At 50.5% G+C, this 62,292-nt stretch overlaps 2 protein-coding genes across 2 annotated transcripts; both read right to left on the bottom strand.

Annotated features, from left to right (window-relative positions):
• Nucleotides 1–8,630: 8,630 nt before the first annotated feature.
• Nucleotides 8,631–39,246, bottom strand: LOC119376664 (murinoglobulin-2; the record flags this gene model as incomplete). The annotated part of the gene is made up of 10 exons (XM_049411459.1): nt 39,091–39,246; nt 36,971–37,174; nt 35,582–35,742; nt 31,699–31,804; nt 30,668–30,898; nt 21,993–22,196; nt 20,957–21,172; nt 18,807–19,076; nt 18,053–18,202; nt 8,631–8,712 (listed from the first exon to the last, which is right to left on the bottom strand). Coding segments are annotated over exons 1-10 (1,780 nt in total), but the record flags the coding sequence as incomplete, so codon positions are not given.
• Nucleotides 39,247–46,812: 7,566 nt separating this feature from the next.
• LOC119376666 (uncharacterized) lies at nt 46,813–47,904 on the bottom strand. Its single transcript, XM_037646420.2, has one exon. It carries the CDS (start codon nt 47,887–47,889, stop codon nt 46,813–46,815), a length of 1,077 nt encoding a protein of 358 aa, XP_037502348.1. The 5' UTR covers nt 47,890–47,904.
• Nucleotides 47,905–62,292: the final 14,388 nt, after the last annotated feature.

The raw sequence follows: 62,292 nt of genomic DNA, 5'->3' as shown, positions 1-62,292 counted from the left end.
GGCGGGACGCCGACGCCGCGGACGCTGGCGGTCAATTTTCGCGTTTGCCTGAGGCATCTTATAGGTTTTCGTCAGAGCAGGTTAGTGCAGGCCCCAGTAGGCGCGTGTTAAATGAAAACAATATCTCGTTGGGCTAGTGAAGCGGGCATCCTGTTCGTTTACTTTACAAAAATTATTTTTCTGCTCAACTTCTTCGCGCGCTCTATACTCCTAATCACGAAATTTCATCGAGCACATAAGGGCCCTTGCTACAGTGGAAGCGCTTCCTGCACGAGCACAGACATCGTGCACTATATGTGCATGAAATAAAGCGCAAGGCACATTCGCTTAGCAGAGAGGCGCAGATTAATTGCCATGCGCGAAATTAAACGTGAAACTGGTAGCATGTACAGAAGCGGCAACACAGCGGTAAATGACACCATAGGCTGACAGCCACAGAAACCTAGACCACATAACGTACAACACATGCAGGTAAATGCCACAGCTGACGCGCGGCGGCACTAACCTGCGATATCGAATAAATCTTCCCCTCACAACATCACGGTAACATCCCAAGCTCGTGCTCAGAACGCGCGATAAATTACGTAAGCGCAACACATCACGCTTGACACTTATAGTGTGATCGCTGCAAAATTTCAATCAGCCCAAGCGATCGAAACGTGAACCATAAGACTCCTGTTTGTGCGCCTGAAAGGGCCCCATTGCACAACAATAATAAGTTTGTGTTAATGGTACGCTGTTTATAATACCAGCAATACTCAAGCTCAATAATCACTACGTGTCTCGCCTAGCACGGAGCAGTCGGTCGGGGTCCATTTGCTGCGTCTGATGCTTCTGATCCAAAGGCGTCGTCGCTTCTTTTCCTTCGGAGGCCTAAAAAGGCGGACACGCTGCGCGCTGCTGTTTGAAACAGCCAACCGCGCAACAGCAAGTCTCATCCCACGCAACAAATTCACGCTTGAATGCGAGGAGCAGTCGCCATGAATACGCACGGCTTACGCACACAGAGCTTCGTAACCTACGCGCGCTCCTCAGCGATCGTGTAAGTGCGGCGCACCGGCGTCTCTCTGTCGCGGCAGTGCCGGACTCCGCGCCGCGCTGTTGGCCACTGCCGCCCGCCGCCGCCAGCGAGGAGTAAGGGTTTACGTCACGAGAAGAGGGCGGCGCTGGGGCGGAGCTCGGAGAGCGGCGAGATGAAACAATCGCCAAACTCTGCCGAAGGGTATTGGCCTCGAGATCTTGGATTGGCGCCCTCTCGCGTGTGACGTCAGAGCGGGGGCTCCGCTCTCAACCACGCTGCAGCAGCCGCTGCTACTGTATGCGGATCGTCTGCTTCAGGCGGGAACTTTGTCGAACGAACAGCCTCGCGACGGTCAAGCTAACGCCTGCCAACGACTGTTTTCGTGTGTAATCTCGAACTTGTTTTAGTTGCGGCCCAATCGACAGGGCAAGAAATCCTCCGGCTGATCGACGAGTGCGCCGATGCCACCGGCCGCATTGCTGGTTAGAAAGTGAAACTATGTGTGAGCGTTCTCAGCTCGTTATCTGTTTCGCCGTACGATACTGATTAGTTTGGGTGGGTGCTTTCGATATTTCAGTAAGCGTGCCCTTCTCTAGCATCTACAAGTATGTAGATAAAGCTTGTGAAAGGTAGCGGTGCCTCATCGAGGGGTGAGGCAGTGTACGACGCAGGCCTCGTTGTTGAATGCGCGGTCGAGGCCGTCAACGGATATCGCATCACCGCCGCTGCTTCGTCCTGCAAACAAGTGCGCAAGTGTCGCCTTGTTGCACACCACCCTGCCGATGCCCATGATCGCAGTTTGTCCCGTAATGTTGGTTCAGTGAGAACAACATTACGTCGTAGTTCCTATTAATACCACACAGGGCCGGACGTCGCATGGGTATATAGAATATAACAAATAGTTAATCGCTGATTATACCACGCACAGGGCCACAGAGATTAACGTGGCAAAGGCAAGCTGGATCCAGTTTCACGGCACGCAGCCTAATGAAAAGCTTAAGGAGCGCCGCTTTCAAAAAAGCGTCTGCACTGCCTCAGGTGAAAACTTTTAGAGAATGTGCACTAAAGAGTGGCAATATGTTTCGCTTATGACGTTATGATAAGCAGTCCGCTAGGCGCGCGCTTGCCTTCATAAGTAAAATACATATGTACGCCAACCAAGTGCAGCCGTGGTCTCAGATATCCTGCGCCGCTCAGCTGAGCTCACGAGGCGCGCTTTCCTGCGAGGCGATTCGGAGGCCGCGTCGTCGGCTCTTTGTCTAGGGGCCTTCGCGGCATGTTGTGGGACGGCACCACACCTGGTGTAAGTCGCCTATGCTTATAGCCTGCGTGCAATAAACGCCTTAAGTATTGGCGGGGCCCTGCACGGTCACAAGCTTACCTAAGAGTCACGCGTACGGTGGGTAGCAGAAGTCACTGTATGCGAAGTGCTTGCTGCACACGGTCGATGAAGGCGTGGGGCGCTTTCCCATTCTGAGCTTGCGATGTACTTCTTCAGCTTTGGGCCCTTAGGGTAGTTGTGAAAGCTAACGTCTTTTTCACGAGCGGACGAAGTGCACTGAGGCACAGAGCAGTACTTCAACATTGCGCAGCACTCGCTGCGGCGACAAGCGGCCGCAGTTCTAAAAAACAAAGAGTTGTAGTTCTAAATGAACGTTAAAAGCAGTCCCACGGTTGTTCGAACAGCGTCAGTAGCCACCGTACGCAAGATAACCAATTGAACTGCTTTTTTGTTGAGACTTACCACAACGGTGGTTTCAACACGGCGCCGGGCCTACGTAGCAGACAAAAGCGCGCGAATCCCCGCTCTGACGTCATACAGGCGCCGTTCGCAGCGCCGCCATCGGTCGCACACAAGGCCAATATATGGCTCTGACAGGAGCCACACAACGTACATGACGGACTGTCTACACGACCTTGACGGTATAATCGCTCACGCACTGATACAGAGCCAACTTTTAGCTTATATAAGAGGGCTCTGTCACGACGAGGCAATCCACGGCCACGAATATGCGGAGGGAACAATAAGCTTGCTACACGCTGGTCAGGGTGCTGCTTCAGAACACGTCGGCGGATCAACAGACGAGCGTTGTCAAACAGGCATGACATTTCTTGGCAGTCACACTCTTTGTGGGTACAACATGAAGCTAGGTGATCGGCTTCTTCATTCCCAGCAATACCCACATGCGAAGGTATCCACTGACAAATGAGGGACACCCCACGAAAAATAATTTTTATGGCAGATTTCACAATACTGCATGTAATTGGACCGTCAGAGTCTTTTTTCAACAGTCTTCTAAAAGCAGCACGAGCGTCTGTGAGTATGACAACCTTTAATGCTCCTAATTCTTCTTGAACGAATTTCAGAGCAACATCAATCGCTGATAGTTCCGAGTTGTTGATGAAGATGGATGCCGTATACGAAACACCGGTTGATCTTAGTCAAAGAGCAATAGAAAGCTGCAGAGTCACCTTGGCTGTAGCTGCATACAGATGCGTCTGTAAATACATGAAGATAATCGTCAATTTTTTTCAAATAGGTGTGACTGGGCCAACTGAAATAATGCAGAAACAGGCTGGTCAGACTTTTTATGTATTCCGGGAATGGCAAGGTAAATGGGGAACGTGCACTGGTTGTGCTCTTTCGGGTTTGTGAAGGAAGGGGAATCTTCTGAACTGGCCGGCAATCGACAATGCCGCCATTTCCCCCATGCGAGAGCCTGGGCGCCTGAGTGAGGCGATTAATAAGCGCTTTGCCGTCTGTTGCTCGGTGCAAAGCTCGATATGGTGCAGCGCTCTCTGGTCTGCCTGCAGCCTCAGGGGCAACTGGTGCGCTTGGGTGAGTGGAGGAACAGATTGCGCTTCGCTAGGTAAACCAAGTATGATTCGGAGTGCAACACTGTGGTCCCGTTCCAACTGAGACAATGAACTAGGCGGCACGTTCAAGATTGGCAAAGCGTACACCCACAGGCGTGCGCACGGGGCGGCAGGGTGGGGGGGGGGGGGCGGCCCGCCCCCCTAATCACCTAATAGGGGGCGCAAAATCTATCCCATACATTGACCCCCCTAGCCAACTAAGAGGGGGGGGGGAGCGCTGCAATGAACGTTTGCCCTCCCCTGACGGGGAACCCTGCGGACGCCTACACTCTAAAAAAAAAGTCAAAAGAGGGTCATGGAACCGTGACTCTCTTCGGGCGTCCATGTGACCCCTTTTGGAAGGTACAGGCAGAGAAAAAGAGTTAGCATTTCGGAAGGAGTCACTGGACGCTCCTGAAGCGCGTTTCCATTGGCTTCCGTGATGAAAGAGCCGCCGTATACGCCATACATATCGCGCGCTTGCCCTTTGGCGCCGTTGTGGCGCCTTGCTCGCCGACGGAGACGGAGTTGGCGCCGGGGTGGCGCGCCGCTCTGCTCTCTCAGTCCTTTCAGTCTCCTCGTCTATTGGAATGCGTGGCGTGGTTGCGTTGGTTGCGCGGGTTGCGTGTCTTGAAGTTTCATCAGTTTCATGTTGATGCGCGTGTTCGGTGGTGTTGACGCCGGCTCCGTGCACGAAGTGACGCTTGTAGGGCGGAATATTCATGGAGCTGCGGATACGGACAACGGGCGCCAGTTAACGGTGAGTGTACTGCTTTCGTAGGTACCAATTATACAGCTTTAGCTGGGCGTCTGCAGCAGCTCTGCGGAAGTTATCAGCCAGCCATTTCCAAAAGCAGCTTGTGTCCGCGGGTCTGTTGCGGATGCCCAACTAAAGCTGTCTGTTAACGAGTTGCCACCGTTATGCGCGTTGCTGTACAAGCTCCCATAAAGTGAGCGATGCAAACAATTGTCAAGGGTCATTTCTTGCTGATCGCACGTTGTGTCTGCACTACTGAAGGTGCAAGATGTCGTTTTGAGATGCACTTTAGTCTACTTCATAATAACATTTCCATCGATCTTGAGTGTGCTGCGTGCTTCCGCGCGTGGGAACGTGAAAAAAAAGCCTGTGTAGAGAACGCTCAGACGCACTATATATAATGGTTTTTGTTGGCTTAGAGACGGTAGTTTGAGGTGCAGATATAGTACGGTGGCTTCCAGAACGTATGCGGTAGGCATTCAAGTTGGACACGCCTCGCCGGTAAGGCGAAAATGCTAGACTTTCGACGGCGCCCGTTGTTGCGGCCGCCGCCATGCACTTTTTTCCTTTGTTTCTGTTTGCTGTTTTCATGGTCTCCCAACATCTGCGATGACGCTATAACAGAATCAAGTGAGTGTACGTGATTGTGGGAGTTATGTGTGCTAATTCTAGCATATGGCATTTCTGATCTCGACGTAGACGGCGTCCGCACGCGCTGGGTGTCGTTCGGGCCCTCGTACTCGCATGTGTTTATCTGAGTATGGGTTACGTTTGTCAAACATGCGGTCAGTAAGCGCTCACGGCGTGCCCCCGACTGCCGGAGGATGTGCTTGGGTGCCGGGGTAAGCCGGCGAAAACCGTGTTTATTCTGAAACCAAATCTTGAAGCGATTTACCAGAAAAGAAGTGCTTTCATTCGTGTATAGCCAGTGCCTATTGCGAGACGAGGTTCCCGCTGCCTTTTACGTGAAAATTTGTTTTCGTTGCGAAATTTGAACTAAACACTCGTGGCAGATGTGTGTACAATAACGTTGTGTTGAACAAAGGGTGGTTTTAAATACAAATAATGTGTGTGTTTTGGTTATTCCCAGAATCCCGGATCACTTCTCCCGCCTCTTCACTCCAGCTGACAGCCACACTCGGGGAAACGAAGGTGCCGCTCTGGTCTGGCGCCTCACCGCTCGTGATGGGAAAATCAACAGCGGCGTTCGCCCTGTCAACAAGGCAGTCGGTCCTACATTTTCCTTTGGTTGGACAAGACGACGTAGGAATAGAGGTGAGTGGCACCCACGCAAAGGAGCCTAAGCCAATTTTGTTTGTTGTTTAAAAGACGCTCACATCATCTTGTGCTGCAAGTTTGTCGCCAAGTGACGTGTTACAAAAGGTACTATTTGCAAGTTGTGTTTTACACGATAGCGGCAAAAAACTTGGTTCCTTACCATACATGTTTGCATTTGTTGTTTTGTTGTGAGCCTTCATTGTGTCTATGTGAACCACTTATTTTGTAGGTTTTGCAAACCTTTACTGCAATTTCATTTTCTCATTATAATATCACGTTTTGCTTTTCAGATACCGTTTTCATGGCGCTCGCGCTGAACAGGAGCGACAACCTAGCAAGCCACAAGTCTGATGCCTCCAGCCGTCACCACTTTTTGATTTATCCTTAATCATAAGGAATAAAGATTGAAACATGATGCCCACTTCTGCAGTTTATTTTGCACTATATGACACTATGCATATCAGTCACACAATTTAGTTGGCTATACTCATAGAAGCATGTAAATGAGGAATACCCAAACTTCTTAATTGGAAATCAAAGTCCATATTTTCGCGCTTCCTATATAACTTTGCTGGAAAATATGTGTTGTTTTGACGAGTTTTATTAAAATAATGCTAAAACTGAAGTATTCTTTTTTTGCAGTCGCTGGGCAGAAGGGCAAGTATTATTGGACTTGCCTAAAATGAATACTCCACTATTTTCAACAGTAGTCGCGCAAAAGTAGAGCAAGGGCCAAATGAGTAGCTTAAAATACTTGTGGAGTCGCTTGGCGCTTCGGTGTGGGTCACTGGACCTCCGTAGGAGTGTCACTGGCAAGAGTCGTCAGACTCCCTATAAGTGGTAACGTGATCCTTCGGATGAGAGTCTTTACACTCTTCCTAGATGGTCAGGGGACTCTCCTAGAGCGCGCCGACCGTGACCCACCAAGAGAGTCACCGTGACTATTTAAAGAGAGTCCTACACGTGGCAAGTCAGAACTCTCCGAAAAGAGTCACGCATACTCCTTTTTTTCTTAGAGTGTATGCGTACACCAAGCCATGCAGAGAGCACAGCTTACTGATATACCTGTAGGGCTGTCGTCTGGTCGCAGCCAGCGCCCCTAGCAGTCAGGGCGGCCACACACTCGAAGAGCGTCTGTGATTCGCACTTCGCGGTGGTAACGACAGGGCGCCAAGACAGGCGATCATCGATAATTACGCCCAGGTAAAGACGCTTTCGTACCCTGTCTAATGGTGTATCTGCGATGTACAGCCAGCTCATGCTTCGTCGAGCCCGTTGCCTGGGATGGTAGGCAATGGCGGCTGACTTAGCAGGCGAAATTTCTAGACCAACTTCTAGCTACTCTGCAGTCGTATTGAGCACTCTCTGCGAAAATTCCGCGAAGATACAGACCCTGCTGTTAAGGACGGCTTATTCGAGTGCGATATTGTAAGGAGATTGCTATGCCTATTGGGAACTCATATTTTTGAAGTAATCGGCTTGGCAGCAAAGCAAGTACACTGTTAAAGAGAAGCGGCGACACAACGGTGCCTTGGGGGACACCGCATTTTACAGTGCGCGATTCACTTGTCACTCCTCCGAAGAGTACTTTCATTTTGCGCTCCGATGGAAAGTTACGCACAAAATTAAGCAATCGGCCCGAAATTCCTGCAGCCATAAGTGCGAGAACAATCTCCTTATGTGGCACCGAATCAAAACCTTGTTCAGGAATAGCATATATGCAGAGGGCCTGTTTTCTCGAGCAGATTGAAGTGTTGATGCGAGATCTGCGATGCTATCGATGGTTGAACGATGTCGACGAAGCCGCCCATAACACCAGTAAAGAAATCTAGCTCATGTAGTCTGCCGTCTAGACGAGACAGAACCTTTCGCTCTATCAGCTTCATAACATTAGAAGTCACTGATGTCGGCCGGTATGAATTGAGGTGTTTTGTAGGGCGCCCGGGCTTTAAAATTGGTTTCACGATACATGATTTCCATTCAACAGGGATCACAGACGTTCGCCACACTTTGTTATATTCGTCCAAGATGTACTGGTGGAAGGCCTCATCGATGTTTCGTAAGGCTTGATACATAATACCGTCTTCAACTGGGGCAGTGCGGCGACATGATATGCAGAGCGCATGGCGCAGCTCCTGAGAGTAAAATATGCCTCGTTCATATGACAGGCAGGACCATAGCAAAACGTTATGGTACCCGGACTGCTCAGGTAGTCAAGGTCACGGTTAGCATTGCCTCTTGACATAGGAGAAATTGCTATCGCAATAAAAATGCGTCACTGCGGGTTGTGTCATTTTTCATGAATTCATAATTAGATTAAATATTTCGCGCTAAAACAACGTGCCGACCTCGATGCGCATAGACAAGTTGTAATTGGTGCGCCAGCTCAGTACACGCACGACGAAATGCTCCAGGTGTTTTTACGGCAATCGGTTGCACCGCCCATATGTCCATAAAACAATAAAATTTGTTTTTTCTCGTACTTTCGTTCTAAAGCACTGTAACTCTTTTTAGAGCAACGTATCTCAGCGAAAATCTCGCGATCTTAGAGACTTAGGCCTAAGAGGCAAAACGCACACATGACTGCATACGCTTTGATGAAGTAGCGAGGCTTAAGTTGCGACAACCAAAAATAAATAGAGAAGGGGGAACGCGATTTAGCATTATTATGCTTTAGTATTGTTGAATGCACAAAAAAACTCAGTCATAAACACTTACGTTGCCTTCGGCAATAGAAGTAGGACACCCGCCTCGACCGCGTGTATCGGGTGATGTCCAGACTCTGCAGGATGTTGTATACCTACGCAATGTACAAAAAGGTCACTGTAGTAGTACGCATCACCACGTCCAGTCCGACATTTTGAGACAATAGCAGAACACGTTAGGCCAAGTACGTATTACACTACTATCTTATACGGACCACAAAGAGAATGATGCTATACAACAATACATCAGATCGCATGGAATTTGATGTGAATGATGTCGAGATATGTAGTAATAAATAGTAGAAGTACTCCGTATAAGGAGCCTCAGTTGGGTGTGTGATGTGGGGTTGCACACGTAACCCATTGTCTTCAACGCGGCGGCACCTCGGCTTCGCGCTACGTTTGTACGCGCAGTGGCGAGGGGGGTTGCGTGGGAGAGGGCACGTGCCGCTCCCGCAGCCCTTCGCGCCCTGCTCCCTGGCCGAAGTCGAGATGCCCCGTCTTCCCTCCTTTCCCTTTTCTGGAGAGACTCCTCTCCAGACCCCAAGGGACGCACGCCGCTTCCTTGGGGACCGCCTTGTCTTTCGACTCGATCAAGCTGTGGTCGTCACCGCTATCACCCCCTGCGCAACGCCCGGTCTATTTTGAGGTAACTTACTGCCTCAGGGCCGGACTGCGAAGCCACGAGAGGTGAGTCGAACCTTATCGCTCTCAATCTCGTGTGCTTCCCATTTTGTTGTTGTTTTGACGTTGTCGTGCGGAACATCTCCGCCGCTTCGTTCTTACCTTGTATTTTGTTGCGTTGGTGGCGCTTTTGGCACAATAAACTTTGTCAGGCAAAGAACTCGTCTCTGTTACCACTGGCCTGAAACCCGCCGCGGTCGCAACTTACGCGAACCGCAGGATAGGGGGTCACAGCTCTGACTGTTAGGGCTGCTGCGTAGCACTAGTAGCGAGTAACTACACTCCTCTAGTGCGCTGTGTGATCGAAAGACGGGGCAGTTTCGCACGCGCGGATCTGTTCGTTACAAAGTAACCCCTATATTTGGCGCCCAACGTGGGGCCAGTGCTTAAACAGTACGAGTAGTTTGTGTGAGTGACTGCCACTACACAAACAACCATGGCAGCAGACGAGGCTGACTTACAGCCGCTGTTCACGCTGTCAAGGGTGGCTGCCAACAGGCAACAATTCGAAGCGGCGGTAACTGCTACCGCACAGTCGGACCCTGCAGCGAACATTAGCCAAGGGGATCTGATTTGCTTCGATGAGGGTGGCGCTACACATGAGGCCCTCCCTCCGTTATATTGTCCGCTCGAAGGCGCGAGGCACATTACGCCGAGCCCTTTGTCCGAGCGTGCGGAGAGCAGGGAGCCACAGCGGCATAGCGGCTCAACGCATCCAGCTCCTGTGCCAGACCTTACTGGCCAGAGCGAGTCTCCGCACGTGTTAAGGGATGCCTTGCGCCTGATTGAGGCTTTGACGGGTGTCGTGCAGAACACTCTGGTGAGGCCCAGCACAGCTGCGCGACCAAGCGTCAAGGTGGACTTACCCACCTACAGCGGGTATCATGACACTGTCAGCGCCAATGATTACCTCGACCGTATGCTGACTTACCAGCAGGCAACGGGGTTGTCCGATGGCGAGATGCTAGAACGCGTCGTTCCAGTATCACTGACTGAGCAGGCTGCCCGGTGGTTCCGACTTACCGGCCACCGGTCAAGCACGCTGTCCGAATTCCGAGCGAGGTTTCGCGACGAATTCCTACCCGCTGATTACCAGCGTCGCATGCTGCGCGAGTTAGAGCGGCGTGCTCAGCATCCGGACGAATCGTTGCTAAAGTAGGTGAGGGCGATGGACGAGCTCTATCGTATTGCTGACCCCTCGGCTCTAAATTGCGAGAAGGTGGAGCGAGTCACGCGACAAGCGCACCCCACTTTTGCAGCATATTTGAGAGGCGGCAAGTTCAGGGATTTGGACGAGCTCGCCTCGGAGGCAAAACGCATACAGGCGGACATACTCGCCTCACGTGCGTACCGACCACCACCCCCAGCGTCGCAGGCACTTGAGCCGCGATGCGCGTGGAACGGAGACAATGTTCGCATCTGTCCACAGGGAACTGGTGCAGTTGCCTTCAGTGACGGGCACTCGAGTAGCGGTTGGGACATATCTGACTGGGCTCTTGACCCGTACACGTACGCCATGCGAGCAGCACACGCTGCCGGTGGCCGAGGTACGCAGAATCGGAGTCGACATACCGACCCGAGGACGCTACAGCGGAGCGCGCCCGGAAGGGAGCATCCGATAGAGAGGAACGGTGGCCAAACGGCGCGAGGCACAGCACGCCAAGCCCGAGCGCGGCCGACCACCCTCTGCTATCGCTGCAACCAGCCGGGCCATTTCGCCCGAGATTGTTGGCAACCCGCAAGCCGAGAGCACGCGCTTTCGGGAAACGAGCGGGGCCGCCGGTGAGCAACACTGCATGGCCGGCGGCAAACAAAGCGGTGCTGAGTGAGACACATCAACTCCTAGCCCCGCTGGCTTGTCGTACTGGACCACCCAACGACACGCCAGTGCCACTTATTGAGCTAACAGTCGCCCGGTGCAGGTTTTTCGCGCTGTTAGACACGGGAGCAAGCGCTTCACTCTTTGGCGACGAAGTGTACGATCATCTCTGTCGGAACGCTATCCGGCTTAGATCGAGTAATGTGACTTTCCGGCTCGCCAGCGGCTCGGCGCAAGCAAGCGCTGCCGCTCGGCTAGTGGTGCGGTGGGAGAAACGGGTCAGGCGGCAACGCCTAGCTTACCTCCCCGGCCTGTCGGTTCCTATCATTCTTGGTAGAGACTTCCTCGCCAAGACGGGCATTGTTATTGACGTCTGCAACGGAGGATATAGGGAGCGAGCATGTGGCACCCTGAAACCTTTCGTTTCCTTTCAAAAAGCGTCAGAGACAATTACGTTCGATGATGCTTCGCGCGCAGACCGTCCCAACAATTGCCCGAAAAAGTCACTCGTACATGTTTCTGCCGGGTCGACAAACCGACCCGCGGAGAAAGAACGCGTCGGAGGGAACGGCTCCCCTCGCGCGCGTCCCCCAACCCCCACTGCGGAGGCACTGTGCACTGCAGAGCGGGCGAAAGGGACCACCCGCTGCTCAATAGCTCAAGCAGTTTGACGGTGGAAGAGAAAGCTCGCCTCTCATCGCTTCTGAATGAATATGACGCCATATTCACAGAACAGCCTGGCTGCACTGCGCTAGTTAGGCACAAAATTGAGACAGGCGATGCTTCTCCTTGGAAATGCAATCCTCGGCCGGTGAGTTTGGCTAAGAGGAAAGCATTAGACAGCGCTCTGGACGAACTGCTCGATACAGGCGTTGTCGAAAGGTCAGAGAGCCCGTGGGGTTTTCTCGTGGTGCTGGTACCGAAAAAGGATGGGACGACCCGCCTTTGTGTTGACTACCGTCGCCTGAACGAGGTAACACGCAAGGATGCATATCCTCTTCCTAGCATTCCCTCGATCGTGTCCAATGTTGGCGGAGCGAAGTACTTCACTACGCTCGATGATAGCAGAGGATACTTTCAGGTGGAGGTAGATCCCCGTGACCGAGAGAAGACTGCCTTCACTTGTCACAGGGGCCTTTTACAGTTTACCCGTATGCCATTCGGTCTTGTCGGTGCGCCTGCGACTTACCAGCGCCTGATGGACCGCGTCTTAGGTGATGCAAGGTGGCACTAGGCTCTTGCTTACCTGGACGATGTCGTGGTATACTCACGAACCTTTGATGAGCACTTACGCCATCTCAGGGACGTGCTGGAGCGTCTGAGGTCGGCGGGAATAACGCTAAACCCGGCCAAGACTCAGATTGCCGAAACCCGAGTAACGCTACTGGGTTTCACGTTGGATAACGGTCGCCTTCTGCCGTGTGATGACAAGGTTCAGGCATTATCGAACTATCCATCACCGACAGACATAGGTGGACTGAGACGCTTTCTGGGGCTGGTGAACTTTTATCGTCAGTTTATTCCAGATTGCGCTGCACTGCAAGCCCCCTTGACACTTCTGTTGAGGAAAGGTGAGCGGTGGAGATGGGGTCCCGAGCAAGAGGGGGCACTGCGCAACCTCGTTAAAGCGCTCGCGGAAACCACTGAATTAAGGCTAGCGGACCTCAGCAAACATTTTGTGATCCAAACGGACGCCAGCGACCTCGGCCTAGGAGCGGTTTTGCTCCAACAGCACGAAGGTGGCTTGCGGCCGGTAGCTTTTGCTAGCCGCTCCTTGACTCCCGCAGAGAAAAAGTATTCAGTGACGGAAAAGGAATGTTTGGCAATCATTTTTGCCCTCAAAAAGTTCGATTACTATATTGACGGAGTTCAATTTGTTATCGAGACTGATCACATGGCACTAACTTGGCTTAGACGCCTAGGGGAGCCGAGCGACAGGCTTGCACGATGGGCACTTTTCCTGCAGCGATACGACTTTACCGTTCGCTACAGGAAAGGAAAGAGCAACGTTGTGGCGGACGCACTTTCGCGCGCGCCCGTTGATTGTGAGAAGAGTAACATTACTACTCAACTCACCTCGCCCGAAGTCGTGCCAGAGAGCGACGTAACTGTTGCGACGCTCGATGTTGTCACGAGGGGTAACATTAATACCCATCCTGACACATTTGAAACTCAGCCTAAGAGCAGAGTAACTGCTACACTGCTCGACGGCGAGTCCTCACGGAAGGGCGGACAACCCACCTTCAAATGAGGAGAGCGTTAACCACTTGGACTGCGTCAGTTCAGTGGGGAACGTGTTCAGCAGGAAGGAGCTATTAGAGGCTCAGCGGGAGGATCCATTTTGCAAAAAGGTGTTAGAGGGGCTCCGGGAGCCCGGCGGCGCATGTTGACGCAGCTGGTATTGCTGTTAATGCGCGGCGCTCTGAAACAGCTGATAATGCTGTGAGCGTGTTGGATTCCTACCTGCTAGACTCTGACGACACTTTGCCGAGATACATTCCTGCGGAGAAGGATACACATGAGTCCTTCAAAGCGGCGATCCCACGCACGTTGAGAGGAGCACTGTTAGGCTACTTTCACGATACGTGCATCGCTGGGCATGCAAGTGGCCCTAAGACTTACCTTAAGTTGTGCCGCTTCGCTACCTGGCCAGGCATGAAACGGGATGTAACACGCTACGCCCGCTCATGCAATGTGTGCCAACGCGTGAAGCCGCGTGGTGGACGCCCACCCGGGCTCATGCAGCCGACCCAAAGCCAAACACCCTGGCAAATAGTGGCTTGTGACGTCATGGGACCTTACCCAAGAACACCGAGAGGAAACCAATTCCTTCTCGTCGTCACAGATCACTTCACTAATGGGTGGAACTGTTCCCCCTACGAAGGCTGACGGCACGCATTATCATGGAAAAGCTCACCGAAGTGTTCACGAGATTCGGCTATCCAAAGCAGTTAATTACGGACAATGCGTCCTATTTCACCGCCAAAATTTTCGTGGACTCTTGTGCAGCCCTGGGCATTAAGCACAAGAGAACAACCACGTACCACGCCCAGGCAAATCCAACCGAACGTGTAAACCGCAACATCAAGCACATGCTTGTTGCTTTTGCGGGGACGCACAAGGATTGGGACAATTGCGTCCCTGAAATCGAATTTGCTCTGAGGACGACCGTGAACCGCTCGACTGGCTTAACCCCCGCCACTCTCAATTTTGGGAGAGAGCTGCTGAATCCCGTAGAACATACTCTACAGGAACGCAGCACGGAACTGGCTGCTTCGTCGGCACGCGCTGATTATGCAGCTGGGCTGCGCGCGAAGGTGACGGAGGCTTTAGGCAAAGCACGACGGAACCTGAGCACTGCTCGTGGGGAGCAGAAAGCGCAGTATGACCGCTCTCATCGGGACGTTCAGTACAAAGTGGGCAACCTGGTGTTAAAGCGCAATCATGTCCTAAGCGATGCCAGTAAGAAATTCTCAGCTTCTCTGGCACCGAAGTGGATAGGACCGTACCGGGTAGGAGAGACTGTCTCTTCTCTCGTGTACAAGCTGACGGACTTAACGCTAAGACCGATCGGCGGACCGGTGCATGTCTGCGATGTCAAACCCTACTTTGACAGAGGGAACGAGTGGCCCGAGGGAAACGCTTCCCCGCGCCCGCAGGCAGTGACATCCGAAGGCACGGCTCGACATACGAGCTCAGTGCGACGTTACAACTTGCGATCTCGGCAGAACTAACTCTGTCCGGTTCGTAGGGGCTTCATTGTGCGTGATATCGGATGGGACGCTCCTCTGATATCTAGCACGCAACCTTCGAGAGCGAGCACGCGCTTGCTTTTTCGGAGAGTAAGAGAGGGGCTAACTTGTTGTTCGAGTCGCAGATCACCCATCGGCAGCATTTCAACAACAGCCAAGCCAAAACGACCGTTTGCGCCAGCAGATGCCCCATAGCCCGGCACTTCATCAAGCCGTCAACGCAAGCAGAGAGCGGCGACACCAAAAGCCCACAGCAGCAGCCAGAGTCAAGGCGAAAGAAAAACAGCAAAACAGCTTCCGGTCCCGAATGGTCTCGGTGGAGAAGAATTCGCGGAACCACTGCACAGCCCGGCGAAGAGTTGCAGACCCGGCGACAGAACTGCGGAGTGCACCCGCGGTACGAGCGCGGTATCCCGCTGCGCAGAACGGGGGTTGCAGCCGGCCAGCCGCAAGCGTCGGGGAACTTTCGACTCCAAGCGCCTTAGAAGAAAAGGAGCGAAAGAGAGAGAAAGAAAGAACGGGAGGAGCAGCAGAGACCACGAGAGGCGAGCGGAGGAGGCCGCTGGACAGAGCACGACGCATCCACTTCGTTCGTAATCGCTTCGCGTGTCGGCACGGCAACATACAACAGCTCATAACACCATGTCCGCGCAGGGTGCGGTACAAGCCGACATCACGAAGAGGCGCTGTCCTGGCTCGCGCCGGAGCCCAGGCGCACGCTACAAGCGGCCACGCCATGCCTATCCGATTCCCGCTGCCCACAAATCGCCCAACACCAGCAACCAGGGAGGTGCGTAGGCAGCACCAGGCCGTCCGGACGCCCCCGGATCATCGAGCCTGTCGTCCAGGGTCCATCGCCAGCACCGGGCGCGAATCACAAAACGCGCTCGGTCGCCTCCTGGACGTTTCAGGCCGGCACGGAGCCGCCCACCTCCTACTTCTCGGTGGCACCGCGGAAGAAACAGCAGCGGGCGCAACGCTCGAAGCCCGAGAACCGGCTGTTCGCGCCGTTCCAGGGGCGGAAGATCGCCGACATCGACCGACAAGCAAGGGGAGCCTGCCTCCCGCCGACACCTGGGTCCACCTTTTGTGAGTGCGGCGGACTGCTGTTGCATGAGGCCCACGGGCGTTCGCTCTCACATAAAGGGTGGGCGGCGGCACAAAAGGACGGCAAATTGGGAAGCGCAGCCACTGCGACGGACGACATCATCCGCCGCCTTCAATCGGAGCCGCAATTCGCCAGGTGGGTGGCGTCGCTGGCTTCGGGAGCGACGACGCCAGCCCCAGCGGATCCACCGTCACAGCCGCCGACCATCGAGCAGCGGTCAACACCGGCCAACGCCACACCTGACACGGCGTCGACCGACGGACCAGCGACGCCGGTCGTGGACGAGACCGACTGCGCGCTCGTGGACTTCGACTTTGACGTGTTAATTTAATTTGGCCCCTCCTCTTAAGCCCCAGGTGATGTCGGTCTTCTTTTTTTTTTGGCTAAAGGGTTCAATTAAGGAGGGGGGGATGTGGGGTTGCACAGGCAACCCATTGTCTTCAACGCGGCGGCACCTCGGCTTCGCGCTACGTTTGTACGCGCAGTGGCGAGGGGGGTTGCGTGGGAGAGGGCACGTGCCGCTCCCGCAGCTCTTCGCGCCCTGCTCCCTGGCCGAAGTCGAGATGCCCCGTCTTCCCTCCTTTCCCTTTTCTGGAGAGACTCCTCTCCAGACCCCAAGGGACGCACGCCGCTTCCTTGGCAGGGCTGTTGAAGAATAACGGAAAGGTGGGCGAGTTGGTTAGGGTTCATAGTGTAATGTATGGGGCAGCGCTAGAACGAAGACAAGGACGAGAAAAGACAGGACATGCGCTGTGGCAACTCTAGAACGAAGACAAGGAGGAAGTCCTTGTCTTCGTTCTAGCGCTGCCCCATACATTGATCGAGTCGGGAGCCACCCAAACGCCATCACCCCCTGCGCAACGCCCAGTCTATTGTGAGGTAACTTACTGCCTCAGGGCCGGACTGCGAAGCCACGAGAGGTGAGTCGAACCTTATCGCTCTCAATCTCGTGTGCTTCCTATTTTGTTGTTGTTTTGACGTTGTCGTGCGGAACTTCTCCGCCACTTCGTTCTTACCTTGTATTTTGTTGCGTTGGTGGCGCTTTTGGCACAATAAACTGTGTCAGGCAAAGAACTCGTCTCTGTTACCACTGGCCTGAAACCCGCCGCGGTCGCAACTTACGCGAACCGCGGGATAGGGGGTCACAGCTCTGCCTGTTAGGGCTGCTGCGTAGCACTAGTAGCGAGTAACTACACTCCTGTAGTGCGCTGTGTGATCCAAAGACGGGGAAGTTTCGCACGCGCGGATCTGTTCGTTACAAAGTAACCCCTATAGTGTGTATTCTGCAAAGGCAGAATTTCCACCCGCAGAAGAATGTTACGGCGCTTGTTTCAATATGCGCTTTGCTTCTTTATTTTTTTTGTGTCAGAAACTTCACTACGCGTGAATGTTAAAGACCTTAATAATGATGGTCCACGTAGAAGCACAATTGCTGTTATAAATAATGAGAGAAGAGGTAAAATTACTAATAGTGACTTATTTCTACAAGTTTAGCCATAGTGTTAATGGTGTATTGCGTAAAGTGCAGGCTATAACCAGGATACAAGGCCAAAAAGGCTAGTTTCCTGCATATACATAGCGGTGCACGCATGACTTGACTAAGAGTGTAGTTGTGTTGGGTTCAGTCGATAAATATCAAGAAAAGGCTATGATGCGCCAGCCTCAATGGTAGCGCTTATTCATAAAAGGTGCCTATATGCTTCTGCACTAGCATCGAATACCAGATCGCGGTAAGTCCGACCGCGGCGGCATCATTTTCGATGGAGACAAAAATGCGTGAGTCCTGTGTACTTACATTTAGGTGTATATTAATGAAACTGAGGTGGTCGAATGGAAGGTAGTGGAATGCTCCGGAATTTTCCAGAGCGTTTTACTACGGCGTCCCTCATAATCATATCGTGGTTTTGGGACGGTAAACCCCAACAATTAATATTATTAGCCTCAAACACTGTTGGCTTTCTCACAGACCGACGAAATTAAGGTAATGCTTCGCTATCACTTACTGCAAGAGCCTCGTGAACGCGGCGAAGCGAGAAAGAAAAAAAACATTCGAGTGTACCGTCACAACTCACTTTGTCCTTCGTCAGCTGATTGTCCTGCTTCAAAAGGTGAACGCTCTTGTCCACAATGCCCACACCGCAATAGGAGTGAGGAGAGCCGTACAAGTGGATGGCAGCGGATGTCGCTGGTTGGACTACCTCTGAACCGAATCTCATTGTCACCTGTCGAGACAAAAACGCCACACACCCGTAACGAATGCATGCACGCGTAAAACACGTATAGGTTGGCACATGAATTTGCTTTACGGCTGTTAACGTTTGAAGAAAATCCATTACCGTACGCGAAAGGCTGGCTTACTTTCGAATCAAGAGGAATTGAAGAATTCAGAGGGTTAAAACGTAGTCCGTGAACAGGTTGAGTGGCAAGTTTTAAATGGTGCGAAAGACGTTGCTGTTCACACGAATGACAAACATGAACGCGATGGCAAAACACTGAACGATGGACGTTGCCATTCACAGCCAACGTTTTTGACAATGGGGAATCTTCTTTACCAGAACAAGAAAGATAACACGAAATGGCCCGCATGAGGAAAGTACAAATGTGTACTGGAATTTCTCAAGTTCTTTTACGAATCCTCAATTGATCTTTGTACTTGAATAACTGACAACATATTGGTATTAAAAGGCAACATTATCTCGCGTAAATTGTTTAACTTTCGAAATGAAACTTGCTTTTGTTAACTGTAGCTTCGTGTGAAGAGCCGCATTTGGTACGTTATTTCACCATTCCCTGAACGTCACCTATATTAGAAAGCAATAGACTAACGTTGTTTTCGAGGCACTTTTCCACTTCGAACTGTTCAAAGTCCGCGATGACCTCGCCGTCGGGGCGGACATAGAAGGCCAGCACTTTAACTCGGGGCACGTAGCTGTAGTCCGGTTCGAGTTCAAACTCGAAGCTGCCCGTCGACATTGGGCTTCCGGCCATATTGCTCGGAAGCATCGCGTTCAAGTCTTCCTCCACCAAAAAGCTGGCGTCAGGGTTGAAGGCAACATCCACGACCTTGTCCTTGAGTATCTTACCACGAGCCATGATCTGCAAACGAGAAACAGTTTTTTCCGATTTCAAAAATGAAACATTAGCTTTTACTTGCATATAATTAACCGTGATAGCGCTGAAAAAGGATACGTGTCACTCCTCTCGGCACTGTCTGTGACTCCCCCGTATATGTGGAGAACATTCAGGCCTGCGGCATCGTCATCTAACGCACCGCCCTAGCGAATTTGTTAATCGTACCTATTCTACCCATGACAGCTACAGTATGAACTGCGAACTAATTGTAAGATAATATGTACAAATAGCCATAGTATTTGCTGCGCAGTTGCGTAGCCAGAAATGTTTATCGGAAGGGGGGGGGGTTCAACCATACTTTATGTATGGTCGTGTGCGCTTTTGTATAAGTGCGTGTACATATACACATTCAAAATTGAAAAATTTCGGGGGGATTTGACCCCCCAACCCTCTCCCCACCTTGGCTACGCCAGTGTTGCAGCTAACCATAATATAGCAACTCCAAGCACAGAGAAACGTTTGGCGTTCAGCAGTGTGGTCTTCTTTCATCACAACCTCAATTTACAAAATATGAAGGCACCAGTACCAGGATCATGTAAACACTTAACATTTCGCAAAGCGAAGGGTGAGTGAGCACTCTAGCGCGAAACTCGTCCACACAGCGGAGCAACAAACTCCGTATTGACAGCTAGACCTTTTCAAACGGAGAGCGAAGAGAGGAAGAGAGAGCGAAAGGTATCAAGGACGAAAGAAACGAGAGGGAATGGAGAGAATGAAATGACAGAGACATAAAAAGGCAAGAACGCTGGTCTCCGATATCGCAGTTCTCGCGTTTGGGCGCGCTGTCTCAAGGTCCCAGAAAAACAATAATTTCCGACGAAGAGGCGCCGACGACGAGGACCTACTCTACTTAATTCTTTTTATTTTTTTTAGGGGCGAATGACCTTAGACCTAGCTTTGTCGTCGAGGCTGACTGTACGCTGCCATGGTGGTTAGAAAACAGTTGCTATAGTCGAAACATGTGTGTATGTGAATCAAAAAAGTTTACAACAGCCGAAAAACAATCGCAATTGTGATAAAACAAAATAAAACACCTACAAGCACAAATCCTTTATACTAGTCGGCGACCTCAACGTACACTTTATGGACCTTAGGACCGAGCTTTGTCATCGACTCTTTATGTCACTTTGTGTCACACAATTTACATTATATGGAATAATGCTCGGGTAACATACGTGAGACACAAAAAAAGGTTGAACGGTACACTAATACAATCATAATTGTGACAGAACAATATAAAATCCCTACAAGCACAAACCCTTGATACTAGTCGGCGACTACAACGTAGCCATTATGGACCTTAGGACCTAGCTTCGCCACTCGTCATCCTTCGCTTCGTAGAGATGAGTTCCATACCACACATTCTCTTTCTGCCACAAAATAAAAAGGTGAAAACAGGATAAAAATACAGGCATTAAACACCCATCAATGAATCATATGACAGCACAATGCACGCTGGAGTGAAAATACACGAGAGGACGCTGCGGTGCAAATGCGTAGTTAAGCGCGTTCCAGACCACACATTCTCTTTCTGCCATGGATGAAAACGGATGTAAGGCGCACCATGTGGCGGCTCAACGGGAACGCCGACGACAAGCTACTCAAGAGGCGAGGGTGCGGGAAGCGGTGGCAAAACAGCAAAAACGACAGACGGGAGATTCACGGCTACCGAACCATCCCCAGTGCTTCGCTCCCTCACCATCATTCACTTTGTGGATATGCGTGGATTTTTTTTCTCAAAGATCCTTACTTCCCTGGCAGAGAGTTCTCGGAGAACGGAGCGAGCACTTACCGCGAATTGGTTTTGCGCTTCTGGCTCTCTGAAAAGTAGTCTATTGCCCCACCTGGAAGTGCAACCGCTTCTGCGTCTCGGGCTCTCCCGTGTATCGCAAGCGCACGGAGTGTTTTCCCGCGCACGGAATGGGGCCCTTCGACGGCTCGAGCTGCATGAAATTGCTGCTAGGCGAGTACCAGGCCTGGAGGCGGAGCGTGCTCTTTGGCTGGTTGATCTCCACGCCGTACGTGCTGTACTTCACGGTCTCGTAGTTCATCGCCACCGCCTGGAACAAAGGAATCGAGGGCGTTGATGAGAGGTGTTACATGGGAATTACGAAGAATAATGAGGCGACACAAAAATTCCGAGAGCGCGGTGGGCACGTAGGCCGCCCGCCGATGCCCGTAAGCCCAAAGAAGTGGTTACGCAATGAAAATCGCGAAAAAAGAAACTACAGCCCGCAAGCATAACGGAGAGACGGCGAAAACAGAAGTTCGTAAGTAGTGATAACCGTCAGGATTTGGGAGGTGTCTGAACTGGATTATTAGGGTTTACAGCGCACACATACGGACATGCAGTGACGAGAAAATAGGACACAGCGCTGATTTCTTGTTTCTGCCGTCTGTCCCCATCTGTGTGCGCGGTAGACCTTTTTAGGATGATGTGCGAACTACCCACCAAGCGATCCCTGCGAACATCAACCGGCTGTTCACTCTATGCTTCAGTGGGCGGTGATTCATTTTCAATTCTGAGCTCTGCTATGACAATGTGTCTTCCAACCACAGCTTTGGAAAGCGTAATACAAGTTATGTCACGACGCGCACACTGTTCATACAAGGCTACCTATAATATAAATTACCACTGTTAACTTCTATACGCATCAAAACAGTATATGTAAGTATGACTGTTCGGTTTTCATGGTGTTGAAGCAAAGGACTTCATCGTATATGTCACAGTGCATGGGCACATTGTATGAATGTGTTACCACGATGCAGATGTGGAGCTGAGCATTGTTTCTGACATCAAACACACGCTTGCGGCCTATGGAAAGCTATCTGCTAAAGTATAGGTTGAGAACGACTGTAGAGTGACAGTTCGCTATTCACCTCGATGCTGATGGTGACCACGCTTGTCTTGAGCGGCCGGATGGTGAACTTGATGATACCGGACACTTCCGAAGTGTAGTTCTTGCAGCTGAGACGGCGATCGGTATACCCCCAGCGTGACTTAATCTCCTCGGACTGCTCAAGCAAGCAAAGCTGCACGAGCTCTCCGCCCACAGGAATCCCGTCGGGCTTCTTGACGAGAAGCTGTGTAGAGGAAAAGTGAAATGCGTAAAGGTGCGTTTGCTTATCCATATATGTGAGGATGCTAGAAGACACAGTTGGTCAAAATGAATCCGAAGTCACCTACTGCAGGTGCCTCATCATTATATCATTGTTCTGGCACCTAAAACCCCAGAAAGGTATTAAGTACGAAGCATTTCTTTGCGAACCTTTGGCACTTTGAACGTTTCTATCTACGTATCTATCAATCTATCCATCTATCTATCTATCTAGCCGCCTACGTCTCGGTGCTCTCATGATCGCCTCCTTAACTTGGTGTAGACCAAAATTGGTATGGGAGGGTAAGAGCATTTGACGAATATGACTGTCGGGTCATGACATAAAGAACGTGAAAATCCTGTCGCGTACTTCGTCAAACCCTTTCCTCCAGACACGTGTGGCACATACCCGTTTACCACGGGCTGCGGCGTACGGGTATGCGCCACAGGTGATTGACAGTTTATGTCTACCCAGGAACGGCGAGAACATACACTGGTAACCTAAATGCGAGAGCGTTAAGAAAAACCGACATCGGCAGCGTTGACCAGACGAATGAAAAAAACAAAACAAAAATAACGATCACAGCGGGAATCGAACCCAAGCATACTGCGTGGCAATCAGGTATTCTACCACAGAGCCATGCCACGTCTCAAAACTTGTTTGGAAAAACAGCCTATGCAGGCGTAATATCGGTGCAACGTCAATTGTGGTTGTGGTGGTTGCTATCTAATTTTACAAGAAAGCAATAAACACTACGTGATATTCCTACGATGTGTACTCCTGCGATACAGGCGTCATATCAGATTAACGTCTGTGGTTCCAGTGTTGGCTCCGCTTTTATAGCAGTCTAATAAACATCACATTTGTATTCCTATAATTCAGCAAGCTATATTGAAGCATTGCTGGACGCCGGAGGGATACATTACCGAAAGGTACGTATGATATTCACATCACCGCACCGTGAAGTGCACCTAATCCACCAGAACGACGCAGTGTTCTCTTCATTTCTTACGAGGCTGGGCAATGGCCTAGTGCTGACCGAGGACTATGTTAGATTGATTGACAGCCGGTTTTAAGACTAGGCTACATAGGCCACATACGCACAGGTAGTCTACGAATACGACAAGCGCCATCCACTGATGTTGGTCTACGTAGCACTATCCAGGCCTACCAGTCTCGAAGGCCTATACCTCACCAACGGGAAGGGTGACTTCAGGTTCCACCATGTCGCCGGCTCTATCGACAGACAATTTGTCGACCAAATGACCGAGGCATCCACGAATTCCAACAGCTGTACTATACCTCATACTTCACTACACATGGACCCCTCGTCCCTGCGATCACGACTGGATCCGATATCAAGTCATCACCAGCTGCTGTTTCGCACTGATCCCGGTGACGATTACCTTGTTCAAGAACTGTCAAGAACTTCTTCCACACAGGCACACGGTTTCGTGAAACGTATGTGCGTTCTCCATCATAAAGGACTACACTACATATTAGCTTACCGCTTCTGGTGTTGTAATACCCACGTTGCCGTTGGCAGCGTTACCCAACTGTAAACTGTTTATATAACACATATGGACCTCTTCAACATATATGTGTGCGTATAAAATTGATAAAGATCTTTAGCGTCCTTTTGTAACGTTTCACTCAGTAAAAAATTATGCCACAGTCACCTTCCCGCAGCATGCTTCGCATTACATCGACTCCCACCGTACGTGGGATCTGCCGAAATTTTTCTTTTTGCGATAGATGGGTAGTATTCATCACAAGAAATTTGAGTCGATCTCTTTGCTTCTTGCTTTCTTGGCAGGTGTGTCTATATTTAGTATACAATTTCAAAATCGCGTCATTACTCATCTGTTTTTAAACATTTGACAGCATGTTCACCTTCGCGCACAAGTCTTAACAAGGAAAGTTGAACAAAACAGCTTTACTTGCTCAGCTTTTGCAATAAGAGAAAAGATTGTGCTGTAAAGACGTTTATTAGCGGGCACTCGGCGACGATATACGACAGCGAGTCAAGGCGGCGCCGACTCTCAGCACGAGCTGCGTTCTGTCCAAAAGGAGCCTGTTGTAACTCCACACCGGGAGACGTACTCGTGGAACGTCTTTATTCCATCGGTTCCATGGTAACAGTCTGACACACTGATAGCAAAAGCCCCCCTATCAAAGTATACGTGAATGCACACATCCAATCACGAAACAGGCACATACACAGAACAAACACTCAAGTCCACCAATCACATCGCGGCACACACTTGCACGCGCGCATGGTCCGATGCAACGCCGCAGCGCGTTCGGTGCAACGCCACCGTGCGTTGGGCGCAACGCCACAGCGCGTTCGATGCAACGCCGTAAAGCGTTGGATGCAACACTCCTTCCCTCCTATTTATGAGTGGCTATAACCCCAGCGGTCTGGAGGCCGTCGATTTCGGCTGCTGCTTCTAACGGTGATCGGTGGGGAACAGTCAGGGTCGGGTGATCCTTGTGCTTGTTCCGGTGCCAGCTGAGTGTCCGGTGGCTTTGATGAACTGGGCACAAGCACTTCCGCAGCATGCGGCAAATCAATTTCACTAGGCTCACAGTTCCCGTCTGTTTCCAGAAAAGACCTTCGCAAATGATCGGCATGCACGTATCTCACACGGCCTCCGACATGGACCAAATACGTGCACGGCGATTTCACTCGTGTCACTTTTCCTGGCAACCATTTAATAACTTCACCTCGCACTGAGCGCACCAAAACAGCATCACCGACAGAAAAGGACCGCGGTACACCCCGTCGCTTATCTGCAGACAATTTCACTCTTTCCGCTTTGTCTGACAGTTCACTCCTAACATTTGGTTGAAGCAATGTTAGCCGAGTCCTCAGTTTGCGTCGGAGAAAGAGCTCGGCGGGTGTTTTCCCCGTGAAGGTATGGGGCGTCGTGCGGTAGGAGAACAAAAAGTTGTCGATTCTATGCTGCAGCGATCGGCTTTTTCCTTTCCCTTCATCGTCTAGAAGCTGCTTAAGAAGTGATTTCTTCGTAGTTTGTACTGCTCGTTCGACCGCACCATTTGACTGTGGGTGGTACGGAGGCGTGAGCGTGTGTTTTACACCGTTCGCTTTTAAGAAGGCCTCAAATTCAGCAGCAGTGAACTGAGGGCCGTTATCGGTAACCAGCTCAGTTGGAAGCCCATGCGACGCAAATAGAGAACGTACAGCTTCCACAGTTTTTGTAGCTGTTGTTGAATGCATGATTTTCACTTCAAGCCATTTGGAATATGCATCCACAGCAATCAAGAACATATGCCCTTCCTTAGCTGCGAAATCTAAATGTACTCTTTCCCATGGGACATCGCTTACTCGCCACTGACACAAGGGTGCTGGCTGCGTCGAAGGGAGTACAGATTGGCATGTTTTACATCGGCGTACCACTTGTTCTAGAGCATTATCTATGCCGGGCCACCACACCATTGAACGTGCCACTGCTTTCATTTTGGTGATCCCCAAATGCTGCTCGTGCAAAAGAGCTAGAACCTGGGCTTGCAAACTTTCTGGTACTACGACCCTGTTGGTCCAAACAATGCAGCCATTATCAACTGCAAGATCCAACCGACGAACCCAAAATGGCTGTAGCTCATTTGGAACGCTTTTTGGCCAACCGTGCCAGATCATGTTTCGAACGCTCGTTAGGAGCCTGTCACGGTCTGTTGCGCGTTCAATATCTTTAGCTGTGAGCGGCAACTCAGTGAGAGTGGAAAAGTAAAAAATTTCTTCAGCCAGCTCTTCAGTGTCAGATAGCGGTAGGCGGGACAACGCGTCGGCATTAGCAATGGCTGTCCCCGGTTTATGCACTATTATGTATCGATAGTTAGCCAAGAAGGTCAGCCATCTATGCACTCTCGCGGTAGCCACAGCGCTTCCCTGCCTCTTTGGGTCAAACAGCACTGTCAGGGGCTGATGGTCTGTTACTACCTTAAACGCTCTTCCATAGAGGTATTTATGGAACTTTTTTACCGCAAAGACAATGCTCAGGGCTTCTTTTTCAATGTGCCCGTAATTGCGTTCTGCCGCGGTGAGAGACCTTGAAGCAAACGCTATAGGCTTCTCGACGTCATTCTCCACGTGCGACAGTACCGCTCCAACGCCATAATCCGACGCATCACATGTGATTTGAATGTCTTTGCGAACATCATACAACTGAAGAACACTGTCATCAGTCAACAACGCTTTGCACTTATTGAATGCGTCGTCACAGTGACGTGACCAGTGCCATTTGGTCTCTTTGCGTAGCAACTCATGTAAAGGTTCTAAAACCATTGCCAAATTTGGCAGGAATCTGGAATAAAAATTTACCAAACCCAGAAAGGCTTTCAGTTGTGTCACATTAACTGGCTTGGGTGCGTTCTTTATAGCCATCACCTTATCCCTAGTAGGATGCAGGCCATTTTTATCAATTTGGTGACCCAAATAAGTTACTTTCTCCTGAAAGAACTTGCACTTTCCGGCGTTGACCTTCAAACCGTGCTTACTTAGGCGTCTGAGCACCTGCTCGACTCTCTCGCGGCACTGCTCGTATGTCTCGCCAGCTATGACGACATCGTCCAAGTAGCAGGCGGTTCCCGATAAGCCGCCTAGGATCTGATCCATTACTGCTTGGAATACGGCAGGCGCGCACGCGACACCATAAGGGAGACGCTGAAACCTAAAAAGGCCCAGGTGCGTGTTCACCGTCAGCAATTCTTGTGCCAGCTCATCTAACTCAAGCTGTAGATAAGCCTTAGATAGGTCAATGACCGAGAAGACGGTTCCGCCTTGCAATGTCATGAAAATATCCTCTGGCAGCGGCAGAGGGTAGTGGTCAACTTCTATTGCCGGATTTATAGTGACACGATAGTCACCGCACAGACGCAGCCCTTTATCTTTTTTCGGTACAATGACCAGGGGCGTCGCCCAAGCGCTATGCCTTACTCTGTACACGACTCCTGCTTTTTCCATGTTCGACAGTTCCTGTTCCACTTGCTCACGAAGAGCATATGGCACTGGCCGCGCCTTACAAAAGACCGGCGTAACACCTTCTTTGAGCTTAATACTGGCTTTGAAGCCTTTGATAGCGCCATAGCCTGGTTCAAACACTTCGCTGTACATTTCCGTTACAGGAACTGGATTTCTCACACTCTTCATGCACATGACTTCATGCCATCTAATTTTAATTTTTTGCAGCCAGTTTCGACCAAGCAACGTTGGCATCCTAGCTTTTTCAGCATCCTTTGCTATGACAAGTGGCAGTGAATAGCATTGATCGTAATATCTAACATCAACATCTATCACGCCTTTGATATCGACAGGTGTGCCATTGTAGGCGACTAAGTTCACATTAGCTTCTCTGAAGCTGGCTGAAGGAAAAAGCTTAGCGCGCTCAGATTCGGACATAACCGACACAGCAGCACCTGTATCCAACTCCATACAAACTTCCTTTCCATTTATCTCAAACATAACTGTAATAGCCGGCGTTCCTGAACTTTTATCAGTGTGGCACAGCGTAAGTAACTCATTTCCGGCGACATCACAATCCAGCTGCTTAACGAGTTTGGTTTTACACATTTTAGCTATGTGCCCTTTTTTCTGACATTTGTAACAAGTACTGTTAACAAATGGGCAACTTACTGGTGCATGGTGACCCGCACAGCGATGACAAGAAGCTTTAGTCCCATGCTGCGTGGTCTTTTCAGTCTTTGTGAACGCACAATTCTTCGCGTTCTTGCCAGCACTTGCTTGTGGACGCCGTTCTTTTGCTTGTCCTTGCCAGTGCAAGTCGGAGACGCTCGCTGCGATGCCTTCGCTCTTTGTAGAGGCCATCTGCTGAGTGTCTTTCGTAGCTGCTTCCATAGCCACGGCGATGTTGCAGGCGCGTTCCCAAGTCAGCTCAGCGTCTGGCGTGGCTAGCAGTCGGCAGCGCACAGCGTCTGCTTGAAGGCCGGCGATTAGTCGGTCCCGCAGAGCTTCCTCTAGAAATGTGCCAAACGCACACGTCGCCGCCAATTTCTTCAGACCCACGATGAAGTCCGCCACGCTTTCATGCTTCTCTTGTTTTCGTTGGTGGAAGCGATACCTTTCCGTCACCACGGAACTTTTGGGAGCATAGTGCTTTTTAAGTGCATCAACGGCAACCTCGAATGTTACTTTCGTAGGCGTCTTTGGAAGAAGCAAGCTCCTTAGCGTCCCGTAAGCCTTTTCGCCGATCGTAGTCAAGAAGACCTGCAGTTTCTTTTCTTCTGCAATGTCGTTGGCGGCGATGAAGCACTCGAGACGCTCGAGGTAGACCTCGAAGTCCCCGTTGTCCGGGTCGAACTCCGGCAGCTTGCCAAGTGTAGCGCTCGATGAAGCCATCTTCAGGGTATCTTGCCGTATCCCATCCTCGTGGCCAGTTTGTTGTAACTCCACACCGGGAGACGTACTCGTGGAACGTCTTTATTCCATCGGTTCCATGGTAACAGTCTGACACACTGATAGCAAAAGCCCCCCCTATCAAAGTATACGTGAATGCACACATCCAATCACGAAACAGGCACATACACAGAACAAACACTCAAGTCCACCAATCACATCGCGGCACACACTTGCACGCGCGCATGGTCCGATGCAACGCCGCAGCGCGTTCGGTGCAACGCCACCGTGCGTTGGGCGCAACGCCACAGCGCGTTCGATGCAACGCCGTAAAGCGTTGGATGCAACAGAGCCGAAGAGGGCGACCCACTAGAAGGGGTTAGAGAGGACGACCCACTGTACTGTTCCAAGGCTTCGCTACAATTACCCCGGGAACGAAAAGGGAGCCGCCTGGCGACCTAACAGCTTTTCACTATGAGCGGGTCATGGTAGGCCTTGAGGCGCTCCACGTTGACAATGTCGCGGCCTCGACGGCGCGGGTCCGAAGATGTGTCAATGGGTTCGATCAGGTAGTTTACAGGGGACGTGAGTTCTACGACACGGTAGGGGCCTTAGTAATTGGGCAGTAGTTTTGAAGAGAGGCCAGTTGCAGTGGTAGGGATCGAGAGCCATACGAGCGCTCCAGGGAGGAACGGGGGCTCAGAAGTGGTGGTGTCACCGCGAATGCTCCTCTGTCGCTCTTGGTCATGTGTAGTGAAGGTCTTGGCAAGTTCGCGACACTCAGATTGATACGGCTTGTATGAAAGGGTTGTGTGGATTGTGTGCGACGGGTGCCTGCTATACAGTAAGAAAAAGGGGGAAGAACTCCCCGCCTTTCCCGCTTTCGCCGTCTTTCATCCTCCGCTGCGCTCTGCGTTCGCTCTCTTTTGTCCTCGTTCGCTCTGAGAGTTACGAAGACACGGACGCCGTTTGAGGCATGAAGGCGTGCTCAAGAGCTGCGTCCGAAACATTGTTTATTATGGGCGAACTGGTACTCGGAAAACTAGATGCAAAATCTAAGAGTCGGCTAAAGTGTTCCACACGCAGTGCCCCTTCGACGAACGCATGTCTTCTTCTCTCAAGCCTCGCAGTTCAAACCACTTCGTGCCTGTGAGCGATAGGCATGCGTTGCGCTGTCACAAGAAGGGCGAGCAGGCACGAGGCATTGCAGACGCTAACGCAGCGGCTCGCTGCACTCCTCGTTCGCTCCTTTATTGCGATAGCAATTATATGGACAGTCTCGGCTGGATTTTGCCGTCGCCGTCGCCGCCGTCATGCACCGTATATGTATAAGTATGTATATATATATATATAAAAGGCCCAAAGAAAAATAATTCAGAAAAATGCTCCCGAAGCGCAGAATCGAACCAGGGACCTCTTGCTCCGCAGCGAGTGGCGCTATCCACTACGCCACGAAACGCAGATCCTCCACGTAGTTAACGGCGACCGTTATATACACACCCTTTACCGCTGGACGGATTCAGAGACGGCAGGCGATAATAAGCGTTTCTTCATTACCAGCGAGATGGCGCTAGAAGCGCGACGGGCGCTATTAAAAGTCGTCGGCGAGCTCGCTCGCTTCTTATATTTGCCCACGGAGAAGCTTGCCTCTCCGCTATCTGCTCGCCCGGTTTTCTCGTGGTGAGGGGAAGAGTAATGTTTCAAGCTTTCACCGTGAAGTCCGCGCTCATGTTACGGAGCGTACGTAGTCACTCGAGCTCAAGGGACGCTGCTAAACGAACAAACATAAGATGAGCGTGAACAATCAAGTGTCACAGCTCGACACTTGAAACACGCTAGTTTCCTTTTTCATTCTCGTTCGCTCTATCGCTCACGCCAACGTGGACAACGGCAACGCCGCTAAACGTAGGGATGGGCGCCTAAGAGCTGCGCTCTAAAAGTCCGCTACATGAGGAAGAGGCTACGTTACACATGGCTTTCGTGTTTATATATTCTTAGGAACCTAGCATTAGTAAGCATTACGTCGCGGGACAGCATGCCTGTCAGTGCACTTCTAGGCAAGTCCGCTGAGGTATACACTTACCCTGCCGTAGAAAGGCATGGTAGGCTTGAAGTAATTCTTTCCGTGTTCTCCATCCAAGAAGTTGAGCTCGAGCGGGTTAAAGCTGCGACTGATGAAGTTGGTCATGTTCATCGTCACACCAGTGCCGGTCTCGTTCACTTGCGCCACGAGCGAGATGCGCCTGTGAACCCTGTAGTTCTCGTTACATCGAAGCAGCGTCGTGTTAACAACCATGTCATAGCAGCCGTTGATCTGCGTCACGTTGCAGATAATAAAGTGAAAAAGACGCGATAGCGCCGTTAGGAAGACATCATGCGATCGTATTTACAAAGCACGAGACTGCTTGGAATCAGGCGCCATCATAATGCATCTCACTGCGTAAGAACGCTACTTTATGGTACGACATCCACTTTAAAATTACATTTGGGCAATTGATATTGGGCAATGTGAGACCCACCACAGCGTCTGATTTACTTCATCTGTATTGGGTGAGCACGAGTTTAAATTGCCCTTAAGGGTTGAATCGCGCAAACGAGACAGGGGCTAAGAGAAGAGACGACAACACACAGAGCGCTCTGTGTGTTGTCTCTTCTTTTAGTCCCTGTCTCGTTTTCGCGATTCAACCCTTAAGATCATGAACCAACAAGCCCAACTGACAGCCATTCTGAAGTTTAAATTGCCATACTTTCGTGTGCATATAATATCAAAGCAACTGGTCATGGTCGACCTGTAGAACTTAGCTATTAAAGATATATGTTACGTCGCTGACATTACATGCTGTACACGCATACACGTGATGTCAAACAAGGTTAGATGGCGACATTGACTACCATATATTGCCCCGGAAAGCGATTTATGCACTGTCGAGCAGCCGTGCGCAGACTATATTAGCTTAGGTTAGGTTAAGTTTATAACTATAGCCTTACCAAACAACGACGTGGTCGTGTATTAGCATGACGGTGTGTAGAATCTATTGAGGCGTATGCTACTTCGTCAAACTTTTTTCTTGTATTGTTTCCACACGACATGTGCAAAACAGTGAAGCAACTTACGGGTCCCGTGTGGTTGATCCTGGGGCAGTCATCCTTCTCCCAGCCGTAGTGCTCGTACGTTACATTCACTGTCAGGGTTCCATCGACAGGCTGGCCAAAGGTGTATCTGCGAGAGAAAAATACCTAATTGATGAACGCAATATAAATATACGGGCCGGGTTCACCCTTGTCAATTTCAGCGTGATTCACCACGGCACAAAATTTTTTTGACAGTACAAGAGTGTGTTTTAGCGGAGCGCGTATTTATTAATGTTGTGTACTGTTAATACATTTATTTTCTGTAATTAGCGAATTAAGTAATTGCAGTACGCTTCACCACGAAACGCAATTTGCGCAGTTCACTTCGCCGTTAAATAGAATTGTGTTGCGGTAAATCTTGTTTACACTGAAACAACGTGGAGCGCACATCTGTGCTGAAGGCTTCTGCGGTTGACTCATTTACGGCTGTGAACATCAGCTCATTGTACAAATGTTGTAGACTTCCAGAGTAAAAGTGTGAAAAGTTCGCATGATATAATACTGTTCGAGCTGTTCATCGCGGTCGACACCTGGTGATACATCGTGGTGGTTCCTGTAGGTATCACGCTATTAAAAAAATTCTCCCCGTCTATAGAAGCTCACAGAAGCTTCAACATCACAGTTACAACGTAGATATGTGAAGCTGCTCTCCTGGGCAACTTCATTTTCAACGCGGCTTGAGTTTAGAGCTGCGGCAACCTTATCGGCCCGTGGCAAAGCCGCGGTCGTGCGACGCACAGCACAAAAGCGCTCTTGGTGCTTTTGAGAAGAATTTCCCTTAACGAAACTTTATGAATGACGTTTTTTCTATATACATCTGTTTTTGATCACACGTGTTATTTGTATGTATATGTGATCATTGTAGATATCATAGTCATCACCCTTCACCTGGAGTGGGAAGCGAGGTGATTAACCAAGCTAGCGTCTCCGCGAATTCTAATAAAGATTGTCATCTTTCTCTCCTGGGCGGAGTTTCTGTTTTATTTCTGTTAAAAGTACAAGAGTCTCAGTATTATTAAGCCTATCGATCCTCTTGAGATACAACAAAGTGTCAAGCGTTCAGGAAAATTGCGGCTGTGACGGCGTCACGATAATGTGAATATACAAGAACAATTTTCCGCTTGAGGTGCCAATAAAATGAAAGATGTTGATGGCTGTTTTTTTTTCTTCTTTTTCTTTTTCTGCGTGGCCTTCTAGCCAAACAAAATACCGTCGGACTGTGAGATTCGCATACATTATGATACGACAACACGTAGGTGTATTTAGATTATGAAATATCATATTTCGCATGATGAGAATGCAGACAAGCCAGCCACATAAGCAGTCCTTGATCTGGCGTGGGGTCCGGGCAGGTAAGTGAAGTGTGGTCTAGCGTCATCTTGTGCTGTGAATTCCATCCCAAGGCACAAAACAGTTACGGAGGGAAGGGAGGAGGTGGCGCGAGCCCGATGTGCCACCCCCTGGCTACATCACCGGATTTATTTAAAATCAGACTTATTCCCTTATAACCAAAAGATTCACAAATTATGGTCTTGCCAGCTCTTTACATTACAATGGTTTCGTCGGCGCCAACATATTGAAGGGCGTTGTGGGTTTGCCAAAATTATCCAGTCGGCCTCATCTTTTATCTTTACGAACGGTAAAATCGCACAGAGAACACTAGGAAAAAAATCACCGCACCTCCACGAAGTGAATGATGATGAGTGGGCGAAGCACCGGGGTCGTTCGGTGTAACCATAAATCACCCTGTGACGTTCCCACTCACGCATGTAAATGAGTGACAAAGCGGTGTACAGTTACATACAGTGTTTATTGGTCATAAATAATATGTCATGTTGAGTTGTGGATTCAGTTTTCTATTCATTATTACTGCTTTGTGGTCCGTGCAGTGTAGAGCCAATGGTTTTTCAATCGGATCTAGCCTGCAGGTGGCAAACAGAAGGTCTATGCACGTCCCCCTGGTGATTGTTGGTTGTTTTCAGTCATACGAAATGCATCGCAGAGAGTATCGAGACGTCATATACTGCACAAGCCAGTCGTTGTCCATGATGTCTACGTTAAAGTCACCGACTAGTACGAAGGGATTGTTCTTGTGCTTTGTTTCATAATCGCGCATTGATAGATCGATGTACGCGCTCTCGCCTCCGGTGTAGCAGCTTGTTGTCGGCGTTGCCGCTGCCTCCCAAGCTCTCGCCTCCGCCTGGGTTGTGTGCGTCGGCGTTGCCTTACACGGGCGAGAGCGCGTTCACGTTAGGTTTTTTCATCCATGGCAGAAAAAGAATGTGTGGTATGGAACGCGCTTAGGCTCCCTCTCCGGTATTTTCACTGCAACGTGCATTGTGCTGTCGTATGCTTTGATTGAATATTTATATTCCACAACTTCCCTTACTCTAAAGTTCCATAACATTTTACAGAACCGCTCATTTCTTGGCCAAACTCCCACAGTGGGTCTGAGCCACAGATGTATGCGGTGCTGTGTGATGACGGACACACGGATTGACGCCGGACAAGCCTCGGCCTTAAGGTGCTTCGCCCCTAAAAGGCACACATACACACAGGCGCTTGTATCTATTGTGAGACAACGTTTAGGATGCTCAAGACACTTTTTTACTGTGTCGAGTATGAGCCCCACAATCCAAACCCAAGCAGTGATGATGAGTATGTACATATGAGAAGATGAAGCGCATAAACAATGCTCACACTAAGTTTCCCCGCGCGCGCGAGCGGCCAGCCCGGCCACGATTAAGGCGGGAAAGGTACGGCGAACGAATGGCTTGAGGCGCGAAACGTGAACTATCTCAGATGCACGGTAACGGTGGTCCGAAGAAACCTCGATGGGAGTGACAAGGTAGTTGACTGGGGATGTCTGTGCACGGACAACGTCTGGTCCAAGAAAGTGCGATTGAGACTTGGCACACAATCCGGGAGTACGGTGTAGTAGTACGGTGTAGTACGGTAAAGTAGTACTTCATCTCCAGGACGGAAGGTGACGTCGCGATGAAAGCTGTCATAACGCTGCTTGCGGTCTTGTTGACTGGACTCTGTGTTGAGGAGAACACGCTGTCGACATTCATCCAGCCCAAAGAGGAGATGATCTGGTGTAGTTGTAGGGGTTGTCGTCGTTAGATTGAAGAAATAGGCGTCGATGGTGAATGTCGGCGCACGACCGTAGACGACGTAGAAAGGTGAATATCCGGTAGTCCGTTGGACAGAGGTGTTGTGCGCAAACGTCACGAAGGGTAAGATTGTGTCCCAGTTATCTTGGTTTGGTCCGATGTATATTGATATCATATCTGTTATAGTCCGATGGAATCGCTCTGTTAAACCATTTGTTTGAGGGTGGTAGGCTGATGTCTTATGAACTGTCCCACAAGTTTTTAGCACTTCCTCAAGAATTGTGGACAAAAAGGTCTTCCCGCGATCACTCAGGAGCACGCGGGGTGCACCATGACGCAACACAATGGCTTCCAAGAAGAAGGCGGCCACATCTGACGCAGAACTAGTGCGTAGAGGGGCGGTCTCCGTGTACCGTGTAAGGTGATCGACCACTGTCACAGTTCACCGATGACCTGCTGGCGTTACGGGAAGTGGCCCGACTTGGTCTATTCCGATAATGGCAAATGCTGTTTCGGGACATGGGATAGGCTGTAACAGGCCAGCAGGAGGTGAAGTTTGTCGATTCCGGCGTTGACACAGTGCGCAGGAAGCGACATACTTGGCCACAAAGGTAGAAATGCCAGGCCAGAAGAAACGGCGCCTAACGCGGTCGTATGTCTTGTGACACCCCAAGTGGCCAGCAGATAGGTCGTCGTGCAGTGCTTCGAGAACTTGTGTACGCAGCGAACGGGGAAGTACTGACACCCACCGATGTCCATCGGTGTTGTAAGTATAGCGATGCAGCACGTTGTGTTCCAGCTTGAACCGCTTTAGCTGACGACGTAGTCGGGCATTAGGTAGAGAAGACGTGCCACTTAGGTATCCGATGACGCGGTCGCAATAGGGGTCGTCACGTGGACACGAGGCAAACTGAGCGCAGTGGTTAGAAGAGACCAACTCAGGTACTGCCAGTGGCGATAAAGTGGGTGAAGACGAAGCCTCATGAGCACCTGAAGGGCAACGAGGGTGCGTGGTCGGAGAAGAAAATGGCAGAGGGCAGCGAGCGAGGGCGTCGGCATTCTGATGCTGCTTGCCCGACTTGTACACAACGTCAAATGTGTACTCTTGCAAGCGAAGTATCCAGCGACCGAGGCGCCCAGACAAATTTTTCAGTGAGGACAACCAGCATAAAGCGTGATGGTCGGTAATCACAGTGAAGTGGCGTCCATAAAGGTACGGTCGGAATTTTTGGATGGCCCAAACTACAGCGAGACATTCCTGCTCTGTTATCGAGTAGTTCTGCTCCGCAGGTGTTAGTGCACGACTGGCTTATGCGACAACTCGCTCTTGCGAAGTGTCGCCGCGCTGTAGAAGGACAGCACCGATTCCATGGCCGCTTCGGTCTGTGTGCAGAAACGTAGGCGCACTCTCGTCGAAGTGACGGAGGACGGGGTTGGCAGTTAATGCACGTTTGAGGGCTTGGAACGCACACTCGCAGTCATCAGTCCAAGCGAAGGCTGTTCCTGATGTCAGAAGCTTGTGTAATGGCCCCGCAATGGCAGCAAAGTGACTAATGAAGCGGCAGAAGTAAGACGCCAGGCCAAGGAAATTTCGCAAATGTTTTTGTTTTTCTGGGCGAGGGAAACGAATCACGGCAGCAATTTTGTCCGGGTCCGGTCGAACGCCATCCTTACGGACAAAGTGGCCCAGCACTTTAATGCTTTTGCTGGCGAAGTGACACTCCTTTGTATTGAGTTGAAGTCCAGCGTTCGAAATGCATGTTAATACTTCGTACAAACGCTCAAGGTGCTGAGGAAAAGTGGAAGAAAAAATAACGATGTCGTCTAGATAACATAAACAGATTTTCCACTTTAGGCCTCGTAAAACGGTGTCTATCATGCACTCTAACGTTGCAGGAGCGCTGCATAATCTGAAGGGCATTACGTTGAACTCATAAAGCCTATCCGGCGTTGCAAAGGCTGTTTTGTCTTTGTCCGCTTCGTGCAAAGGTATCTGCCAATACCCGGACCGGAGGTCGAGACTGGAGAAATACTCTGCGCCTTGAAGGGAGTCGAGGGCATCGTCGATCCGTGGCAACGGATAGACGTCTTTTTTTCGTGATCTTATTAAGGGCTGTGCAATCGACACAAAATCGTACAGAGCCGTCCTTTTTCCGGACCGACACCACAGGAGATGACGAAGAGCTGGACGAAGGTCGGATGACGTCGCGTTTGAGCATGTCGGCGACGTTGTCCTCGATGATGTGCCGTTCCGCCGAAGACGCGCAGTATGGGCGGCGGCGTACAATGGAGCTGCCGTCCGTTTCGATGCGGTGCTCTGCGCCGGAAGTGCGGCCGAGAACCTTGGAATGTACGTCAAACGAAACGCTGTGCTTCTGAAGAATGTCTAAAAGGTCTCTCTTTTGCAGCAGTGAGGTGGGGATTGATGGTAGCATTTAAAGAAGCGCTCGCAGCCTTAGGATCATTTGAGGCAGACAAAGGTGGTGGTTCTGCGCGGAAGGAAATCAGCGAAATAGGCTCGGTGTCAGCGAAGCAAATCACAGCAGTGCCCTGGGGCAGCATCACTGGCGACGAAGTTGGGTTAAGTGCGACGATGAACACTCTACCGTCATTAAACTGCACAAGACCAGGTGCGATGGTAAGCCCCTTAGGTTTGCAGCGACCAGACGGTGCAATGAACACGTCACCATTAACAAAGGTATCAAAAGCCAGCGTAATAACATTCTCGTCTCCCGGCGAAATACAACAACCAGCGGCTGTGACGAAACGCAAGCTGTGAGGAACGACATCAGGGGAATACTCGGTGTCTGTCATATGAATGAGTCGCTGAAGGCAAGATATGAAATCTGATGCTGAAGAAAAGAAGTCCCATCCCAAGATGAGAGCGTGAGTGCCCGAGGGCAGCACAAGGAACTGAATATGATGAAGGATGCCATCAATGAAAACCCGCACTGTACAAACACTGGAAGGCCGAATAAGAACGCCGTCAGCGCAGCGAAGGGGAAGGCCATTGTATGGCGTCTTCATCTTTCTCAAGCGTGAACACAAGTCCGCACTAATGACGGAAAGCGATGCGCCTGTGTCCACCAATGCATCAGTGCGTACACCTTCAGCATACACCAACAATATATTTGGCGGGCGGTCCGGAGGAGTTTCATATAGTGCGAAAGATGAAGATTTCCCTCCCGAAGCTGCACTATTTGGTTTCCATTCGATGATCAAGAGTCGAAGCAGCGGGTCGAAGTGGGGAAGAGGACCGTCGCATCGGTGAAGGCGAGCGACGACGCGGGAATCGGGAACTACCAACTGCGCCGACGTTTTGCGGAGACTGTGATCGACGTGGGCTGTTCTGGTATGGGCGAGGCTATTTCGGTCCAGTGGTGTAAAACTCTTCCCGTTCAAAGTCTTCGTAGCCTCGTCTTTTGTCTTGCTGACGGCGTCAGCAAAATCTTGAAATATGGCCACGGATGCCGCAATACAAGCAAATCGGCCGAGGAGTGCGCCAGGCGCTGTAAGGCTGGACCGGCGCTCGTGGTGTGAGGGAGTTGAGCGAACCGTGCAATCCAGGCGCCTGTAGTGGTGTCTGCTGGGGCGGTGGTGTCATAGCAGCAATCTGAGCATAAGTTGCCGTTGTCACGGGATGCGGGCTCGGGACTTGCGTGCCGGTCATGGAAGCCAGTTCCTCCCTCACGACGTCACGTAGATTGGCACCAGGTGGTGTCGCACGAACCTCAAGATGCCACGGTGAAGCTTGTGCGTGAAGTTCCGCTTGGATGATCGAGCGGATCAATGCACACAGCTCTACGTCATTGCTTGGCCTCAGGTCAGACATGTCAGGTTGCAAGCGTGTGGTCTGAAGCTTATCGAGGCGCTGACAGGTAGTGACAATACCGGCTACGGTTGTGGGGTTCTGCACTACGAGCTCTTTGAAAGCCACAGTACCTATACCTTTGAGCAGGTGGCGCACACGGTCGTTCTCCGCCATTGAGCTGTCGACGCGACTGCAGGAGGCGAGTACGTCTTCTATGTAAGAAGTGCATGACTCCCCCGTGTGTTGAACACGCCCGGAAAGCCTCTTCTTCGCGATATCTGAGCGCACAGACGGGTTGGTATATATCCGGCGTAGCTGAAGTGTAAAAGAGGTCCAATTCGGGAAATCTGTCGCATGGTTGAAAAACGATGTCTTTGCGACGTCTGTTAGGTAAAACGCAACGTGGGTGAGTTTTCGAGGCTCATCCCAGTGGTTGATGGCACTTACGCGGTCATACTCCTCCAGCCAGTCTTCAGCGTCTTCACCACGAACCCCAGCGAACGTTGGTGGATCCTCTCGAGCGCTTGTGACCATCCAAGAAGGGGTTGCCGCCGGGGTGAGCATTAAGGTAGCTCCCGTGCTAGGCTGCTCGTCTTGCGACATCGCCGAACGCAGGTGGTGTAAGCGGTGTCCTGAACGGAGCTCCAGGGATGTGTTCTAGGTGAAGCTGGAGATGGTTCGCGTGAGAGGATCCAGGGACCGGACAGCACTCTCCACCCCTTGTGAGGCAACGTTTAGGCCGCTCAAGACTCTTCTTTACTGTGTCGAGCATGAGCCCCACAACCCAAACCCAAGCAGTGATGATGAGTATGTACATAGGAGAAGATTAAGCGCATAAACAATGCTCACAATATATATATATATATATATATATATATATATATATATATATATATATATATATATATATATATATATATATATATTGACAAAGGTGGTTTCAAACTACGCGCCCAGGCCGATTTGTGCGCCCTCCCAATTGTTTGTGGCATACGTGCGAAAGAAGGTAAATGTGTGGCCGAGAGCGCGTGCCTGCTTGACCCAGGCCAGAACAGCGGCGCGCGACCCGCGCCGGACACAAGCAGAGGAAGAGAAGAAGAAGAGGTGTAGCTTGGAGCTGACAAGAGGACTTCTCCAGAGCTGCTCAGGGACTTCCGTTTTAGTCATCTCCTGCTTCCTTCTCGGGCACAAGTTCGCCCAACTCGCTATAGTTCATTAAAGTGTGTTTTTTTTGAACTGTGCGTTACAAATCTGGTGGAGGTGCTGGGTAGCATGCCAAGCCCTTCTCGAGTGACCGAACGCAGTCCAGAACCACAGCGACTTGAACCCAATGAGCTGACGCCTGTTCATCAGCGCTGCAGTCGACGCCTACGTGGTGAGGCTCCTGAGTTTTCACGTTTGTCGGATTCTCTTGGACCCTTAGCGGCTGTGAACGGCGGTGCTACCGACATGACAGCTCAGCTCACACCAGCTAACATCGTAGTGAATCCCCCATTGACGCCGCAGCCTTTTCACGGCGACACCTACGAAGACGCGGAGGATTGGCTAGAACAATTCGAGCGCGTTGCAAAGGCTAACGGATGGGAAGCGGATCGCAGACTGGGACGCGTTCACTTCGCGTTGGAGGATAACGCACGAACTTGGTTCGAAAACCACGAATCTGCCATGCCGTCATGGGATGACTTCCGACGGGAGCTGCTCGCCACTCATCCCAGTACAGATTGCAGAGAAAGAGCCGAGGCTGCTCTCCAAGCAAGAAGCGAGCGCAACAACGAGAGCGTGGCTATGTATGTGGAGGACATGTCTCGTCTCTTCCGCCGAGCGGACCCAAACATGAGCGAGGACAAGAATCTGCGTCATTTAATGCGAGGGGTAAAACAGGAACTGTTTGCCGGACTTGTTCGCAGCCCGCCGCGCACCGTCACTGAGTTTTGTTCCGAGGCGGCTGCAATGGAAAGAACGCTACAACAACGAGCAAGAATGTATAACCGAGAGATGAACATCGCCTCTTTGGTCGCATTTCCAGCAGCCTTCGGAAACTGCATGGAGATGTTGCGTGAGCTAGTACGGTCTGTAGTACGAGAAGAGCTACAGAAACAGCGACTTGGCCAGAGCGCTCCAATGCTTTCATCACTAGCCGACGTGATACGCGAGGAGGTTCGACAGGTGGTCCAGGAGCCTCAGACAAACGCACATACAGAAGTGCGACTACAGCATCAGCAGCCCACTCTGGATAGGCTACGAGATGCAAAGTATTTTTCCTCCCTGGACCTTAAAAGTGGATATTGGCAGATCGAAGTTGACGAAAGAGATCGCGAAAAGACGGCGTTTGTGACACCGGACGGTTTATACGAGTTTAAGGTTCTTCCCTTTGGCCTTTGTTCAGCACCCGCCACCTTCCAGCGAATGATGGACACAGTGCTCTCCGGTCTGAAATGGCAGTCTTGTCTGGTTTATCTGGACGACGTCGTAGTATTCTCTGCTACCTTCGAGCAACATGTGAAAAGGCTGCGGGCTGTGCTCACCGCTATCAAGTCAGCAGATTTGACGATAAAACCGCAGAAATGCCGTTTCGGCTTCCGTGAACTCCTTTTTCTCGGCCATCTCATCAGTGCGGAAGGCGTCCGACCAGATCCTGGGAAGACTGAGGCCGTCGCTAAATTTCCAAAGCCAACGGATAAAAAGGCCGTGAGGCAATTTTTAGGACTCTGCGCCTATTACAGATGATTGATCAAAAATTATTCGCGAATCGCTGAACCGCTGACTCGGCTGACAAAAGAAGATGTGCCCTTCGTTTGGCTTACTGAACAGGAGGATGCCTTCAATCAACTAAGAAATTGCCTTCAAAGCCATCCTGATCTTGCGCATTTTGACGAAGAAGCGGCAACAGACATTCACACAGATGCAAGTAATGCAGTTCTTGGGGCCGTACTTATTCAATGGCAAAATGGACAAGAACGAGTTATTGCGTACGCCAGTCGCACTCTTTCGAAAGCTGAGGTGAACTACTCAGCGACGGAAAAAGAATGCCTTGCTGTGATATGGGCTATCACCAAGTTTCGACCATATTTATACGGCAGGCATTTTCGAGCTATAAGTGACCACCACTCACTATGCTGGCTGGCCAATCTCAAGGATCCGTGCGGAAGGCTTGCAAGATGGAGCCTACGATTACAGGAATACGATATCACAGTCGTATATAAGTCTGGTCGCAAGCACAGCGATGCTGATTGCTTGTCACGTGCTCCGATTGAACCCGCTGTCTCTACTTCCGCCGACGACGGACAGGATTTACCATTCTTGGGAGCTGTGACAAGATCGCAGATGGCACATCATCAGCAATCTGACCCGGAACTACTACAATTGATCAAGTACCTACAGGGAGAGTCTGGCGATGTTCCACGAGCCTTCGCCCGCGGCTTGTCGGCGTTCGTCCTCCGCAATAACGTCCTGTATAAAAGGAATTTTGAAAACAATACAGCGGCATTCCTGCTCGTCGTCCCTGCACTCTTACGACCTGACATCTTGGAGGCTTGCCACGACGATCCGTCAGCTGGACATTTAGGAGTAAGCAGAACATTAGCACGCATCCGCACTAAATATTACTGGCCGAAGTTGCTAAGCTCTGTGCAACACTATGTCAGAACTTGCCGTGACTGCCAAAGACGCAAAACCCCACCGTTGAAACCAGCAGGCCTCCTTCAGCCTATAGAAACACCAGAGGCCCCATTCGCGCAAGTGGGAATGGACTTACTCGGCCGATTTCCTACGTCGTCGTCGGGGAAGCGGTGGATCATAGTTGCAACCGACTATCTGACTCGATATGCCGAGACAGCGTCTCTTGTTAGAGGAACGGCCGTTGAAGTGGCCGAATTCTTCGTCACCAACATCGTACTGCGCCATGGTGCTCCTACAGTGCTAATCACGGACCGAGGAACCGCGCTTACGGCTGACCGGATAAAGTCCATCATGAAATTGACGCACACCAGTCATAGGAAAACGACAGCATATCATCCACAAGCAAATAGTCTCACGGAACGACTGAACAGAACGTTGGCTGATATGTTGTCGATGTACGTGGACATAGAGAACCGTACATGGGATAAAATATTACCCTATGCAACGTTCGCGTATAATACCGCAATGCAAGAGACAACCCGAATGGCGCCGTTTCAACTTGTTTTCGGCCGGAGAGTCACCACACCTTTAGATGCTATGCTACCTGTTGATGAGGTGACAGAGAATGAATATGACGTCAGCGACTATATACAAAGAGCTGAAGAAGCAAGACAGCTGGCGCGACACCGTATTCACCAACAACAGAAAGCCGACACGCATCGATACAATCTGCGACGGAAAGACGTCCAGTATGCACCGGGAGACAGAGTATGGGTGTGGATTCCCGTACGGGTACGTGGCCTTTCCGAAAAGCTGCTACGCCGCTACTTTGGTCCACACAGAGTGCTCTGCCGTCTTGGCTTCGTGAATTACGAAGTTGTTGCGGAGGGACAGGAAATCTCATCACGACGGCGGCATCGCACAGAAATTGTGCATGCCGTCAGAATGAAACCTTACTACGACAGGGAATGAACCATCGAGGACACCACAATGCTTGACGGCAACTGCAATCACCAAGAGGTGTTGTAAACGATCGTCTGGAAACCAGTTGCTAATCGGCATCGGGACGATGCACTCTCGAAAAGGGGGTAATGACACAAGGTGGTTTCAAACTACGCGCCCAGGCCGATTTGTGCGCCCTCCCAATTGTTTGTGGCATACGTGCGAAAGAAGGTAAATGTGTGGCCGAGAGCGCGTGCCTGCTTGACCCAGGCCAGAACAGCGGCGCGCGACCCGCGCGGGACACAAGCAGAGGAAGAGAAGAAGAGGTGTAGCTTGGAGCTGACGAGAGGACTCTTCTCCAGAGCTGCTCAGGGACTTCCGTTTTAGTCATCTCCTCCTTCCTACTCGGGCACAAGTTCGTCCAACTCGCTATAGTTCATTAAAGTGTGTTTTTTTGAACTGTGCCTACCAATATATATACATTGTAACGGGCGGAAAAGGACAACGAAGAATACAAGAAAGAGGACGACGTTGACAGACCCTGCAAGCTGGGCGCCATCTTGCCAGCCGCTGAGTTTATTCTGTGTATATATATTGTAAATATATTCTCCCCGTAACATCTTTGGTGGAAGGTGCGCGGTATTAACTGCACGCAAGACGAAGCTTCGCAGCGGGCGCTGTAGTAACTTGGACGCAGCACACAGGTCCAGAACACCAGAGCGTTTATTGCCGCGTGAATCCGTTCGAGCTTATATGCCCCAGCAACAGTGACGTCACGAAGTGCCGATCACTAGCAGACGCTGGCCAGCGTTTCAATCCTTCTACTACGCTATAACAATCCTCCCCACTTAATCCAAAAGAAATAAGAAAATACACATCACTCATAGTCAGAATGCTTAAACCAGTTCGGCTGACGACGCTCCCGAGCACTTCGCCTCAAAGGCACGGGAGATGCATCTGCAGCTGTGGTATCCAGATGAGGACCACTTGGCGGCGAGTGATGTGGCAAAAGGGGCTGGAGAGTCGGGCTGGGAACCCTCGAAGTTGTTGCAGCGGTGCTCGAAGACAGTGATGGTGGTGAACCAACTGGTCGAGGCATCTGTGGCTCAACAAACGGCTTTGTCGCCATCTCTGGCGGTGGTGGTGTTGTAGGCATAAAGGGTGTCTCGATCAAAGGGTCAATTGGCGGTGGATCAGTAGCAGGAGCAGGCAACCGCATACCTGCTTCTGGGCCAGCGAATGATGGGCGCAAATGGTCAACGTGAACGAATCGCACTTGTTCAGCCACACGCACAAGATAGGTCACGGGGCTAACCACTTGCGTCACTATGCCCTCTTCCCAGGAAGAAATCTCGCCGCGCACACACTTCACCCACACTCTCTCTCCCACTACAAACACACGTTCACCACCTCTTTTGGTGTCCGATCTTACTTTAACGCGGACTTGTTTAGTCGTTTGTACTAGGCGTTCGGCAGCCCCATTAGAACTTGCGTGGTAGGGCGGTGTCCTTGTGTGTTTTATATTATTCTTTGCCATAAAGTCGGCAAACTCTTGTGAAGTAAACTGTGGCCCATTATCACTAACAATTTCTTCCGGGAAGCCGTACGCCGAAAAAACACTGCGCAGCCTGCGTATTGTTTGCGATACCGTCATTGAAGACATCACCCAAACTTCAATCCACTTAGAATAGGCATCGACCAAAACCAGAAAGTTGTGTTGGCCCTTTGATGCAAAGTCTACATGAAGTCTTTGCCAACACTTCGCAGGATATGGCCAGGGCTGTAGGGGAGCCAATCCAACCGCTGTGCGTGCACGCTGGCACACCCTGCACTGTCGGACATACTCTTCAATACACTTGTCTAGTCCCGGCCACCAGACGAAACTGCGTGCCAGCATTTTCATTCTGCTGGTGCCAGGATGATCCTCATGCAATAAGGCTAGTACCGACGTTCTCAACTGCTCCGGTACAATTACTCGTGACCCCCAGGTCACAGATTCTTGCTCAATCGAGAGCTCAAAACGCCGTATGTAATACGGTTGCAGATGTTCTGGTACGTCCGCAGGCCATCCCGAGAGGGTGTACCCTCGAACAGTGCACAGTATAGCATCTCTGGCTGTCGCTCTAGCCACATCCTGCGCCGTAAGTGGCGTACACTCAAAAACAGATAAACACTCGGCTTGACAGCGCATCAGCTACTTCGGTTTCGCTGCCCTTTCGATACTTTAAGGTGTACTGATGAGCTGCCAGTATTAACGACCACCTTTGTAGTCTAGCCGCAGCTAGGGAGGGGGTCGGTTTGTCTTGGCCAAGAATACGAAGAAGTGGCTGATGGTCGGTGTAGAGTACAAACTGGCGACCAAAAAGAAACTTGTGAAATTTCTTAAGCCCAAAAATCAGCGCGAGCGCTTCCTTTTCACACTGAGCATAATTTCGCTCCGCTGGGGTCAGAGTTCGTGAGGCAAAAGCAATTGGCCGTTCTTGCCCGTCTGGCATTACATGAAAATAACGGCTCCAACACCGTACGCGGAAGCATCACACTGTAGCGCCAGTGGTTTCCGAACGTCAAAGTATGTAAGCGCTCGACTATTGATAAGCAGTAGTTTAGTGGCTTCAAAAGCGTTACCACACTCTTTAGACCAGATCCACTTTTGCTCTTTTCTTAGCAACTTGTGCAACGGTTCTGCCACCATTGCTAAGTTTTTCATAAACTTCCCGTAAAAGTTCAGCAAGCCTAAATATGCTTTGAGTTCTGTCACGTTTTTTGGCGGGGGAGCATCTTTTATGGCCTTAACCTTCCCCTCAGTAGGATAAATGCCTTCTGAGCTGAGCTGGTGGCCCAGATAGCGCACTGAGCTTTCAAAGAATTTGCATTTCTCCGTCTTGAGAGTAATATTGTGCTCGCTCAGGCGTTTCAAGACTATGTCTAATGTTTTATAGCACTCATTCACGTCTTTGCTTGCAATGATAACATCGTCGATGTAGCAACCCACGTTTTTTATTCCCATAAGCACCTTATCCATGAGCGCCTGAAACAGCGCTGGAGCACTGGCAATACCATACGGAAGCCGATTAAATTGATAAAGCCCCTTGTGAGTGTTAATTGTGAGGATTCGCCTTGAATCCTCGCTTAACACGACTTGTTGGTAAGCTGACGACAAGTCAAGCACGCAAAATACCTTTCCCTCACAAACTGACGTGAACAACTCCTCTGGTTGCGGCAATGGATAATGGTCTATCTTAAGAACAGGGTTAACAGTGACTTTAAAATCACCACAAAGCCGTAGCTTATCACCTTCTTTCTTTGGAACTACCACCAAAGGAGTAGCCCAGTCACTGTGACTCACTCGTGTAACCACGCCGTCTTTCTCCAGTTCCTCCAGCTGCTTTTCAACTGCTTCACGCAGTGCAAAAGGCACAGGCCGGGCTCTACAAAACACAGGAGAAGCTCCTTGTTTTAGGACAATCTGCGCTTCATAGTTTTTGATAGCGCCTAATGTTGGTGAAAAGACCCCCGCGTACTTCTCTCGTAGCGAAGCAACTCTATCATCTATACTTAAAGAGAACAACGACTGCCAATCAAGCTGAAATTTCTCGAGCCATGTCCTACCTAGAAGAGCTGGTAACTTTCGCTCAGCTTCACGCACAATAACAGCCGGTAAAACAGCTTGCTGGTCATCATACACTCCCCCAAAACATTAATCTTTTCACCAGTATAAGTTTTCAGCACAACCGTGGTAGGTTCACATTTAACGTGCGGAAAAGTCGACCGATGCACCTCTTCAGGGACTACAGACACCGCGGCACCAGTGTCGACTTGCATAGGAACGCTGTTTCCTTCTATGGTCATGGTAACTATGTAGCCCTTCTTCTTGCCAGATGAATCGTGGCACGCGTACATCGTGTGATCATCTTCACTGGATGATTCCGACACGATATGCGTTCTTTTGTGTAGAGCCTTTCTTGGGCACATTTTCTGCAGATGACCTACTTGAGAGCACCGGTTGCATTTATAGTTCTTGTACCAGCAGTTGTTGAAGTCATGCGCCTTACCACAACAACAACACTTGGTCTTTTTGTTCTCATTCTGCTGCATTGATCTTTTCTTTTGAGTAGCCGGGTTCACTTCATATTTGAGGGCATTTACAGCCGAGTTTGTCCCTCCTGCTTGCAGTATTGCTGTTTGCTTGGCTGCTAGCTCTCGCGCAAGAGCAATTTTGCAAGCACTTTCAAAGCCCAGGTTTTCTTCTGTGAATAGAGCCCTTTGAATGTCTTCGCTGCGGATTCCTGCCACAAGCCTGTCACGCATAGCGTCTTTAAGAAAGGACCCAAAATCACATTTCCGAGCCAAATGCTTTATCTCAATGATAAAGTCTTCTACACTTTCGTGCTCAAGCTGAACCCTGCGGTTAAACCTGCACCTCTCAGCTATAATTGATATCGGGGGGCTGTAATGGTTTTTCAATAGAACCTTGACTTCATCAAAAGTCTTCTCCCCAGGAAGTGATGGTACAACCAAATTCTTGAGTACTTCATACGCTTCCGCCCCGATCACTGTCAAAAATACTGAGAGTTTCTTCTCTTGAGCTATGTCATTCGCACTGACAAAGTGCTCGAAACGCTCCAAGTACGAATCGAACGTCTGAACCTTGGCGTCAAACTCCTCTATCTTGCCCAACCTCGACATGGCTGTAGCTAAATGAGAGTCAAAAGGCACTTATCGTATTGTAGCCTTCTCGACGTTTCAGCGTCCGTTGCTGCGTTGTCAGGCCCGCACCATTTGCCACTTGCGAAAACGCCTTACGCGTCACCTGCAGACGCCTGCTGCGTTGGGTAGACGGCCGGTGCAATGTCCAGACATGATCTCCAACAGCTTTCACGTCGCAGGAACGCATCCCATACGTGCCGGCTCCCGGTGGCTAGTCGACGCTCGGCAGGCCCGAGCAGACGCATCCCATCCTCGTCAGCCAATGTAGTAACTTGGACGCAGCACACAGGTCCAGAACACCAGAGCGTTTATTGCCGCGTGAATCCGTTCGAGCTTATATGCCCCAGCAACAGTGACGTCACGAAGTGCCGATCACTAGCAGACGCTGGCCAGCGTTTTAATCCTTCTACTACGCTATAACAGGCGCCTAGTTGCCTCTTCAATGGCGACGGAAGTCAACAATGCCGACCCTTCAGCGGCTACTGTGCCTTCTCCAACCGGCCCGTCAACCCTCATCTTGGAGACCCCGAGAGACACATGTACCTTTTCGGGCACCAATGGCGTTGACGTAGAAGACTGGCTAAAGACATACGAGCGTGTGGGCGTACGTATGCGATGGGACCCAATGCTCATGCTGGCCAATGTGATCTTTTACCTAACAGACACCGCGAAGGTCTGGTATGAAACGCACGAGGAAGAGCTGACCAGCTGGGAGTTATGCAAGCAAAAGCTTCGGGAGCTATTTGGCAGACCTCTGGGATGTCAGCGCTCCGCCCAAAAAGAGCTCGCGTCTCGTGTTCAGACATGCACCGGATCCTACCTTACGTACATTCAGGACGTGCTTGCTTTGCGCCGCAGGGTGGATTCGCAGATGTCGGAAGCCGATAAAGTTGCCCATGTCATCAAGGGTATAGCAGATGATTCCTTTCACCTGCTTGTATTCAAGAACTCATCTACCGTACAAGACATCATTTCTGAATGCCGGCGCTTTGAGGAAGCCAAGAGCCGCCGTGTTCTCCACCAGTTTACACGCCTGCTTAACACGGCTGCTACATCCACCTGCGAAGACCCCCGCCTGCCTTCTACGGAAAGTTCCAGTGATGTTGTCCGCATTCTCCGCCGAGAAATCGAAGCCGCTGCTCCGCTCACGTCACCAACCCTCAACTCCGACAACCATCACGTCACCGTCTCCCTCATCCAGTCCGTCGTGCGTCAGGAACTGGCCAACGTCGGCCTGAACAACATCTGCTCAATTCACCGACCTGAATATGCTCCACCAACTCCAACTGTTGCTGTCACACCGAACCGACGTTTTTCCGCTCCCCCACGTTATCGTAACCCGGCAGAATGGCGTACACCAGACGACCGGCCAGTATGCTTCAACTGCGGTCGTCACTGCCGTTCGTGGTCTAACTCGACACCATGGCCTTACTTTCCGTCCCATCGGCTCCCTCACGGTAATCCACGCTCATCGCCGCAAACACAGCCGCTCACGCCTGACACTTCTTTGCCCACTCGACTCAGCCGCTCACCTTCGCCGCAACGCCGATTTTCCCGCTCGCCCCCATCTCGTCGATCCCCGTCCCCAAGCTCCTTCCGGCGCTCACCTCCGGAAAACTGACGGGAGCAGCTCGTACAGGTGATGCTGCAATCACGACCTCATGTCAAAATCCTCTACTGACCCTGCCCGCACATCGGAACCTTATCAGTGTAAACGTGGACGGTGTGCCAGTTACGGCCCTTATTGACACTGGCGCGCGTGTCTGTTATGAAAGCTGACCTCAGAACACGCCTAAAAAACGTCGTTACTCCTGCCCCAAGCCCTGTGGTCCGAACTGCCGATGGTGGAACAGCTGCCATGATTGGTGTGTGTTCAGCTCGTGTGACCGTCGCCGGACACCACACATCGGTTATGTTTTACGTCCTAGAACATTGCCCTCACGACCTAATTTTGGGACTTGATTTCTTGTCGGAACACTCGGCCTTGATAGACTGTTCTGCCGGCGTTGTGCAACTCGCTCTACCTACTGCTGTTGACCCTCCCGGTTGCCCTCCAAGCCGGCTCTGTTCCGCAGACCACCTTCGTCTTCCTCCACGGACAGTTACTTACGTCGGCGTCTCACCTGTACCACCTGTACCCGACGGTGACTATATAGTGTCTCCCAATCTTGAAGCCCTGCTTTCGCAAAACGTTGCGTTTCCGCGCACTCTCGTTACTATAACGGACAACGCCTCCTGTCTACCGCTAGTGAATTTTGGCCTATGTCCACAAGTTCTCCCTCGTGGCATTTCACTTGCGGAAATCATGCCGACGGCCGACTGCCACATTTCAACTCTAAGTTACGACAGAGATTCGTGTGCAGAGAAACCTTCCCCTACTACTCCATCAGAACAAGGTGCCTTAACTCAGATGATTGCACCTGACTTACCTACCCAACATGCTGATGAACTGCGCGCTCTCCTTGCGTCCTTTTGGGACATCTTCGACCTTGGAGACCGCCCTCTCGGACAAACGTCAGTTGTTAAACATCGGATTGACACAGGCGATGCGAGACCAATTCATCGGCGACCCTACCGCGTCTCCCATACTGAGCGACAAATCATCCAAAAAGAAGTCGACAAAATGCTTTATCGGAATATCATCGAGCCTTCCAGCAGTCCATGGGCGTCCCCTGTTGTACTTGTTAAGAAGAAGGACAACAGTTGGCGATTTTACGTTGATTATCGGCATTTGAACAAGGTCACCAAGAAGGACGTCTATCCTCTGCCACGCATTGACGACGCCCTGGATTGCCTTCACGGTCATTGGAAGCCATGGCGAGAGGCTGGATGACGCGGCCACTGCGGAGCTGCGTGGTGAGGACGGGGAACGTTCCACCTCCACCAAATATGTTACGTGAGTTACGTGAGTGACGAGTCGCTTTTACAAGTCGCTATTCACAAGATGTATTTGCAAGAGCGGCTGTAGCGCTGACCAGTCCGGCTCCGATCTCGAGCAGCTAGCGACCTTCGTCCTCTTCGTCGGGCGCACACGCGCGTCGACAATATGAATTCCGGCAGCCTACATGTAGCAATATTTTTCTTCAATCGACCTCCGCTCCGGGTACTGGCAAATTGCCGTTGACGAGATGGACCGCGAGAACACGGCCTTTATCACTCCCGACGGCCTTTACCAGTTTAAAGTGATGCCGTTCGGTTTGTGCAATGCGCCCGCCACGTTTGAACGTATGATGGATGCCCTGTTGCATGGCTTCAAGTGGTCCATCTGCCTCTGCTACCTGGATGACGTAATCGTTTTTTCTCCATCCTTCGTGACGCACCTTGAAAGGCTATCGAAGATCTTATCTGTCTTCCGTAAGGCGGGTCTGCAGCTAAATTCGGCCAAGTGCCACTTCGGCCGTCGTGAAATTTCTATGCTCGGGCATCTCGTTGATTCCTTCGGTGTTCGCGCTGATCAAGATAAAATACGGGCTGTGAAAGATTTTCCTGTGCCAACTTGTTCCAAAGACGTTCGAAGTTTCATCGGCCTCTGTTCTTACTTCCGTCGTTTTGTCAAAAACTATGCCGACGTCGCGTGCCCTCTCACTCAGCTCCTCAAGAAAGACGCTGCCTTCATCTGGGGTCCTGAGCAAGCGGATGCGTTCTCAAATCTGGTACAACTGCTTACCTCTCCACCTATTCTCGCCCACTTTGACGTATCAACTCCAACAGAAGTCCGTACCGATGCAAGCGGTCATGGCATCGGTGCAGTCCTGGCCCAGACACAACAAGGTCGGAAACGCGTTGTTGCCTATGCCAGCCGCCTTCTTTCTGCTGCTGAGCGCAAGTACTCTATTACTGAACGCGAATGTCTGGCGCTCGTTTTGGCAGTCGGAAAATTTCGTCCCTATTTGTACGGCCGGCCATTCACAGTCATCCCTGATCACCATGCCTTGTGTTGGCTTTCGTCCCTGAAAGACCCTTCAGGCCGCCTTGGTCGTTGGGCTCTGCGCCTCCAAGTATTCGACTACTCAGTTGTCTACAAAACCGGCCGCTTGCACCAAGATGCCGACTGTTTGTCCCGATATCCTGTCGACCCCCCAGACAGTTCTACGGCCAATCTTTCTACCAACGTTTTCTCTCTGCCCGCTTTTCACGACATTGGAATCGAGCAACGGCGGGACACCTTCTTGCACGATATCATCCAAAGGCTAACATCCACGACGCCCGACCCTTCCCTTCGAATGTTTGAGCTTCATGATGGTGTATTGTACCGTTGAAACATGCGTCCTGACGGCCCCGACAGACTACTCGTCGTTCCTCCTCACCTGCGTCAGACTGTTCTCGCCCAGCTTCACGATATGCCGACAGCCGGTCACCTCGGCGTTTCACAGACTTATGACGGAGTTCGCCGGCGCTTCTTCTGGCCTGGACTGTACCGCGACGTCTCCCGTTATATTGCTGCCTGTGATTTTTGTCAAAGACGGAAAAAACCTACTACCCATCCTGCCGGACGCCTTCAGCCGCTCGACATACCATCAGAGCCATTCTACCGTGTGGGTGTTGATCTCCTTGGCCCTTTTCCTACGTCCACTGCGGGCAATAGGTGGATTGCAGTAGCAACTGATTATGCAACCCGATACGCGATCACACGGGCTCTTCCAACTAGCTGTGCAACTGACGTTGCCGACTTTCTCCTCGAGGACGTCATCCTACACCACGGCGCCCCTCGGCAGCTCCTCACCGACCGAGGCAGCTACTTCCTTTCGAAAGTGGTTGATGACCTCCTACGCCCCTGCGCCACCAAACACAAGCTTTCAACTGCTTATCATCCGCAAACCAACGGCCTAACCGAGCGCCTGAATCGAACTCTTACTAACATGCTATCCATGTATGTCTCCGCTGATCATCGCGACTGGGACACTACGTTACTGTTTGTCACCTTTGCCTATAAATCTTCTCGACACGATACCGCTGGGTTCTCTCCATTTTTCCTTTTGTTCGGCCGCAACCCTACGCTACCTTTCGACACACTCCTGCCGTCCAAACTGAGTTATACGTCGGAGTACGCTCGGGAGGCAATAACGAAGGCCCAAGAGGCGCGCGAAGTTGCTCGACGCCGACTAGCGGACTCGCAGGAAAACCAGAGGCGTGTATATGACGCCCACCATCGTGACGTCCACTACGCGCCCGGCAATCTGGTTCTGCTTTGGTCCCCCACGCGCCGCCTGGGACTTTCCGAGAAGTTACTCCCACGCTATTCAGTCCCTTACCGCCTCTTACGCCAGGTGACCGACGTCACCTACGAAATCGCCCCTAGTGACCCCACCGTGGTTCACCCTCGCACTGACGTAGTTCATGTTACGCGGCTCAAGCCCTATCACTCGACTGCCTTCTGATGAGCACCGGGTCGGTGCTTCAGCCGCCGGGAAATAACGTAACGGGCTGAAAAGGACAACGAAGAAGACAAGAAAGAGGACGACGTTGACAGACCCTGCAAGCTGGGCGCCATCTTGCCAGCCGCTGAGTTTATTCCGTGTATATATTGTAAATAATTCTCCCCGTAACAATATATATCTCGGAAGCTTAACCTGAAGGTGGTCAGGCAGGCACGGTTAGCACTGAATTTCTTCGGAAGCACTTGCTCTTCACCACCAGAAAAGCGGAACCTGGTTGAAATACAGCTTCGAAACCGATACAACAAGGCTGACGTTCGCGTAGAAGCTGTAGTCGTCCCTGCTATCTACCACGATGTGACTGTGCCGTCAGCCAACACCACATTCATTCAAGAATTAAGAGGACAAGGAAAGTTGCTCGCGAACGACTACTGGCCTAAGGACGCGACAGACACGGGATTCGGTTTGCTAATAGGATCTCATTATCTCTGGCAAGTAATCACCGGCGAAGACATCCGATGCTCAGACGTCCCAGGTCTTGTGGCGATCGATACTTTTTTCGGTTGCAATAGAAGGACCAGTATCCCAAAAGGCCTTCTTGGACTGCAGTACCCATCTGGTCAGCGTCTTGCGAGTGGATGCAGGGGAAGAATCTGCAGCGAAAATCGCACGGTCTTTCCCTAAGATAGAGTCTTCAAGCATCACTTACTACAGAGAATGTCCTTCTGATAAACATCTGCAGTTTAAGCAGACAATCAAGCAGTCTGGCGGCCGAGACTCTCTAGTACTACACCACGAATTATACAACGTAAGCGGAGAAGACAGAACACTTGCCCGTACTTCGACGCAGAGTTTCTCTGTCGACGACTTGCGGCCAGGAGACGGCAGATTTGACCAAGCTTTAGATGAGGACAACAAGGCAAAGTTAGTTTTGGGCAACGCCGTAATGAACCTCCGGAAATGTGAAACAAACGACAGCCAACTTCTGGAAGATTCTGAGGGAAACAAAGCGTGTCTACAAGAATGTGACAGCAGTTCCGCAGCAATTCTAGGTATGCGCTGGAACACCAACGAAGAAAACTTGCAATGTTCTTCAAGTGCAGTAACGAAGTTGCCAGTTTCGGTCAAGGTGGACACGAAGCGGACTACATCACGAACAACTTCCAGAATATTTAGTTCCTCTTTTGCATGCTGTGCACGCTTGCTCGTTGGGGATTCCATCATCGCTCATCGGGATCCCCACTCCTCTGACACATCAGCTTGTCATCGGACTACCATGAAAGATGTGATCAGGAAGTTCCGTCGGGACCCTCATCGTTGGGAAAGGTGGAAAACGGAATATCTGCTGAAATTAAGACCTCCGTATGGATGCCCTCCGTGATCCAAGCAATGTATAATGTTAGACGGTGTCGAATTACTACAAGACAAGAACAATCGGTGTTTTGGGCCGCAACGTCGACTGTTGGAAGTATACCCTGGTCGTCATGGACTGGTGCGGGCCTACACCATCAAGACGCACGACGGAAAAGTGTTTAAAAGACCCGCTCAAGCTCTGCATCACTTGAAATGCTACCTATTACTGGGACGGGGCCAGGATGTAGAAAATGATATATAAACGCAGCCAGCCGAGAAACGGCAAAGAAGAAGTCGTGGAGAACACGTTCTATCATGGTGACACCATGGCTCCTGGCCACGGAGGCGGGAAAGAACTGAGGAGAGGGCATGCCCAGCCGGCGCGCTAGTGTGGAGGAAATGACATCATGGCGGCCATATCCACAGGGCATAATCGCGGCGTTGCTGTGGTTACGTGGCGCACCGTGTTGCGCAGCGTAGCTGGCTTAGCGGCGGCTGCTTGAGCGCTTCCGTAGGTCTCGTACCGAACCGTGGCGGATATTCATTTTTTGTCACGCGTTTTTCGCTACGCAGTGTTCAACCGGTGGTTATTGTACCGAGCAGCGTTTACAAATCCTGTTGGTAGCCACGGGGCATCAACAGTGCGTGGAACGAGCGCGTATCCGCGTACCGTGCAGCGGATAAAGCAGATGAAGTACGTATTTGAAGCGCTTAGCGAAATCGGGCTTGCCACCATGACAGAACAGAGCCACTGATAGAAAGGAACCACGACGAACGACTTGCACGTCAGTGACGGTTGTGCAGTGTTCCTGCTTGTGACAGTGGACGAAACATTCGTGCCCCGCAAGACGAAATGGGGACATCGCGTATGTATAGATTCGTGTTCTATACGTTTTACAGTAAGAACTTGCTTGTGCGCATTAAAGCAAAGAAGAAAACAAGCAACAGCATTAAACTAAAGTGTTTAAAATAATGGCTGCGGCTTAGCTCGGCTGGGTCCAGTTATGCAAGCGAAAGCTTGTTTAGTTGGTTATGCTTGTTTACCCTAGCAACCGAAGCACAATTTGCCAACCGAACGATATGGCTAGTGGAACGTTCCGTACTGTCTGCACTCACAAACAGTCCTATCGTCAATTACGGAAGCCGTCGCCGCAGCCGACGGGAGAAACGCCAGCTCAGTGAGGCCCCTAAACGGCCTTAAACCACCAACTAGACGCTCGTTGCACCTCTGACGCTAAGGAAGGGCATTCGGAGGGTAGACAGACGAGCCGGCGAACGCGTAGGCTCGTGCGCAACTGCAACGCACGAAATGATTTCGCCAGCGGTATCGCGCTGGCCCAGCGTGTTGAATTCCGTTCAGTTGGTTTCGGATCGCCACGGTACGCGCGCCGCGCAGCCCATGTGCTTTTCGAGGCGGAGAGAGCGACGTACCTTCCACTGCGCTGTTTGCACGTAAACAAGAGAGGAGGATCTGCCCGGTCAATATGGCCGACTTCCGGCTTCATAGAGGCCCACCGACAGTGACGTCAGGGCCCCTCCTCAGTTATTTCCTTCCTCCGTGCTCCTGGCTCAGTTTTAGATGCGAAGCAGCCTTTTGCGCTGGGCTGTGTCCGTAGTGCCATTGGCGCCGTCCGCTTTCTACCACCTAGCATAGTCATCTGAGTGCGCGCTCGCGCCGAGGAGAGGTCTTCTTCTCTTGTTCTTCGACCGCCTTGATGATGATACGTGCAGAGCACTTTAGGGGCCCGGGAAGCCGTATGCTGTTATCTTGGCGTAACGCAGTTTAAACCCATATGTGCTGACACGCGCTAGCGCGTTCGGGCCTGTGCAAGGGCTGGGTAAGACGCTGTGGCCTCTCCCCCTTACACTCTCTCAGCAATCACGTGATGGCTTCGGGGAACGAGATTCTGCAGACGCGCGATGAACCAGCGTGGCGTGCTCCAACAAGAGTTCGGGATGAGTAACAGCAACAGCAACTACCGTGAAATCATGGTGTGCTCCCACTTGCAAGGACGCGTTAACATCGGGCAAGGTGCCCGTGATGAACGGAACTTTAAGTCTACCCATGCGCTGTATCGCATCGCCACATGGTTCCCTTTAGTGGGACATGGTATAATTGTTTTCTATCTGTACCCGCTATATCGTCGCATCTACACCCGTATCGGGAAAACTGGGGGCAAGCGAAGTTGCGCGTGTGCTTGCCTGACCTACCGTTTTTTTTTTTTCTTTCTCGTGGATTGCGCAATGCTCGCTCTTCACTTTTACCTGTTCTAAATGCAACAACGACAGTCATGCGTGAAACAAATAAATGCAACAACGAAACGAGGCAACGTGAAATGACATGTGACCTCTATAAACATCAAATGTCCATATCTGAAAAAACTAATCGCCGACAAGCCCACGATTGGCAGAGCATCTATTATTGCAAAACGGCGCATACTAATACACGTTTAACAGGCGCATCTTGAGAGGCCTCATTTTGCATACCACTCGCATTTCTGTGCACTGCCCGACGTCCAAGTTTTTCGCGAACAATGCCGCCGCCGCCACCGATATCGGTAATGAGACCGCCTTGCTTCTTGTTTGCCATCACTGGACTAACTGAAAGCATAGGTATCTTCTTATCCGCTCTACTCCGGCAGAATAGGCCGTTTTCAAAATACGTCAGTTGCATTTCGTGAGGGAGCCTGGGTTGCCAGCGTCATCATGTGGGCATGGCTGCAGAGCGGGGCAACTGCGTGAGTGAAAATATTCGACTACACTCTAGCGTAAGTGTGTTGCAGCTGGTCCTTTGAAACCCCCTCCCTCCACCCACACACATATACACACACGCGCTAAGGAGGCCTCAGAGACCATACCGGAACCTCCGCTACCTTAGAGGACATAGTGCGTTCCAGGGTGTAGGTAGGCCCCCAAATAAGCATAGGAGAAAGAAAAATATAGTTACGGCCAAACTCTTTTTTATAATATGTAAGCTTTTTCTAGGCGGACTCCACGAAAAAACGGCTGCCTGGCTCTCTGTCGCGTTAAAATGATAATCGTCATAAACAAATAAGTGAATAAAACAATATAACTTTTCACTCCTGTGCTGGGGTTCGGACCTGGGCCCGCTCGCTCCGAAGGTGAGTCTCTTGACCACTGAGCTGCGCACTCTTTTCGTTTTTCTTAGTTTTTTTCTTTATCGCCTTTTCCGAGAACTGGTCTGCAAACCCATGCTTGCACAATGAGAATATATCTGGACCACATCAACGCGCCGTACCTGCGGTAGAAATAACATCCGTTAAATTTACTGTTAGTGGAACTCAGTCCCTCTGCACAGGGGTGGAAGCGCTGCGCCATTTGCGCCACGCTGCGCCAATCCGCTTCTGCTGCGCCATCCTGCTCCAAAACGCATTATTGCGCCGAAACTGCTCCCAAGCGGTCTTTGGTGCACAGCCTCCGAGATAGGCTCCAGTGCGCTTCCGGAACCGATCACCGAGGCTATGTTTGGTGCCTTTATGTGCCGCTGTCATCCGTGTCATGGCACGCCTATGCGAGCTTATATCATCATCACATCACTTGGCGCGCTCTCGTGACGTTGTCGAAGGCACAAAAGAGCTAGCGAGCCTGTACAGGAGCTAGCTACAAGAAAGTGAGTTGTGCGGCCATATTTCGATTGACGCCGGCGGCAATGGAGTTTTCTGGTGCGCTGCGTGCACGAGGCGGTTGCGGTTATCGTGGCCTGGGATTGCAAACATGAACAAAAGTAGCTGCGTTGACGCTTCATAATTGTCGAAAAGGTTCTATTTACTGCGAATACTTAATGTGATGTAAAGCCATGAGGATAGTGCGAGCAGCCGCCCCGGACGTAAACGCGCGACCATTATTTAGGAACTTTGCATTACGGAAACCGCTGTATAGCTGAGTGTGTAATGTGGATTTTGTGTCATAAGTCTTCATGAGAAAGAAAAAAATGTTTTATCTGTTTACGGTCAGTGAAGCCACTACCAACCACGAAACCACTCACAGGGCCTCGGTCCGTGCAAGTCGGTTGGACCATTTCCGAAACTCATTTTTTTAGTGAAAGCGTGCCTCTCCATGTGCAGAATTTGTTGCATTGCACACAAGCCCTTAGACGTTATAAATGCAGCATGTAAACGCGCTCGTGCAGGGACGAGCTTAGTATCGCTAGTGCGATCGGTCGCGTTGTTCGATTTTGGCTCGTCAGAACCTGCGCTCGGCTCGTGGTCGAGTACGCTGTAGCTCGTACCATCCGCAGCACTACATGACATGCCGCTCGCCGCCGTTGCTGCGTGTGGTTTGGCTCATGAGGTGGCGAGTGAAGAAATATGCAAAAAAAAAAAACAAGATAGACACTTGGAACGTTTATTACTGAAAAGACAAATGTCAGGTAGTACGAAGACAGAACCACGGGATACAAATTGTGCGATTGCGACATTTTGTATCATCGCATCTCAAGTACCGTATTTGCGTGCATATAAGCGACACCAATAATTGACAAATCTTGGAAGGGAACTTGAAGGGAGAAGGTCGAACCGCATGGCGCAATTTTTGGCGCAATTTAGGCGCGTTTGGAGGGACGCGCGTGTTTTTTGACGAACGCCTTCGCGAAATCGCGCTGTTGCGTCCTGAATGGCTTGATTTCATGCGCGACTGACGCGTGGTCGGAGGGACGCGCGCGTCCTTTTCACGAACGCCATCTCAAAATCGCGCCGCCGCGTCTTCCTCCTCGAAGTAGAAAAGAAAACGCCTCGTGCGGCACATCGCCCGCTCGTCCGACAAACGCAGTTTAGGGTGCAGACACGTGCTTCTTTGGTTTCTCCCAATGCCTCCAGACGGCGCTGACCTCCGCGCATTTCGAAGGAATTTTTTGAAGCCGGCGTAGGCTTTTGACGAAAATGTAGCAACCCGGCAAAGGCGGTGCGAAAACACCGCTGATGAAAAACGTTCATTATCTTTAATGTTTTTCATTTGTCAGTATAGTCAAGTGTAGCTATTCAGAACATCGCTTATCTCTTTTCCTGAGTCATTGCTCTATCACAGTTGCGTTGTTTTGATAACACGTACGCGCGTGTGTGTGTGCGCATATATATATATATATATATATATATATTAATATATATATATATATATATATATATATATATATATATATATATATATATATATATATATATATATTAATTTGTGTGAAGTGTAGTTAGTTCATCCGTATTAAATGTTTTCTAAAATCGTTGGAAATCCTGTGTTTACCAGAAATCAAAAAGAACAATGATATTTGATCATATAATTCTGCTCCAAAACTAACTTGCATTGCTCCAAAACACACATTTTGGTGCTCCAAAGCTGCTCCAAAACACCATTATACCTGCTCCCTGAGCTGCTCCAAAACACTCAAGCCCGCTTCCACCCCTGTCTGCAGGAGAACGTGCAAAGCGGCTGTGCAGGGCTCCACACATCAGGTAAATTCAAGTTTTTCGAAAATTCGACGCGAAAGCACGCGTATCGGTGGTCGCGGAATGCGCATTCCGGGGGGCGTTCCAGATCCTGACGAGTGCTAGGTGAAAGACGCCGTGCCGGTGCCGCCCGAAAACAACGTTCTAGGGAAGGATACAAAGCGCAATAAATCTCAAAGCATCACTTAGACAACTCCAAAACGAGATTCTACGTTGCTTTGTTTTTCTGTTAATCTTGTATGCTCGCTTAAATACGATTTCATATTACAAAACTGCTGATTATGAGTATACATTTATTATTTATTCAATTTATCTTTTCTCTATTAAAAAAAATTCTCCCTCTTTCCACTGGCTAGGTGAAACGAAAGACATGACCGTGCGACCCTTTTCACGGGTGGAAAGTAGGTGCAGCATCATTCCTGTTGCCGTGATGTGCTCAAAATTCTGCATTACCACACCGAAGCTTTCAGGTAAAGAAATCACAAACATTCTCTCCGCTGTGAGATTATATTTTTGGCTGCATTATCACATTATTAGCTAATTAAAAGGCCGGGTATTAGCCAGCAAGATGAGTTTGATGTGTTCTACCTCTTTTCCCAGCTCCTACAACCTTACCGATCTTTACTTAAAACCCGCTTCTAAGCTTATTCGCAATGATTCCGCCTCTTCCACCAACCTTCCCCATATTTTTTCACTTCATCACGCAGACTTCCTTCACAAGCTTATATTTCACTCTTCCAGTGGAACCCCATATTTCATCGTCACAGCGGTGGCTGCCGAGAGCTTTAATCTACTTAGAAAGAAAAAAATTTAGGAGCCGTTCCTCGACCGAGAAGAGCCTTGGCGTGTGCGTGCCTGACCTACTACTTTTCCTTCATTCCTTCTTTTAACGCGATAGCGTTAGAGAGCTCGTGTCGCAGAAATTCCGTCGTCGGTGTCGGGACCGTTGGTTGTGAGCGAAAAATCGAGAAAGGAAATGGACAACTATGTCCATCTAGCGGAAAACATATCAAGCAAATGCCGCCTTTCCAGAGGAGGCGTTGATCAAGCAAACAGCAAACGCTAGATAATGTGCTGCCATCTGTGAGGCATTGTGAGACTCTTCATGGCCTCCGAGATGGCAAGCGCGCGGCGTGCATCTTGGAGGCCATGCGACTCTTGCTTTAGATCAAAAACCTGTATGTACCATTCTCGCGCGCGCGCGTGTGTGTGTCTGTGTGCGTGTGTGTGTAACAATACACATTAAGAAGTATGCACTTAGTGGTTGAAGTGCGCACCAGGGGCCGGATTTCGCTGTTGCGTTCAACTCTTAAAGGCGAAGCTTAAGGGTCCCCCAATTTTTTCTCTTTCTTTATTTTCTTTCTTTTTTTTTCATTCTTCCTTCCTTCCTTCCTTTTTTTCTTTCATTCTTTGCTTCTTTCTACTTTCTGCTTTCTTCCTTTCTTTTCTGCTCTCTTCCTTTTTTTTCTTTCTCTCTTTCTTTATTTTCTTTTTTTTTTCTTTTTTCGTTCTTTCTTCTTTCCTCTTTCTTTCTAACTTTTTTGTTTTCATTCTTACTCCCTTTCCTTTCTCTCTTTCCTTTAGTTCTTCTCTTCCTTTCTTTCTTGTCTTATTTTCTTTCCATCCTTTCTTTATTTTCTTTCCTTCTTTCTTTTCTTTCTATCAATTACATTGCGCACTGCTCCCTCATAGGGTGTTCCTTCCTCGCCTGGAATTGACCTTCATCCACCTGCTTAGCAGCTCAACACTTAGTTGTGCTGGCAACAACGAATGTCTTGCGTTCAAATCCAGAAACACAAAATTTGGCAAGGTCAAATGAAAATTCACCTCAATAAAACATAAGACTGCCATAACAGAGCATTGACAATATTGTACCTAAACTATGAATAGACCACCTGCGCTCAGGTGATGGCGCCACCACTCTCCGAGTGCGCAGCGCCAATGCTGCCATTTAGTGCATTTTGCCCCTGTTTCCTTCCTGGTGCGTAGCTCGAAGTGTGTGCTGTGAACGTGGGTGCGGGAAAATGACAACGCAAAACGAGCCCGTTTGCTTCTTTTTGCGGCTAGGGATTTATAGCAAATGCTCGACGACTTGCCGCCGGTCCTTGCTGTTCTTGACGCTTATCTCTGCGGACGTCCATCCACGCCTTCTCTCAAAACCCAATCCAACCAACTTTCCTCACGCAATAAAAAAAAAA

Source organism: Rhipicephalus sanguineus, unplaced genomic scaffold, assembly GCF_013339695.2.
Source record: "Rhipicephalus sanguineus isolate Rsan-2018 unplaced genomic scaffold, BIME_Rsan_1.4 Seq1824, whole genome shotgun sequence".
Classification (NCBI taxonomy): domain Eukaryota; kingdom Metazoa; phylum Arthropoda; class Arachnida; order Ixodida; family Ixodidae; genus Rhipicephalus; species Rhipicephalus sanguineus.
The sequence above is the reverse complement of the archived record's forward strand: the minus strand, read 5'-3'. Positions and strand labels throughout refer to the sequence as shown.

Excerpts from the sequence above, each read along its gene's own strand:
- LOC119376666 (XM_037646420.2), bottom strand. The coding sequence starts at position 47,889 with ATGTCGAGGTTGGGCAAGATAGAGGAGTTTGACGCCAAGGTTCAGACG.